The sequence below is a fragment of the Chenopodium quinoa genome, unplaced genomic scaffold (genome assembly GCF_001683475.1).
Source record: "Chenopodium quinoa cultivar QQ74 unplaced genomic scaffold, ASM168347v1, whole genome shotgun sequence".
Lineage (NCBI taxonomy): Eukaryota > Viridiplantae > Streptophyta > Magnoliopsida > Caryophyllales > Amaranthaceae > Chenopodium > Chenopodium quinoa.
The window spans coordinates 4,944,964-5,017,052 of NW_018742345.1; the positions used below are offsets into that span (position 1 = coordinate 4,944,964).

The window sequence follows — 72,089 nt, forward strand, 5'->3', positions numbered from 1 at the left end:
TTAATATTATGTTTCTTGAAGGAATTTTAATTACCCATTAATTGGGACTTAATTATGGTGTTTTAAATATAATTTCAGCTTACTTTAATTAAATTATGAGGGGTTTTAAAATAGTATATATTGCTGGAAATTTGTTTAGAGTGGATTTTAATACACTATTATGATTTTAATGTGTAGGAGACTTTGAAGTAAGCAATTTCTACTAGCTAGTCGTGGCAATTTTAAAATCATACTCAAGGTATGTTCGCGTACTTAGCATATTTTGATGATGTAGAATCATGCTAGGCTTGATTTCAATTAATTACAAGTAGTATCATGCTAAGGGTTATGTATGGAATTGTGAATTAATGGTGTTGGCGATTGAATTGTGAAGCATGAATTATTTGTGATGGTTTATGGATTGGAAAATTATATTTTGGGCATGTTGTGTTTGAACCACACTTTTATTTATGGCATGTTGGAATGCATGATTAATTAAACTACATGTTTAATTATGTTTGGAATTTCGAAAAGGAATTTTATCATGGTTCAAATAATTTTTATTGATACTTTAAGCATGAGGAAGGAGTTATATAAGTGTCTATGTACACAAGGGATAAATTTTATGTTGGTGCCTTGTGCACTTAATGTGTTTTAACGCCGAGGGATAGGATTTTTGTCGCTTTATGCGTTTAAGGTGTCTTTGACACTGTGGTAGAATTAAAAAGGGTTCAACATTAAATAATATGTGGTCACTAATTATTCAAGAATTAAATTGGTATGTTTGGTTGATTGAATTATTATTGTTGATTGATTTATTATGCTTGAGAGTCATCACCAAGTCCAATAACATGTAAATAACGTAAAGTGAAAGAGATTACTCACCAAAACTCTTGGGACGTATATACCTTGAGTATGAACAATGGGGGGAGTTATGGGGTTTTATATTTAACCATAACTTCTAATGGAGTACAGGACGCTGTACATTCCTTTTTATTTATTATTATGCGCAGGAATTCCGCCACCTTTGAGTGGTTTTGTCGCTGGCACGGTTAGCTCCCGTGTCAGTTAACCTCAATTTATTTGGGGGAGGTATAGTTGGAAACCCGTTCGATGCGTAATCAATGCTAAATGAATTATTTAGTGTCTAGTTAAAGTGTCTTGTTGATTTTTGTGTGTGCTTGTAAACAGGTGCATTGAGGTAAGTGTGTGTTGATAGGTAAAAGTATGTTAGTGTGTTTAATTACGCTTATGTACTCAGCTTTGCTGATTGTGTGTGTTTGTGTGTTTGGCCATGTCTTTATCTTGGCCCTATGATGACCCATTTTTAATGGAGAGTAGTGGGGACAAGTAGAGATATTGAAGCATATTCATGACGGGGCATGAGTGAAGATTGAATCATGCTAGTTTCTATTAGTTTACGATGTGTTTTATGCTTTATTTTTTTATGACGTATTTTGTGTGGACTAACGTAAAGGTTTGTTTTTGGAACGGTTTTGAATAAGGGCCTTTAATGGTTCCAAGTTGTAGTTTGATTTTATTTGACTTTGTTTGTTTCGGTTTTAAACTTTACTTTCGTTTGGTGGACTTTTGAGTTGACTTGTCTAAACGGTTTTTAATTTTAAGTCTTCCGCTGTGTATCTTTGATAGTTGCCTTAGCCGTTTTCACGGTGGCGGTAATGTCTTAGATATTCCTAAATCGTATTTTAAAAAGTAAAGTGGGTATTTAAAGGAAAGGAATTTTTAGGGTGTTACAAGCTTGGACGTCTGTTTACAGACGGACTAGAGAACGGATATCGGATGCTTGAAAGGAACGAGTCAAGAGTTCAAAAGTCAAAAGCTCTGGATTCTCTCAAAGATTCACAAAGTGCGAAAAATTGAAGGGCGGTCAACCCCTATTTATAGAAAGGGTAAAAGAATCTAGAATAAAATCCATAGATTCACCCATGGTAAATGGTTAAAAAACCAACCATTCATAGCTTGACACCTGTCACAGGAGTCATGTGCCAAGAACGTGACCCCTGTGAGGGGCAAATTTTTTGGGAATTTTAAACCTAGCCAAGATGCCAAACAAGATTCTGACATGTGTCACTGGAAGGGGCGCTAGCTTGGACCTTCTAGATGGTGACACGTGTCAGGCAGATACAGCCCCTGATTTGGGGTATTTAATGATACCAAGTGGACCAATGAGAGAGCAACACGTGTCGCCCTGGGAGACGCCCAAATGGTCTCTCAGGATGTGCGACACGTGTCACTCAGATATCATTTCTGAAATGGCGGCCTTCAAAGGCCCAAACTTTAAGGCGTCATAAAACAGCGTGCCCTAATCTCTAGGTCAACAAACCCTAGGGAGGGCACACTTCCCCAAAAGACCCTATAAATAGGGACATATCCCTCATTTATGACGGGACGTCACATCGACATTACTTACAGAGCTGTCGTTCTCAAGAAAAAAACAGCACCTAAGCTTGGAATCCAAGCAGATAACTTTATTTCCGCACGTTTTACTAACTTAATCTTCAGAGGCGGACCACCGACCATTCGGTGCTCCGTTTTGACAAGGGAATAAACGCGTCGTCAATTGTCTATCCCTAGATCAAATACAATTTATACAACCTAAACAAACCTAATACGAGTATAAGGCAAGCATAGGGGTCGAACCATAGAGAACGAATAAACACCACCAATTGTTATCGACAATTAATCTAGTCGGGGATAAGAGATAAATAAACTAAAGTCTAAAGATGCTAAAACAAGAAATAAAACATTAAGGGAAATGGTTTAGGTATAGCATTCACTTGAACATAAACAAAGACGTAGTAATTGAATTAATTATGAACTAAAAATGCTCGAATATCGAAGTAAAGGATCCAATCTAGCCGCCTTCCGGGGTCAATTGGCTTCTCCTAACATAGCCTCTATGCTTCCACATTAGAACCATTTACTAGGAGGTACTATTAAATAACAATCGATAATAATGAACCTTAACTAAGTCAACTTCCGTTCCTTATTAGCAAAGATTCACCTTTAATCAACCAACAATGTGCACTTGCAAGAAGATTAAAGAATATCAAGCATATAAAGACTTTAATCACAAATAAATCAATTCTAAACCCTAGAACATGCTAAAGATCCAACTACACCACAACCATCCCCTTAATGGGGAAATTACTCACTAATCATGCTAATAACAAGATTAATTAACAAATAATCAAGAATAAACATGATTAATAAGCAATACCAACAACTAAAATAATAATCAAAAGAAAGCAATAAAAATAGAGGAGAGAGAGTTAGAGATTCTCATTGATTGAATGTGAAAATCTACAAACAAGATGATCAATCTTCTTCTTCAATATCTAAGCTCAACAATGGTGAAACCCTCACTTTCTCTCTCTAAACTACTCTAATCCTAACCTAAACCTAGAGAGAGAAGCTCTCCTAAAAACTAATTAGAGAGTAGAATAAATGGTAATTGTTTCTCCTTTTCTAATTACCCCAAAAAATGGGTATATATACCAAGCTAATAAAATACTAAGAAAATAATAAAAAAGAAAATAAATTAAAAAGGAAAAGTAAAATAAGAAACTAATTATAAAAAATAAAAGAAAGAAATAAGAAAAAAAAGGGAAAAGAAAAGAAAGAAAAAGAAAAATAAAAGAAAAAGAAAATAAAACCCCCAAAATCCCCCCAAACCGTCAAACCCCTTTATTTCCCCCTCTTCTTCGACATTTTGGATGCTCTAAAATGGGGTTCAATCCCCTACTTCACACCCATCAAAATCCATCATCAAGCTTCATCAAAGAATCACCACCGTTCATCCTCAACGGCTATAATCGATCATCAAATCAAGGCCATTCGATCTTCATTAAAAACCATGTGTGAAGCTCATGGAGTGGTTCGGTCGAACCATGGGTTGGTGTGGCTGAACTACAGGGTTGGTTCGGTCAAACCATGGGTATGTTCGACCACACCTATTCAATTTAGACAACTTCAAAAGTTCCTGACTGTTTTAACACTTTTTTTGCACTTCGATCGAACTCCTCAATGGTTTGCCCGAACCCGATCAATTTGTGATTTACTCTAAATTGGGGTTGTTTCTTGGGCGATTTGGGGTTGCAATTGGTGGCTGATTTGTTGCTGTAAATTGGTGATGCGGTTGTGCTCGAATGTGGCGATTGGAGGAAGCAGGGGGCTGCGCTGATTGTTGGCGGTGGTGCAGTTGCGTGGGAGCTGGTGGTGTGCGTGAGGTGGTTTTGTGTGTTGGGGTGCTGCTGCAGACTAAGCGAGGGAAGGTGCGGTTGATTGTTGCGGTGGTGATTGGTGGTTGATGGTGGTTCAGGTGCGTGGCTGTGACTGTTAATTGGGTTGATGTTGGGTGCTTGCGGTTGGTGAAGTGGGTGTTGCGGTTGCGCTGAGTTGAGTGAGCGGAGGAGGTGATGAGTGGTTGTGACTGTTGGTGATTGAGAATTATGGTGCGGCTGGTGGTGGATACGGAGGTAAGGTGATGTGAGAGATGATTAAGGGCAGTAGGGGTTGTTGGATGTTGCAGGTTGCAGGAGCTGGGGAGAAGTGTGGTGTAGGATAGGATATGGTGGGGTGGAGGATAGGAAGGGCAAGGTGCAGCAAGATGAGCAGCAATTACGTGGAGCGAGGGGTATTGTACATTTGACTCGAACCTCGGACCTCCGAACACGATCCTACAAAACCAAATATACACAAGGGAGAAACGGGAAAAATATAAAATAAAATAAAATGAAAATAAAGAGAAACAAAACACAAAACAAAAATAAATAAATACGAAAATAAACTAAAACTAACAAAATCAAATACAACTATACAAGCAAATAAAATAAAATAAAATAACAAAATAAACATAAAGGTTATTAAAACTATGAAAGTAACACATAGAAGGAACGAAATAAAATACATCGAAAGCAAATAAAATACGAAAATAAATTAGAAATCAATTAAATAAAGAAATAAAATTAAAACACACTAAAACTAAGAAATAAACTAGAAACTTTATTAAAAAGAAAACAAGATAATAAAAGGGAAAATAAGGGAAAATAAACACGGAAATAACTCTAAAACTACTCCCTAAGAGTGACATAAATGTCACTCATCACGTTAGTCTTGCAGGTACAGGCGACCTTGCGGAATCCAGTCTTGAGTTGTAACTCTCCCGAGGGACACAAAAAACCCCGAAACAACACATGTACAGTGGTGATGTCAGCGGTAATTACTAGGAAAAATACACTTTAATAATCCCAAATGTGGGTGATTTACCTACAATAATTCCAACTAAGGTTTATTTTTTAATAATCCTAACTATGTTATGAGTTTTCCTCCAACAATCCCAACCGGTCAATACAAAGTCAACGACCTATTATAACAGGTACCATGACATGTGTCAACACGTGATTGGTGTTGTATATTATTTAAGTCGATAAGATAATATTATATATAAATGTGTGTTGTACGTTTTGAACTACTTCCTTCACTCCAAAAAATATTATGATATAAATAATAAATTTAGATGATAATTATTGAGAGTTATAATCTAACATTTTGTTAAATAAATTTACAATTCAATTTGTACAAATGTTGGTATTTTATCAAAAATAACAATTTAAACTAACAATTTTATCTTAAGATTATATCCAAAATTGATTGAAAATAAAATTTAAATTAACTTTTCTATCCTACAAGATCTATCTAAATCTATCTACGGTGGTGCAACACTTGGCAAAAAGTTGGAATGCCAAGTGTCGTTGTCTTGTGGCCTGGCTAAAAGTTTAGTTTTATATATTAGTTATATATATGATTAGATTATATATTATAAAGGAAAAATTAGATATAATAATCCCAACTTTGTCTAATTTATGTAGAATAATCCCAACTTTAGATTATTCTGGAATAATCCGAACTTTGGGAGATCTTCTTTTTCTTCAATCCCAAATACCGGTTACCGGTTGAATGAGTTTTTTTTTTGTTAAAATGACACGTGTCAAAAATTAATTGGTTAAAAAATATAAAACAAAAAAAAACAAGATTAAAAAAGAAAAAACCACCCAGCCAAACCCCAACCACCCTAAAAATCTATCAAACCGCCAGCCTAGCCACCTCTTTCGTCGTCGGTCGTCTCCCCCACCACCAACCCAGCCACTAGGGTCGCCGCTCCGACCAAACCACCATCCCTTCCCCGAAACTCCCTTGCCACCAATAGCCCCACTCCCGAAAATCCAAAAAACAAGCAATCCATCCTCGAAAAATCCCTCAAAACAACCAGCCCCACTTGAAAACCCCTCTAAACCTCCAGCCCCACTCGAAAACCCTCAAATATCCTTCCCCCACCATTGAAAACCCAAGCCGCTAGGGTTTTCGACGGTGAGAAATAGGTTGTTGGGGGTTTTCGACGGTGGGGAAGGGTTTCAAAGGGAGTTTCGACTGGAAAATGAGGGAGTTATGGGTGGATGTGGGTTGCAACTCCGGCACAGGGCGTTAGGGGGGAAAGCGGCGCACAGTTGGGGCAGGGGAAGGGAGGAGTTGGCGCGGCCGGCGGTGGCAGGTTGTGGTAGTGGTGGGGGTTACGATTGTAAGGTACGGAATTGAGGGTTTTTTGTTGCCAGGCGCCAGAGCCAAATCGCGGCGCCGGCCTCTGTTAGCTAGCACCAAGTTCTTCCAATACCGAGCCAAAAATATGCATTCTAATTTTTACCAGTTTTTAGCACTATTTGCTCGATCCTACTTCTTGATTGAGTTTTTCTCACTTTTCTGAAACCCATATGTGTTCTCCATATGGACATAACCCTCTGGGAATTCATGCTTCATCTACCTGATTGAACGCTATGTGCAACAAAGGGTACATTCGAGAATGTTGAATTCACCAAACCATGGAAGCGAGTTTTTAACTAGCGGTGTCCCATCCACTCGCGCCAACCCTTCAAAGGTAAGGCTTCCGCGCGGTGCATCCGGACAATTAACCATGGACCCTCTTTGACTAACCCATATCCAGAACTTTAGAGAACTAGAGCCATGGTTAGGTTGCAAACTCATTGCATCATGTTGTGACTACTTGACTACTTGTGCATCTCTTACTTGTGCATACTTATTATGTGAGTAAACTAACCGTTTGGTTTGACTTGTGTTTGTAAATAAGTCTTAATAAACTAATTAATCACTAAAGGACTTTGCTTAATTAATTAATTAATTAATTAATTTGAGCTAATAAATATATACCTAAAATTGAGTCATAGTTCCTTTAAATCAACCCGGATTTTTATTCCCGTATACTGCACAAACGTCAACTTGTTTTGGTCATATTCGGAGTTCTAGGAATAACTGCGAGTCATACACCTATGGATCTGTAGCCCCGAGTTTTATCTTTAATTTGGCGTTGGTTTCATCCCAATCAGAGTCACAGATAAAAAGTTATGACTAAAATACCACAGCCTGTCCAGTTTAATGCATATACGTGAGGTCTTAACTTAGTCTTTGTTCGAGTCTAGTCACATAGTCTAGCCACATGGCCATGACACGAGTCTTAACATGTCACTTGCACTCACAATAAAGCACCCACTAATATGTATATGCACCATGACCATGTCTTAGGTTCATGCAAGAGTCGGTTTTTTCCGTCATTTGAGTTGGGGGTACATTCTATTCCTAATTTTTTCATATCTCCCCATCTACATGATTTCTACATATCACAACCTTCATTCTTCCTACCTTCTTCCATCCTGCATGTTGAATCGAGTTTGAGTCACGTGATTGACAAACAAAAAAAATGAGGGTAATGATGAAACAAATGCACAAGGCAAGCTTCTCACCAAGATTTCATGCTTTCTTCTTCTTTTTTTCAAACCCTTTCCCAAATAAGTCTAGCTTAGGCACCCTTCATCCTCCTTTAATTTATTTCTTAGAGTTTGATTTTTACCCTTCACTTTTTTAAAAAAATGAGCATTTATTTCCTTACATATGATCATTGCATTGCAAAAAAAAAAAAAAAAAAAAAAAAAAAAAAAAAAAAAAAAAAACCATGTCAAACTAAGCACAAGGTATACCAATGATTTGAGGCACCCCTTTTAGCCACATCATATTACCTTTCACCCTTCAAATATGCAATCCTTTTTTGATAAACCACTTTGAGCATCATCTAACGATAGACCTTTTATTTTTCAACCCATATTTACCTAACCTTGGGATGGGATGGTGTGCAACTTATGCAATTTTCAATTTCATAAAAAGCTTGAGTGACTTCAAAAGATTAAAATAGCAAAAAATAAGCAAAAAATAAATAAAAGTGTACAAAAAAGCAAGTGTTCCAATGTCTTTGATACGAAAATGTCTTTGATATGAACACGTCTCGGATTGCGTTTGTTATCGAGATCTCGGTACCGTGCCTGAGAAACATGAATGCCAAGTGAGTGATAGACCGCATGATCGGGATTGCCCACACTTATAAAAAAGGTTCAAAATAAAAAAAATGCAAAAGCAAAAAAAAAGAAAGAAAAGAGAGCTAAAAAAAAAAGTGAGAACCCTCAAGCATAATAATACAAAGATTCAAAAGCAAAGTTGCACACCTTGGGGGCTTACTCTAGGGTCTTGAGCCTTTATACCTTTCTTATTCAACCTTTAGCCTAACCATGTTACAACCCTTCAAAAGACCTTTTTGAGGTATACACACTTGTACGAGGTTCGGCTAGAGCTATGTTCGGCCTGATTCCTAACAGATACGTAGGCAACATCACATCGAGGTGCGGTCGTAATAAAAATGCATTCACATTTACACATCATGATCATATCAAGGGATCTTCTATGCTCATCCCTATTTACTTAGAGCTAGACTTGGGGGGCTTGATCCCTACATCATTAGCTTACCTTAGCCTAAGAGTCACCATTATTTGACTCTTCTCAAAATATTTTTCCACACACTTAGCCCTTGTGGCCTAACTTTAATGTCACTATCACACACATCACAGATACATGACCAAACATACTTCCCTTAGGAACCCTTTGTCATGAAATCTTAACACAACATTGAAGCATACTTTGTCACTCATCATTACATCATAAAGTATGAAGTACTTAGCCTTCGTGCCTAAGTTACCTAAATACTTTCATTATCAAGTCAACTAGGATAGTCTAAGATGTTACAATCCATGTACTGTGAGAGACAACGTTAACAAACTAAGCTCATTCAGCATGCATCTTCAAAAAACTTCACTTTGATTCTTTTTTGTGCCTTTCTTTTTCGGGAGAAAGTCTGTTCCCTCCACAAAAATGACGGAAATTTTTTGCTTTTTTTCATTTTCGAGTCGCACGATCACATTACAATGCACACACGAGTCATGTACACACTAGTAGAAAATAAGTGATGGCAAGCGGTTCAAACCCCCTAATGGGAAGCGGTTCTGAACCGCATGCCTTTAGGGGGCTTGCCAATAGGTCTTTAAAATGGCAAGCGGTTCAGAACCGTTTTCCAATTGTAGTGAAGGGGCAGCGGTTTTGGCGCCAAACCGCTGCCCATTAGAGGTATTAAAAATAAAAAAAAATATTTTTTTTTGGTTTTTTTCTATTAAATTGATATATAATCAAACCATATGTAAAAACATTAATATTTTTATTAATTAATTGTTATAATATTACAGTTTCTGATTTTTTCTTCAAAAAAAAATTACAATTTCTGATTTTCAATCACAAAAAAAAATTAACACCAAGAGCCACCACCACCAAACACCACGAGCCACCACCCCACACACCACCAGCCACCACCCTACACCACCAACCAACAACCACCAGCCTGCACCACGACCCCCCACCCAAACCACGACCCCAACCCACTAAAAAAACCCCTCACCGAAACTACAACCCCCAGCCACCCCCCCACCACGACCCCCCCACCCAAAATCAGATCCCCACCTACCACAAAACCCCTCACCGAAACCACGACCCCACCCAAAACAACGACCTCCACCCACCAAACCAGATTCCTACCCAAACCCAAACCCAAACCACGACCCCCACCCACCACGACCCCCCACCAAAAATCAAATTAAAATAAAAAAATAAAACTAAAATCGAAATAAAAATAAAAAAAACCATCGATCTAACCCACCACGACCATCTAACCCTCAGATTTTGGCTTCAAATTATGGTTTAAAAGGTCAAGTTCGACCATAAAAAATCTAGATTTAGAGTTTTTATGGTCGAATTTGACCTAAAAAACTTATACACCCACACGCTGCCACGAAATTGCTCGAAATTTGGTTGAAATTATCCTCGAAATTTGCTCGAATTACCCAGTTTTGTTCGAATTTGATGAGATGAGAAAGAACAAAGAAAAAAAGAAAATGAAAGAAGAAAGGGGTGAATTAAAGGGAAGAGGAGAGAGAGGGAAAACGGGAGTAGAAGGAGGAGAGAGAGAGAGAGAGCAGCCAAAATGAAAGAGGAGAGAGAGAGAGCTGGGGTAAAGAAAGAGGAGAAGAGAAATAAAAGAAGGGGGCGCGCGGTTTAGGTTTTTTTTTTAAATGGCAAGCGGTTCGCGCCTATACCGCTTGTCATTTAATTTTACAGGTTTTTTTTTTAAAAAAAAGGTGAATGGCAAGCGGATTTTTAAAACCGCTTGCCATTTGGGGCTTCCCATCACATATTTTCTACTAGTGACACATTGAGTCATGTTGTGTTGTCACATTGAGTCAACACTAAATATTAGGTCAACCCTAAAGAAATATAAGCAAAGTCCTATAGTCAAAGATATAAATGCAGGTGCATTCCAGCAAGCGAGGAAATTGCCGGATTTTTTTTTTTAAAAAACTGCGAATATGACACAGGAGATTCCTCCAAGATAAGAGGAGTTAAATGGATCAGTAAATTAGAGATGAAGAGCTTTAATTTACAAAATATTTGAGCGGATTTGGTTGAAAGGAAACGACCAAGCTCAAAGTTCGGAGCAAAACCAAGCAACAGCGGCAGCAAGAGCAGAATAGGGAAGACCCGACTCTAGCGCCAGACAACAAGGTTGTCGCCTGGAGACAATATCTGTCATTTGGCAACAGAGTTCAGCACTTGGCGCTAGATCCCAGCGTCTGGCGACAGAGCCAATTCTTGGCGCCAGCAATATTTCAGCAGCGACAGAGCTCGAAGCCTCTCAGAACGGTTATTTCGACCTCATACAGCAATTTTGGGTTCCTTGGTACGCTAGTTAGCCCCTATAAGCAAATCAACATGATTAGTAGTCGGCTCGATTACAAACGTAGTAAGTGATTGACCTGACAAAAAATCGTCTCACTTAGCTTAAGCGCCTAAAACACTGGCTCATTACAAGCACCAACGTATCGGTTCCAAAGCAAGCACTTATACGACAATTTTTCCAAGATTGGATTGTCATCCCCAACGGACAATATTTCCAAAATATGGATTGTCGCGCATCTTCTTCAACGACAATTTTTCCAAGATTGGATTGTCATCTCTAGCAAAGTTTTCAAGCGTGGATTGTCGTGCTCCTTCTTTGTTTGGCAATTTTTTCCAAGTTCGGATTGTCATCGCTGGCAAGTTTTTCAAGATTGGATTGTCATACACCCAGTTCCCTATGGCAAAATTTCCCAAAGGATTGTTGTAGGTCTCTACTCATCATAAATTTCGGCAAAGGTTCCTCAACGTGGATTGTCATTCATTTCAGTAAGTGGCAAATTTTCCCGAAGTGGATTGTCGGTCGACTCTTTTTTGCAAATGTTCCAAGACACGGATTGTCAATAGTGGCAATATTTTCCTAAAAGGATTGTCGCATAATGTTGGCAAATTTCCAAGGTGGATTGCTTTCAAGAGTTATATTCCAAGATGTGGATTGTCGATCGTAGCAAGGTTCTTATGACAGATTGTTACGAAGCATTGGCAAATTTTCCCAAAAATGAATTTTGGCAAATTTTCCGAGATACGGATTGTCGCTTCATCGTGGAAACATTTCCAAGGATGGATTGTTACGAAGCATTGACAACCTTCCCTAAATCGGATTGTCATACATCATACAAGAGTTGTGTTGGCAACTATTCCCAAAGAAAAGAGGATTGTCATCACAGCAAAAGCACCGACATACTGGTTCATCAAAAGCAAAATTCAAGTAGCATTAAGGATCAACAAGTAGTGGTCTTTTCGAAGACTATCACAGCGGAATTTGGAGGCAGTTACAGGCGTAGCAGTCTTCAGGCGTTATTCTCTAGCTTGTAGAAGATCGTCAAAACAAACAGTAGGATGGCATTCCCTAGCTTGTGGAAGGTTGTCACAACAGCAAATGCAGCAACAAATCGGTTACTTTAAGAGACGTGTGCTCGACAATGCAAGAAATGCGTTTCTTAACTCTCTTATCTGTTTTAAACTAACGCTAGTTTGCAGGTATTGGCGTTATAAGAGTGATTTAGGATTGCAGAACGTTCTGAATCATTCTCCGTCCCTATCGATACTTTGACTTTTGTTTTTGAAACTTGCGTTCCTCCAAACTTAGTCAAAGTGGGGGCTTCTGTAGACACCCATTTGTGTCTCCCCAAAACCAAACCCAGTGATGAATACCTTTCATGTCATTTGATTATCAAACAAAGCGAAAGTGTGAAAATTCTAGTGATGAGGATGTTTTTATTAAAAATATATCTTCTTTCTGTTTTTGAAAATATTTCTTTTCTTACCTTATTTTTGAAAAACGTGCATTCCAGTTTAGTTTGGTCCATGATATGGGTCCAATAATGGTGTAGTTGGATGGGGCTTGAAAAGACCTTTCCAACGATATATTATAAGCCCAATTCCGATAAATAATGAGGAAGTTATGGCCAAAATACTAAACTGGGCCCGATTTGGTTTTTATATGCGGCTCAATGATCTAGATGAGGACCTATTATTAATTATCATTCCTAAAGCTATTAGGATTGATTATAGTCTTCTAGAATACTCTAGAAGGTTCTGTTAAATCCTAATGGAGTTAGGATTGATAATTATGTTTCAAAGAGTTTGAAATTGAATAAAACTACTCCTTTTGAGAATCCTTATTTTGTACGATGTGGAATATATTCAGATTTTATTTTTGTGCCTCATAATCTTTATCCAAATTTTATATGGTTGGATAGATCTTGTAATTATATTTCCAATGATATATTATTATATTAATTCCGATCTATAACGAAAACTATATGAATGGAAAATACAAAACATTATCCAAAACTGACACCCTTCCACTATTTCGGCCATATCTTTTTATCTACAAAAGATTTTAATCTTATTCTAATTGTGTTAGAAAGTATACTTCAAGAGCTTTCCAATCACATATTATATGATTTATTTGGACGTCTGGATCAAAAGATATGATAAAAACAAAATCCGCAAAAACTGTTTTGCAGCGCAGGACGCCAAGCCTAGCATCTGGCGCCAGACTTAGCGTTTGGCGCTGCACTCAGCGTTTGGCGCCATGCGCGTGTTTGACGCCGCGATCGTGTTTTATTCTTTTCCAAACTATGATTTGTTTTTTATCCATCCGGCTGATTTTTCTCTATAAATAGCCTCCTAAAACCTCCGTTTTCAATCATCAACAACTATCAATTCTTCTCATCAATTATCGTCATCAATTCTCTAATTCTCTCTCTCATCAAGAATCTCTTGATTATTCTCTCTCTCTTTCTAAGTCAACCCTTTTAAAAACACAATTCCTCATACATTAGCACTAGACATACCTAGCATTGTTCGAAGTTGCCTTCGCCCTAGACGTGAAAGGTTTTAATTTCTGAGGGTTTGGTCCCAGATCTCTCTTTCCATTATTTAATTTAATTGTTTGATTTTATATTTTTCTTGAAGTTACTAACGCGTGCATTTTTTTATTAGAAAGAGATACGAGGCATCCAAGTAAGTGCTTTAATGGATTTTATTGATATTATGATATAGAAATCATGCTAGGCTGTTATTATGATTCCTAGTGTCATGTTAGGGTGTTTTGATCTTCCTAGTATCATGTTTAGGGTAACAACTATAATTTCTAATATCAAATATAACAATTGTGATTCCTGTGATGCTTCCTATTTTCTTTCCTAATATTCATGTTAATATCTTGTTAGGGCTAAAGCTTTGATTTTTATTGTTTAGTGACATGCTAGGGCTTGTTATTAATCTTGTAAGTATCATGCGTAGGATCTTGATATTATTATGCTTTAACATGATTATTTTAATGATGATTATTATTGTTATGATTTTTATTATTATGATTATTATTATGTTGCTTGATATATATTTATTGTTATTGCTTGATCACGCCTTTTATGCATGTTTAAAGGGAATTGGTACTTGTAATCATGCTTAATAAGATAATTAATAATCTTGTTTAGGGTTAATTTGATTATAATTCAAGTGATCGCCAATAATAGTTTTATTTGTGCATTGATATTCAACCAACATATATAAACAGGTTTAGGGTTAATCTATTGATTGCATGTTAGACAGAAAACGCACATGAATACGATCAGAATAAAGTAGAGGCCTATTATTAGGGCAGATTCAATCTCTTTTAGGTTGGATTTGTACCTGGCCTTCATCCCCGAACTACCAGTCATGGTTCCAAACCTATTGGAGTTGACGATCTCCTGGATTGTTAAGGGGTGTAACCTTCACCCTGTGAACGGTTTACAAGTTCCTAAAACTTGTTGGCGACTCTTTTGCTCTATCTTCTTTCCCTCTGGACGCCATCGCACTTTAGTGTATGATCACAGTGGGGTTCAAGTTTGGGGTAATGCTTGAAATATTCCCTACAGCGGTGGTTTTTGTTTTCGTTTAAATTGATTTTCCGGCGAAAGGGTTGGAAGGGAGGAGAGTGGTTTAGGGGGTTGGGGTCGATCGGGGGTGTGTGTTTCGAGGGTAGGGAGGGTCGGCTGGCCATTTTTGGGTGGTTAGGGAGGTTGTCAGCCGGTTCTGATTTGTTGTGGGTGGTTGGGAACGGGGCGGTTGGCTGATTTCGATTTTTTTTTTCTTTTTGCTTTAGGTTTTTTTTTATTTTTTTTTAAAAAAAGCCAATCATGTGCTGACATGTGGCATTTTAAAAAAAAAGAAAAGGTTTACCCTTTCAGCAGGTAACTAATTTTTGGGACTATTGGAGGAAAACTAACCTAATAGTTAGGATTATTAAAAAATAAACCTTAAGTGGGATTATTGTAGGTATATCGCCCATTGGTGGGATTATTAAAGTGTATTTTTCCTATATACTAAAATAACAAGCGCTAATGTCATCATTGCCTACATGTCACTTTTTTATTTAATTTTTTTCCTCCAAAATATAAGGATGATGCCATTTTTTTTCCTTTTTAAGCTACCCTATTTAACATAGCTTTAAAAATATATTCCACTTGAATTTTAAATTATAAATTTCAAATTTTTGGTTTTTTTACACATATTATGCTATTTAGTTATTTACGAGTTGTTAACAATAGTTAATTATATAATTTAATTGAAACTTCTTAATTAAAAATGAAAATTATGCACTTTCGGGAACTGTATATTCATATTTAATTAGAAACTAGATATGAAAAATGAGGAATTTTTTTTTCAGGACATGTTAAAAGTCTATGATTCAATTCTTAATTTAAAACTGTGCATCACACGGGGTTAATCTAGTTAATTTATTATAGAAAACTAGATGAAGCCCGTGCGATGCACGGTTTGTTTGAATTTTTAAAAAAATATTTTTTTTATGTATGTGCTAAAATTTGTTATATATTTAGATAAAATTCATAATATCAACAGATAATATTTTATATTTAATTAATTTAAACTTAAAAATCTCATTTGACAATTTTGCTTACATGGCATTTGAATTATTTTATTTAAAAAGAAATTAATAATCTTTTATTTTATAGGCTACAATTTAAATTTTATAATCCTACGTGGCACGTTAAGAAAATTAAATCTTTTATGGCTCTCTAAAAACTCGGAAAAAAACTCCCCTTTGTATATATATACTAGTTTTGTGCCTCGTGCGATGCACGAATTGTTTATTGATTTTTAAGATTAATTTTTTAATCTATATGTCAAATTTTAAAATATATCTTTATTGATTCAAAATTAGTTAGGAATAGATGTACTTTTGTGATGATTTAAACTATGTAGTAAATACGTAATAACTAATAATAATATTGGTGAAAATGTTCAATTAAATACATAAAAAAATATTTTTCTAAGCACATTAGGTTGACCCGATCTGTAATGACTTATGATCTGACCCGATTGACAAGTCTACATGCAGTGATAAAAATATAGAAGTATATTATTTAAGTCTATAAGATAATATTATATATAAATGTGTGTTGTACGTTTTGAACTACTTCCTTCACTCCAAAACATATTATGATATAAATAATAAATTTAGATGATAATTATTGAGAGTTATAATCTAAAATTTTGTTGAATAAAATTACAATTCAATTTGTACAAATGTTGGTATTTTATCAAAAATAACAATTTAAACTAACAATTTTATCTTAAGATTATATCCAAAATTGATTGAAAATAAAATTTAAATTAACTTTTCTATTCTACAAGATCTATCTAAATCTATCCAAGGTGGCGCAACACTTGGCAAAAAGTTGGAATGCCAAGTGTCGTTGTCTTGTGGCGGGCTAAAAGTTTAGTTTTATATATTAGTTATATATATGATTAGATTATATATTATAAAGGAAAAATTAGATATAATAATCCCAATACCTTTGTCTAATTTATGTAGAATAATCCAAACTTTAGATTATTCTAGAATAATCCGAACTTTGGAGGATCTTCTTTTTCTTTAATCCCAAATACTGGTTACCCGTTGAATGTTTTTTTTTTTTTTTTTTGTTAAAATGACACGTGTTAAAAATTAATTGGTTAAAAAATATTTTAAAAAAACCAAAATTAAAAAAGAAAAAACCACCCAGCTAAACCCCAACCACCCTAAAAATCCAGCAAACCGCCAGCCTAGCCACCTCCCTCGTAGCCGGTCGTCTCCCCTCGCCACCAGCCCAGCCACTAGGGTCGCCGCTCCGACCAAACCACCATCCCTTCCCCGAAACTCCCTTGCCACCAATAGCCCCACTCCCGAAAATCCCAAAAACCAGCAATCCATCCGCGAAAAATCCCTCAAAACAACCAGCCCCACTTGAAAACCCCTCTAAACCTCCAACCCCACTCGAAACCCCCAAATATCCTTCCCCCACCATCGAAAACCTAAGCCGCTAGGGTTTTCGACGGTGAGAAATAGGTTGTTGGGGGTTTTCGACGGTGGGGGAGGGTTTCAAAGGGAGTTTCGACTGGAAAATGACGGAATTGTGGGTGGATGTGGGTTGCAACTTCGGCATAGGGCGTTAGGGGGGAAAGCGGCGCATAGTTGGGGCAGGGGAAGGGAGGAGTTGGCGCGGCCGGCGGTGGCAGGTTGTGGTAGTGGTGGGGGTTACGATTGTCAGGTACGGAATGGTGAGTTTTTTTGTTTTTTTTTTAAATTTAATTTGTTTTGTTTTTGTTTTTTTTGGACCAATTGTAGCTTGACACGTGGCACATAATCTGTTATAACAGGTCATTGACTTCTGTTGACCGGTTTGGGATTGAAGAAAAAAGAAGACCTCCCAAATTTCGGATTATTCCATTATTAACGAAAGTTGAGATTATTCTATATAAATTAGACAAAGTTGTTGTGGTGTTATAATCAAATTCTGTTATTTAACTATAACCTCCCTCACCTATCCTCACCTTCACACCTTCACCTTCACCTTTTTAATTGTCAAAAAGAAACCCCGTCACAATTCAAACTACAGCAATTCACAACATAATTTTTACACTCATAACAACAAAAAAGATTTCCCTTTTCTTTTTCTTTTTCTCTGTATCTCCACTTCACAGAATCAGACCCTTCCACCTGCCAATATGCATAACTTCTTCAATGTCTTCATCTCAATCCCATCAAATTAAATTGTATAACGCTTAATTTTCTTCATAATCACAAAAAAATTAGGGTTTTTTTGTCAATTTCTGGAATTTCCCCCTTTCAGAAAAGGGGATTATTATTTTTTTCTTTTTAATTTGCAATGTCGGATTTGGATAGTTTGATTACAAAGAAAGTTGCTGATCGCTACTTTAAGCGTGAAGTTCTTGGTGAAGGTACCTATGGTGTTGTCTACAAGGCCATCGATACCCAGGTTTAACTTTTTGATTCTTTTTCGTTCATTTTTTTTTGTTCTTGTATGATAGATGGGTTTCTAAATTTGCAATTGTTTACTACATTTTCGTTCATATCATATTATTATATGCTTAGTAGTATTACGCAGTTTAAGGGGTGGATTAATTTAATGTAGAATTGTTGTTGTTGATGCTACATATTCTTACTTGTGTGTGTTAGTTTCATAAACTAGCTTTTGAATGTTGATATGTTGTTTAATCATATTCTTACTTGTGTTTGTTCATAGTACTATTGCTATGGTATTATTAATTTATTTTTGTTAATATGATTAGGGGAGTTATTGAATTTAGAGGAAGTGATATGATGTGGGGATGATATTGGAAGTTATGATGGAAATTACTATTTTTTTTGTTTTAAAAGATAAAAGAAATAGTGAAGTTAACAACATGTGAGGATTAAGAGTTTAAAAGGTTACGGTGAGAAGTTGTAAAATTGACTTTGAAATTATTATATTTTTTTATGAAGAAAACTTTGAAATTATTATATAGATTAGTATTAGTTTTGTTTTCAATTAAGGTGGAAATAGGAATATAAATGCAACTCCGTGGTTTAGATGAAACCTTGTTTATTGGTAAAATTTTACTAATCTCTATGATAATATCTCCTTTGCCTTTTATTTATGCATCTTTTTTTGGTGATAGGCGTAAATTTTGTCATGGTGGTTTTTGTGATGAGTTTGGTGGGAATATGAATTTTTCTCCTTATAAAAATATATAAACGATCTTATTTAACATGTTTTTCCTAGTAGTTTCTGTGTAATTTTGTTTTGCTTGCTCTGTCATGTACTTATGTTTATTGTGAATTATATGTAGCTCATCTTTGGTCAGAAAGAATAGTGGCCTTGCATAGAAAGGGTCAAAAGTAAGCTTGCTTATTTGGAGATATGTCGTGTGCCCAGCACTTGAAGTAGTGATAGTCATAGATTTTTGGGAGTTTACTCTTGTAGCACCATATGCATTTTAGTATGATTCACATAGGATATGATCTGAGGAATTGGTGATCTTAAATTCTTGGTTTTAAAATTTTTAATTGTATATGTGTGACCCTATGATGTTCTTGTTTTAGTGATAGCTTTGGTTTAAAAATTCATTCGCTGCTATATGCAGACAAATCAAACTGTTGCAATCAAGAAAATTCGTCTTGGAAAGCAGAAGGAAGGTGTAAATTTCACTGCCCTGAGAGAAATTAAACTGTTAAAAGAGCTTAAAGATCCTAACATAATAGCGTTGATAGATGCCTTCCCCCATAAGGGAAACTTGCATCTTGTGTTTGAGTTCATGGAGAGTGATCTTGAAGCTGTCATTCGGGATAGGAATATTGTACTCTCTCCTGCTGACACAAAATCTTATCTACAAATGACCTTGAAAGCACTAGCTTTTTGTCACAAGAAGTGGGTCCTTCACAGGTGCTTCTTACAACTCAAAATTACTGGAGTGCTGTTGGCTGAGAGTGATTTGATATATGTGCTGACTAACTCTGTGTCTTTAACAGGGATATGAAGCCAAACAACCTGTTGTTAGCAGCTGATGGACAGCTCAAACTTGGGGATTTTGGTTTAGCACGTATATTTGGCAGTCCAGATCGCAGGTTTACCCATCAAGTGAGTATTAAGTAGTTTTGGATTTCATTTATGTCCTCTGATTGCTTGTTGCTAATTTAAATTCTATATAGAGGTGTATCTCTTTAGACACTTTAGATTGACAAGTTTCCCTCTTGGGTTACTACTCTATTTTTATTCCTCTTTCTAGTGCATGCTGAGTATACCTAACTTGTTTCAAATAAATTTGAATTACTCTATCAGTATGCATTCTTAGACTTTTTAAATTTTTAATTAATTTTTTCTTAAACTAAATTTTGTTTGGGGAAATTCTCATTAGTAGCCCATGTAAAATTACACATTTCAATGGTAACAAATTTTTTTACAAATTCTCCCAAATAACATTGCTTTTGACAAGTTTCCCTAACATGACAATTTATTGGTAATTGGCTTAATTAAGCAAAAATTTACTTAATAATTAACAAAAATAAAAAAAACCAGCCACCCTGCCAACCCTCGCCACCTTGCTCCCCACCCCGGCCACCCCCGTCGGCGCCGTACTACCCCTAAAAGCGTGCGCCGGCAACATCGCACCACCACCCACCCCTACCCCTCCCCTCGGAAAAATCTCCCTCCTCATCGGCCGGCGCTGGCAACATTATTCACCCTATCCCTTGTCATCTCCACTCCCTTTCCCCATTTAACCACCACTCGAAACCCTTAAACCCCCAAATAAAAAATCTAGGGTTTCGATTTGGGTGGTAGGGTATTGGGGTGGAGATCAAAGGGGGGAAAGGGAGTGGAGACGACAAAGGATGGGGGGAATCGTGTTTGTCGGCGAGGAGAGGATTTTGGTGCCGGCCGATGAGGAGGGAGAGTTTTCCTAGGGGAGGGGAAGGGGTTTTAGGGAGAGGGGAAGGTGGTTCAGGGGGTGGTTTAGGGGTGAGGTCTAGGTGGGGTGTCGCCGGCGCGCGGTTTCAGGGGTACTACGGCGCCAGCGGGGGGTGGCCAGGGTGGGGGCAGGGTGGCTGGGTTTTTGTATTTTTATATTTTTATTATATTTTTGTTGTTAATTATTAAAATAATTTTTGTTTATCTAAGCTAATTAGTTGTTAATTACAAATATATTGTCATGTTAGGGATACTTATCAAAAGTAATGCTATTTGGAAATTTGTAAAAAAAAATTGTTACCATTGAGAATGTGCAATTTTACATGGCTACCGATGGGAGTCCCCCCCCCTCTCCCTCTTTTTTTATTGATTGAAACTTATTTGACATCTACAATAGTAATATGAATATAATGAAACAAAATAGAACTATCCTTTTGTAAAATAAAACCATATTGTTATTTCATACTGTGTTCCATGATTGAGTTTCTGGATTCTGTGGCAACTGCTTTTAAATTTATTGAAATCGTGGTTTGGAATTAAGCCGCTGAATCTGAGATGATGCAAACAATGCTAAGATCAGGGCCAGAGTTCTTTCTCTAATCTCTGTAGAATCTCTTCATGTTATTTTCTTTAGGTAACTTTTGAATGAACAATTTCTGTTCAGATGATGACAACTTGATTGTGTTGCTAGCATATCTTATAGATTGAAATTTTTGTTTCATTTTGTTTCAACTTTCTGTTGGTTGATTGCTGTGACCTTGTGTTGCTTGCATATCTTAGAGATGTAGATTCCTGTTGTATTTTGTTTGAACTTTCTGTTGGTTTATTACTGTGTCCTTGAGCTGTCTACATCTTGGCACCTTGGAAATCTTACCTTGTTTTTTCACTTTTATCTGTAGTTGGCTTACTTATTGATAACTTATTGAAATTTCTTAAAGTACATCTGAGTTATAATTTTAATTCTTGTTCTCTTTGATATTGGTAAGCGTTTAAATTTTAAACGATTTCATATAAAATACTTTAATTTGACTGCATATTTCCTAGATATGCTTGTGTTAATGGAGGTTAAAGCATGATGGGATGAACCAAGGGCCTTAACGTCATGTAAAGAATGCTATTTTATGTTATGTCTAGGATCTTGCTACTTGTTGCACAATATGTTGCCATAAACTTGGGGTTTTCAATTCATATCGCAGGTAATAGTATATGCTACAGGTCGTGCTATGGTCTTATTTGTTACTATTTGTTAATATCATCAGGCCCATTATGTTCATATATAAACAAGCCCTTAAACTGTTGTTATTGGAAGTGTTAGGGAACTCCTTAAGTCAAATACACTTTTCATAAAAAGATTATCCGTTGGAAGGTGCTTGTAGTAGTATAGCTTTTAGTCACTTGATTGGAACTATGAAGTTAATAAGTTCTGATATTTCATTTCAGCATACACTGAGCCAGCTGTGGTTGGTTTTGTCTGGCACATGTTATGTTGACCTTATGATCATCACTATAATTGTCACCATGACCAAGATCACAAGCTTCTAAGTGTTGAGCTAGGAATGAATATAAATATGCTTTTGAGCTATACCATATTATGCCAACAGTTTTATCTGTGAAAGTACCAGCTGATCATGAGCACATCTCTAACTTTTTATTTTTTACAACACTAACTTTATTTCGTATCTATTGGTACAAAGTGTGTTAGTAGAAGATCAACTACACAGAACATTTATAGGTATTCCCTCTTAGGGAGGTCAGGGAGAGGCCATAAACAAGAAGTTTAGATTCTCTTAATGTACTAACACAATTAGGCCATTGTGCTTGTGTGCACAGTAGTATTGGATAGATCTGGGTGACCTGAATGAGGATGTATCTCTGCTGAACTAGTTTGGGTCATTAGCGTTTTTAGTCATGTACCAAAGAATAAACTGAGTTGAAGTATGTGCCTTTATTTATTTATTTATTTATTTATTTTTTTTTTTTTTTTTGCGGAAATGCTTGTGGTGAAGCTTAAGGATCAAGGTGCTAATTCTGACTAACAAATCTCCCTCTCATAGTCTTTTCTAGTATTTTGTCATATAATTATTGTGAGGGTGACAAAATTTTGTTAAATAGCTTACGTTCTGCTCAATCTGTGTTAGGCTCTAATATATTTTTCATAGGTTTTTGCTAGATGGTATAGAGCACCTGAGCTGCTATTTGGCACTAAGCAATATGGTCCTGCAGTGGATGTCTGGGGTGCTGCTTGTGTGTTTGCAGAACTACTATTGAGAAGACCTTTTTTACAGGTAAGCTTGTTGTACTTTACAAATTTTGTTTATTTATTTAGGATGTGTATATTTATTTGACCTCTTGTGGGTTATCAAAATCATGAATATAGAAACCATTTGTTAGTTATATATCGAAAGTTAACCTCTATTTCTCTGTTTTGTCTGATTTTGAAAGTTGGGATCACACTAACCTTAAAATTTGGCAAGGTGATTGCCCGGAAGACCTATATATGTTGATTGTCATATTACTGATTATTTGCTAAGCTTGATGCAAGAAGTTGGGTTTAGAGGAGCATACAATCATTGATAGAAGTGAATAGAGAGGGTATTTGTTATTGCAACATTTTTTGGGGGGGGGGGGAGGGGGGTTGATTTGCGCATCCTAATGCTCATTTGTAGCCTTAAATTTCTGTAGTTAAATAAAAGTAAAAGATTTGATATCATGAAAGTATATACTAAGACTTTTCTAATAAGACCATGTATAACTATATTTTTCCTTGTGTATACATCACATTGGTCACAATATGTAATCACAGAGGAGTGTGAGTAATGTCAAATGTCTAGTTGGTGCAATATTAGGGGAGTGGATGAAGTAATTAATATGTAAACTAATTATTTACGTAATGGAATTATTTTTTCTAAAGCTCTAATGCGGCAAGTCAAAGTTCAAGTTCTGGTTAGTATTGGACTATTGAAACATCTGAAATTTAATTCCATAGAAATAGAATCCCACACTGCTATAATTCATGATATAAAGTATCAATTACTACGGAGAATCCCTTACAAAACACTCTTTATGTATTGGAATGATCTTAATTTAATTATATGATTGATGATATTCGTACAAGATCTACAGATGGCCTTGTGTCAAGTGTTTATAGCCTGTGTACAAGGCCATCCATATGCATCTACTATGAACCATATGGCCTTTGGAAATAAACTTGGATATAGACTTCTGGCTTTCTTTTTCTGTGCGTTATTATAATTTATATTGCATGCTATGTTACATGGACTCGGATACGTATCCGTGTCCGAGTGTCCGTCAATTTCCAAAATTTTAGGACACGGGGACTCTGTCCTATATTTAGACACGGGTGCGGGGACACGACACTTTCATATTTTGCAAAAAAATTATACATTACAAATTATTTATATATTTCATTAATTTTCTTTGTCTAATACCTAGGAAATTAAAATATAATATTATTTTAAAATAATTTAAAATGGACTAATTTAAATAATATAGTAGCATGACAGACAATATAAATTAAAAAATACTTGTAGTAAAAGTAAGTACTCCGTACGTAGTAATAAGTGTACTGTAGTATGTGTAGTACAACTTTTTTTATATAAAAAAACAAGAGTTGTAAAAGAATGTACTAGTATAAAAGAGAGAGGATGAGTGGTCAAAAGTCAAAAGACAAATAAAGTAACTAAATTCAAAAGCTACGACACAGCTGTCCCACTTTTCCACCCTTATTAATTAACAGCTGTCCTACTTTTCCATCTTTTCCTCACTTATATCAGAGTAAATACCAAAATTTTCATTTTCTCTTGCTAATATCGATCAACTCATGCCGGAAACAATGGAGTCTGCGAAAAATTTATACCAACCACGATTTCAAGTCGGCAACAATGGAGTTTCAGCCTCTCTCTGAAGTGTCCAAGTGCACACTGCCAAATCTGACACGAATTTCGTGTCCGTGTTTGCGTCGTGTCGTGTCGACACGGACACTTCGGGATTTTGGCCGAGTCCGGTGAACATAGATTGCATGTATATTTCACAAGCGTGTTGGGTCTCTTAGGTGAGTGTATTGGATGTTGTATTATAGGTTTTTGTTTTCTTTTGATTTGGTTGTATATCTCTTTATCTGCAATTACTATTATAAATCTGTGCTTAACATACATGATGTATTTACTATTTCATGCCAACCTTCTTGGGTCTATGGACACTTTGCTCTTTGGAGTTCTTTTGAAAGATCAAAGTTATTTCATGAAATTGAGTGATTTCACTTGGATGAAGTACGTTTTCAGTAAATTTTGTTTGGAATGGGAGGCTCGATCAATGGGGTGTCGTAAAACAAAGGGAAAGGGTATGCCTTCAAGAAAGGGAAAGGAGGTGAAAGGAAATTAGAGCCGTTACATTTGTCTTTTAAAAAAACCACCATAGCTCATCGTCTTTCTTTTTTCTGAACCCCATCTCAACCTCCACAACCAAACCCCACCTTCTTTCTCATCGGAGCACTGCCTCACTCTTGTACCACCATATCTTATTGGAGTACCTTCCCTTTATCTTTTAGTCTCTTTTGTTTTTCCCCCTCTTAGATCTAGTTTTTTTCTAGGATGAGGGTGGGCATTTGATGGTGAGGGTAGGTTTTCGGATGGGATTTGGATGGATTTTAAGGGTCGAGGTGGGTTTTCTGGTGGGGTTGTGAGTGGGTTGTTAGATTGGGGTGTAGTTTAGAAGAGTTTGTAGAAATAAGGTTTGTTTTGTAGTGGATTGGTGACGCAGTGGTGGTGAGGGTGGTAGTGGTGGGTTGTTAGATTAAGGTGGTGGTTGGGTAAATTTCTCTAAGATTAAGTGGGTTTTTTAGTAAATAAGCAGTGGTGGTTAGGGTGGTAGTGGTGGGTCATTGGCAGTAATAAGTTGGTGATGGTGGAATACATGGAAGTGGTGGTTGTGGTGCGGTGGCGGCTATGAAAAGAAATTGGAAATATGTTGGGGGGGGGGGGGGTGGGGGTGGGGTTGGGGTTGGGGTTGGAGGAATCAATGTAGTAGACTTTGGGTTAATAGGGAGGATAAATGGAATGTCCTAAATGTCGATAAACATCAACAAAGGAAATTTGATTCTCTTATCTTACCTGAATATCATTTAGTGTTTTAATTTTTCACACACCAAGTGTCGTACCACGTTGAATAAATATAGATGGATTTTGTTGCAAAAAAAAGGTTAATTTAGAATTCTATTTTCAATTAAATTGAATCATAATATAGTTTTATCTTAAAAGTCCATAAACAACCCGCACATCGCACGGGGCACAAAACCAGTATATATGTATAAGAGTAATTTCACAAGCCTAAAATGTATTAGGGTGGTCAGTGAGGACTTATGTATTGTACTGAAGGGTCAGTGAGGACTTATGTATTGTACTGAAGGGAAGTTTTTTTAGGAGAGTAAGGATGGCAAAACTGTTTTTATAATGTGATAGTGGCATTTCTCTTGACAGATTGTTTGAGGTTTGAGAGTACATGTTTTCCCGCGTGGTATTTGGAAAGTCTTTGCATCCTACGTCTTTGTTTTGGGGCATTTCTTGTGTTGCCCCTCAACTTTTAAAACCAAGACTTAGGTCTTGTTTGGCTGATTTCTTATAGGCACTCAAATTCCTAAGAAGTACACTTAAAACTAAAAGTATGTTGTTTGGTTAACCAAAAAAGTGCCAAATGGGAATTAATTTACCCACCTTCTTTCGGTAATTCAAATTTTCTAGGAATTGTAATTTCCTTAATACCTACCAAACAAACTAAAGCGAATGCTTGGGGATCAGGTAAGAGAAATTATTTCCCATAAATTGTAAATTACTAGGTGAAGTTAAGTCCCATTGCAACCAAATAAGGCCTTTGTATTCTATCTATTCAGTTGAATAGCTGAATTGGGATATTATTGTTCATAAACTTAGAGCTTGATCCTTTCTTTTCTTTCTTCAAAACCTTCATTTATGACCAATCGTTGCCTTTCAAAGGGAAAAGTGATATACTATAATCTAAGAGAGCTAAATTTCATGACATTTTTTTTTATAATTCATCCCAAGGGTCATTTTACTAATTTATGGTAGTTGCTAGGGAATGCTCTAATGGAAGAAGGGAGAGAAGAAAACAGGTAGGTGGTGCTAAACGCAGATTGTGAATAAAAAGTTGATAGTTACCATTGTGAGAACTGCAAAGTTATTTTTTGTGGAAAAAATTACTTTAAGGGTTTGTTTGGACAAGCTTCTGAAAAATAACTTCTGTTTCCTAGAAGTAGTTTTCCAGAAACTATTTCTAGGGAAACACTTGTAAGAAACAAATTTGTTTGGCCCATCAAAAATCAGAAGTGATTCTTAGATTGAGAAACTATTTTACCTTGTTTGGCCCATATCAGTTTTTTTTTTTTTTAAAAAAATTATTTGGGAGAATAAACTAGTATTAATTTCTTGTACATTGTTGTTAATAGTAGTTTTTTTTTATTTATTTTTTTAATTTTTGGTTAGCAAATTGTTTATAATTGCTTGTAAGATAAAATTTTAATTTAAAATTTTGAACAATTCATAAGTCTAAATACTTAGATTTTTAAATTTCATATTAATAATTCATATCCAAAAGTTTCATACGTTCATAATTACAAACATAATGTCTAATATAATTATTCCTAATAAAAGATCCAATAATGTTACAATCAACGACTCATTAGAGGAGTTGCAATATTGTAGCGAATAGACTCCATACTAAAATCATCCATTGATCCATCATGTTCTTTAAGAGTAGTTACCGGGTTGCCTCCAATATCCACACCCCCTTCAACTTCAGGTATATAATAAGGTATATAATAAGGATCTGCATCACATTTATCAAATTCCAAATCTTCAAGCGCGTGTCTTCTTATATAGTTATGCATAGCCATAGTAGTTGCAACAAGTTTCTATTGAGTTTCCAACGGAAAGCTGGGCATAATTGATAATATCCTCCATCTTTTTTTCCAGACACCAAATGTTATCTCTATAACGTTTCTCAACGACGAATGTGAATAATTAAAGACTTCATAGAAACCATTTGGAGGTTGTGTTCAACAACGAAAATCAGGAACATGGTATCGTTCACCTTTGAAAGGAGCCAAAAATCCTTTCATATTCGGATAACCCGCGTCAATAACATAATATTTTCCTGTACATTGTATAATATTAGATAATGACACCATAGTATATAATAATGGTAACGATTATACACATAATAGTTTCATAAATATATACCTTCGGGTGGATGAGGGAAATATTTCTTGGGGTCTTCCATTGCATCCTTTAAGATTCGATTGTCATGAACAGATCCCGGCTATCCAGCAACAAAATATGTAAATAACATGTCAAAGTCACAAATTGCTAACACATTTTGTGTAGGGATACCTTTGCGCCCTATGTAAGGGATTTTATCCTCCTCCGAAACAACACATGGAATATGAGTTCCGTCAATGGCACCGATACAATCCTTGAAATGTGGCCAATATTTATAATTATTTCGTATCTTGGTTGGAACCTCCTTGAAGTTTGGATCAGAAGGTCTTACAATATCTTTAGAAAATCTTGTCATTGCTTCAAGAACTTCATTGAATTTTCTACTTATCGTTTCACCAGAATGTTTAAAGCGATTTGCATATTACGATTAGATTGAAATTGTGCACATAAATATATGAATATTCCGAGTGCTTCTTCAGCTGGCATGGTTCTAGTTGACTTTAATCCATAATTATCCACTAATAATTTTGCAAGACTATAAAACACATGGGGTTCCATTCTTAATATCCTATAACTTTCACCTGGTGTAGATAAAACCTCTTGCAACCATTGCCATCCAGAACATAATGAAATCCTAGTAGGTTGTTTACATAAATATTTGAGATAGTATTTGGTACGTATCGTTAGCCCTGTGGCAGCATATAACATCATTTGTTTACCCCTCAGTTGTTCTTGAAGTACTAACTCTTCACCGTCTTCTTCTTCTTCGGAGGATTCATCCATTACATCATCATAAGCACTTCCATTTGAACTAATCTGATTAAAAAAAAAACAAGGAACCAATTAAAATTGTTTACTTTAAAGTAAACCTTATATAACAAAGCAACTATAAAAAGCTAATATTAGTCAAGAAAGTATAATGATAATGATATATAACAAATACTAAGAAAATCGAAATAACTAAAATAAATAAGAAAGTTAGTCTGTTACAACACGGTAATTAAAGAGAGTAGCAATAAAAGCATAAATACAATGTTTCATAACAAATAAAAAAAAAAAAAATTAACGTTGAGAAGCTTTTTTCTCCCTTTCCAATTCTTGCTCAAGCCAAACACTCCGTATATTTTCATCAGGAATACCAACAAACATCTCTCTATATTCTCGTTTCACAAATAAACGAGTTCCTAACATATAAAGCTCATTTCAACCCCTGGTGTTGTAGCAAGCAATGTTAGACACTCTCCAATGCTACAACCAGGAAGGTCAGTTCTTTTTGAAGTTACAGTAGAACTAGATTGAGAAAAATTCTCCATTGCACCAACAATACGTTTTAGCTCATTTGGCATGAGCTTAGCTGTGCTAACTTTAGATTTCTTTCCTTTTTGTGTTTTTTTTCCTCTTTGTTCCGATGTTGTATTGACTTTGGTCTTGTCAATGCTTTCACTTTCAAGTTGTTGAGATACTGTTTCATTGATACTACCATCCATAGTAATATCCACTTGCTCCTCATCTTCTATTTTTTCGTTGCCTATGGTAGACGAGTCTTCTATTTCAGTATCATCTTGTGAATAAGGGTTCCATAAAGTTGTAGCAGAAACGATTATTTTAGCAAACATGATCTCTAACTCTGTTAAATTTTGGATTCCAGCTTCACGAAATTTAGCAACACCCGAACTGGCCTATACAAATAAATAAATGTAATTAGTTACAACTAACTAATTGAAAAAGGCAATGTAGAAATCAGATTATTGTTATGCTCACCTGTTCTTTGAGTGCCCACCACTGATCGGATGCAACAATTGTATTTTTCTCATGATCCCATCCTAACCCTGTCTCCTTTTCTATGAGATTTTTCCATGTAGTGTACTCCGTTTTTAATTTCTCCCACTTGTTTTTTAATTGTTTCTGGTCATACATTTTACCAGACCTTTGTTGGAACTTTATAACCACATTATTCCAACCAATTTTGCTAAAATGAGTGTGTGGTCTATTCCCTGCATGGACCTCTTCAGCACAAACCTCACAAAAAATCTTAGTTGTTTCATCATACCAAGTTGCTTTTGACCTCTTTACTTGTTCGTTAATCTAAAGACAAACAAAGCCATGAAACGTTGTGCATTACGCATAAGCTTCACCAACCATACACACAACATAACAATGCAATCTGCCTCCCAATGTCACGCTTTATAAATTCTACTAGCATTATATTGACAAACCTTAGACATCATATCAACCATTCCACTATCACAATCCAAAGTAATTTGGCACCAATACAAGCAATTTGAAAATGAAAGAATCCAATTCGAATAATGCTTTGTTTGGATACAAGAGTTTTATTTAAATTTCTAAAACAATTAAGAAAACTTCATAAAACAAAGAAATTGAAATAATTAGTCAAACCTGTTGAAGCTAATAAAAGAAATAAAGAAGAGAAAATAGTTTTAGAGAAACCGAAATAAAATGATGGTCATATTCCACACACTTGCATAAACGGGTACATTACATAAGACATCTACCATTCCAAGAAGCTAAAAAAGTAAACAGAATAACAAATTGCTAAGTAAGGATATTAGTGAGGAATAAGATCACTTCAAACCTCCATAAAAACACTAGTGCCTACCATAAGAAATGAAGTATCAAACTTATAAAAATTAAAGAAATAAAACTTAAGTACTTAACATATTTTAGGGCTTAAATTATGTAAAATTGATGAGTTATTTACAAAAACTTGCATAATACCTACCTCGCACGCGACACACTCCCTAGCTGCCCTTTAAACCCCATACTCTTTCATCCACGACAACCCAACAACAACACAAATTAAGTTGGAGAATGAGTAAAAATGGGGTTAATATTGATCTCTAGCAAAGAATCTGGGCCATGGAAGACTGTATTGTCATAAAGAAATTCTTGCTAATACATAATTCCTTCTCAAAGCTTTTAATTTAACAACAGACTCAACTATCTAAAAATTTATTTACTTTACAAGCTATTTAGTTTACTTTAATTTCTTATTAACTTAAAAATGTAAACTACAAATTCAAGCTGGAACTTGATAAGAAATTTGATCTAATATATTAACATAGAAGAATAACATAGAAGTCGAAACCAACTCAATGAATACTTTATAGAAAATGAAAATAACAAACTACGCCTACAAATATGGAACTATCCCATGATTAGAATGCATAAACATAGCCTACCTAACCTCCCACTAATAACGTACTCCTAATTAATTTATCCTCACAGAAAATGGACCCTTCAACAACAACTAGCCATAATTGATTTGAATCAATCATCCAACAAAACCATGTCATTTGAAGTTCACTACGGCACTACCCAAACACTTGTCATATTAATCCTAGTTCATCCAACTCAATTGAATCAAAATTGAAAATACAGAATTTGAAATGAAACGCCTAAATTGAATCAAAATTGAAAATTTCAAGATCTAAATTCTGGACCAATTCACTAACCCTCATTGGCAGAACTTCTTGTTCTTGACATATTGGGATGATTTGGATGAGGAGAACGAGTGAGATATATATCTTTCTCCTATTTCAAAATCAATGCAAAGAAATTAGGGTTCTACCCACAAAAGAGAATGATTTTTGGCCTTGAGGGTTGAGGGGTTTGTGTTTCAGGAGAGAGAAAGAGCGAGCTGATGTTTACGAGAGAGGAGAAGAGAGAAGAGGGGTTTCTTTTTTTAAATGGGATATAAGAGGTCTTTTTGTGAAATGTTAAGGATATTTTTGTCCAACAAAAAGTTTCATTAAATGGGAAAATAGCTCCATGAGAAACTGATATAGAGAAGCTCAAAATTGGTGCTTCTCATTTTGCCCACTCTAGAAGCTGTTTTGGGCTTCTTGAGAAAGTGTTTCTGTTTTTTTAAAAAACCCTTGTTTGGCCCAATTTCTATTTCTTAGATAAAGAAACCCTTGTAGAAACTAGGCCAAACAGTTACTAAATAATCCAACTTTTGCTCCATTCTCCCAAAATAAACTAACCTTTAGATTATTCCAGAATAGTCCAACCTTAACCTTTATACCCGTTCTTTCCATAATGAACCCAAATGACCAGTTACCTATACAACCGGTCATCCCTTACTTTCTCCTCCATCCCACCATCTTCCTTCATTACCACCACCCCAAAAGCTCCACTGGTCCACCCCCATGATGACCAACTCCTTCATCTTTCCTCCATGACTAACAACACCACCGACCACAAGCACTGAAAATAACCACCACTACCGCTAAAACCGCACCAGCAACACCAACATCTAAACCGCACCCAATCACCCACCAACACCAACACCAAAACTACACTTCACCTAGAAAAATTGTCCTTAAACAACCTCTCACCACAATAAGCAACCACCACCCCCACAAGGCCACACAAAATCAGCCCCCTACCCAAACCCACAAACAACCCCTCACTTACACAAATCAGCCCCACCTACTGAATAAGTACGACATCCATAAAATCAGCCCGCCCAAAAATAGTGGATTAGGGTTTTTTCGGGGTTCGGTGTTTTTAATTTGTGGTGGTTCTTGGTCGTGGGAGTGATTAAATTCGGTGATGGCGAGGTTCGTGGTGGTGGTGGTGGTTCTTGGTGAGTGGGGGTGGTGAGGTTTTGGGTTCATGGTGTTCTTATTGGTCGGTAAGGAGGGGAGATGAGGTAGATGCTAATTGAGGAAGATGGTGTTAATATTGGAGGTTAGCCAAGGAAGGGGAGGAGAGAGAAAGGAATTGGTGTTGGTGGTGGTTAAAGGGAGTATGTGGTGGCTAAGGAGGTGGTCATGGAGAATGAGAGAGGAGAGAAAAAGAAGTGGGGATTTTTTTTTTTAAATATAATTGTAAATAAAAAATAAACCAATAAGAAAATGACACGTAGGCAAGGCAACTTGTTATACCGGTTTGGTCACCTCATGGGTTGATATGGGAAGATGGGGGTGAAAGGTTGGATTATTCTGGAATAATCCAAGGTTGGTTTATTTTAGGAGAATAGGGCAAAGGTTGGATTATTTAAAGTAATTTTTCCTTTTTTGTGTACTAGGAAATTTTCTAAAATTTATTTGTATATATCAATGGTAAATGTGTAAATAATTGTAATTTTTTTTTCCCTTTTCATTTTGACTTTTGTAAGTTGAAATTTACCATGTGCAATTTTTTTTCTTGTGTGTCAAATGAATAGAGAAAATCTTGCAATTGTATATATCATCAATGACAAATTTGTAAATAATTTTTAAGGTCCCCTTCTCTCTCTCTCAACTTTTGACTTTTTTATGTACAACATTTGGTTTCAACGCGTACTACATTGGCTCTTAAATGTTCCAACATTTGTCTGCCTAGAAAATTATGTTCAATGAATTCACTAAAATGCTTTTAAATATATAGCGAGATTACTAAAATACTGCATGATATGCAGTGGCTTGAATGTAATAGATATATACCTGGCCACCCTCAAATGGAATAGCCACCTGGCAACCTTAAATGGAAAAGCCAGGAGTACATGGATATTACGTTAAATTTCTCTAAATCCTTACATTCATGACAATACTAATGGCATTATATTGTTATTCAATGCACTTGAAGAGACCTGTTATATATTTTTTTTCCTGCTTATGCATTGGAGGAGTTGAACTGTTGAAGAAAACAAAGAACATAAAACACAAAGCATTTTATTTGTTTCTTTTTGTCATTTTGAAATATTCTATTCTCAATGCTTGATTTCCAAATGGTTAAGCTAACCGAACCACTTGCACTTTCTGGACACACTATTCATGTGTTTCATCCAAATGCTTTCAATTTTTTGAAAAAGATAAGGGGGTATTTGGTTCACATAGTGGTATGAGTTTGGAATCAGGAATGAGGTTAAGGTGGTATCGGGTTGGAACTTGATACTTAATACCATGTGTTTGCTTCTAGAATGGAATCTCTCACTATTTCCTCCTTTTATTTGATACCTAAGGGAATGGAATGGGCCAAACCCACCTCCCCCAAGGGTTTTTATTTAAAATTCATACTTTTGACAACTAAACATTTGGTATGGGTTTTTAGTCATTCTAAACCCATACCTCATACCTATATTCCGTGAACCAAACACCCCTAAATATTCTAAAGTATCCTTACCTTTCAAGTTATGATGATTCCATTTTCTCTAACATAAAGTATTGCGGATGAAAGTGGATGATAAAACATGCTTTTCCATGAAAGACTAGGGACCCTCCATTATATCTTTCAAATAAAAGGATGATGTAGGAAAGTGAGCTTATTTGTGTTCCTCTTTACATCATCATTAGGGCACACGACCATGCAATCTTTTATTTCTGCAACATGTTCCTTTTGTTTGTTTTGTTTTAGTGTGAGCAGTAAATGATAATTATAGTAAATATTTGGAAAAACACACTTTAATAATCCCAACTTTGTCCAATTTACTTTAATTAATCCCTACTTTATAATAGTATGTAATAATCCCAACTTTTACCTTGTTTTCTTTCTGCAGTCCCCTGAAGAAAGGGTAAGTATTTTTTTTAAAAAATGAAACTGCCACGTGTCGCACGTTTATTTGTTCAAAAAAAGAAAAATAAAATAAAAAATAAAAATTTTAATAGATTAAAAAAAAAAAAAATCAACCCCAAAGCCAATACACAGCCATGACTACCGTCGGTGGCCAAAACCTACCCAACTCAGCCAAAACACAGCCATGACCACCGTCGGTGGCCACGATTTTCCGGCCCCTAGTACCTCCTTTCTTTTCCCCTCCCTTCTCCCTACCCAACCTAACCCCGAAACATAACCCCCCTGATTCGAAATCGGTCCAACGAGGTTTGAAGGCGAAGGTCTAGTTTTCTCGGCTATTAGGTTGCAATTTTTGGGGGAATTATCTGGGGTTTAGGCTGTGGTTTCCCAGCGACGGCATAGGCGTGTTCAAGTTTCTGGTGGCGTCTGTATTTCTGCCGGTTTCAGACGTATTTGGGGGACTTTACAGGCGTATTTTCAGGCATTTATCTCAGTTTTTTGGTGCTGTTTCAGGTGTAGTTTTTAGGCGTCTTTAAGGGTTTCAGGTGGCTGTTGTTCGGTGGCTGTATTCTGGTGGTTTTTGGCGTTTTCTAGGTGAATATTCAGGCGGTTTTTGGGCTGTGGTTGGAGTGGGGGACCGATTTTCGGTGTTGGGGTAAGGGAGGAGGGGTCGGAAATTGGCGGGGCTGGAGGGGGTGATTGGTTAGGCTGGGAAGAAAGGTGGCCACCATAGGCGGCTGGTGGCAGCTGGTTTAATTTTTGTAATTTTTTTTTTCTGTTTCTTTTAATATTTATTTTTATTTAGTTTTAATCTTTTTGGATCAATCACGTGTAGACACGTGTTAGTTAGGCAACCTACAATAATAGGTTGTTGACTTTTGTTGACCAGTTTGGGATTGTTTGAAGAAAACGCACAACAAAGTTGGGATTAATACAGAATAATCGATAGTTGGGATTATTTAAAGTAAATTGGGCAAAGTTGGGATTATTAAAATGAATTTTTCCTAAATATTTTGGACTACGTACCAACCTGGCAAGATGTATGAGGATAACTCTGAGGTGTCTACCGTCCAAATCCTTTTGTTTGGACCAGTAAGAACTAGATTGGTGAAAGTTGTTAAGGCTATGAAACCTTTCATCCACTTTTTTCTCGTGATCATTTGTTGTATACTTCCTCATGTTTCATAAAATTGCAACACTTTGCCTAAAAAAATCACACATTTTAGTGGAAGTGTTGTAATATTTTTGAAACAGAAGAAGTATTAGAAAGTTCAAGTCGTCAAAGCCATTGAGACAAAGGGTAACTTACACTTTATATATATATATAGTTGAATCATAATATGCTCAATGTTTGACAATGGGTTCACGTGTGATATTCAATCAATCAATTAAACCTTAATCCCATAAGCGGGGTCGGCTACATGAAACAAATTTGATTATTCCGTGTAGTTATGCTGCTACATCCCTTACGATCCAATGCTTCTTCCTCATGCAAATCCATATACTTCATATCCTTCCTAACTCCTTCCAATCAATTCATTTTCGATCTATTTCTCCCTTTTTAACTCCTCCATGGTCCTACTCTTCCACTCTTTAAACCGGTGTACCCTCGGGTACCGTCTTACATGCCCAAACCAACGCAAACGATTTTCCCTTAATTTTTCTATAATGCTTGCCACACCTACTTTCTTGCGAATAACCTCAAATCTAATTCTATCTTTTAGATTGTTCCCATACATCCACCTTAACATGCGCATTTCCATAGCCTCCATCTTTTTAATGTGCTCCTTCTTAGAAGCCCATCGTTTTGTACCATAGAGAAACACTGGTTTTATGGCAGTCCTCTAAACTTTTCCCTTCAACTGTCACGTAACACTCCCGTGGCCGCTCTCCATTTAAGCTGACCCGACTTAATCATGTAAGGCCAAGGTCTTGGTCAATGTCACAATTTTTCTGGATGATCGACCTAAGATATTTAAAATCACTCATGGTCAAATCCTTACCATCCAAATTCACCACTTCGCTTTTCCTTGTGAGTACCAAAGCGACATACCAACTTAAACCCTCTAGATTCCAACCTTTGCCTCCATTGCTCTAACTTGGCATTAATCCCATCTTTAGTTTCATCCACCAAAACGATATCATCCACAACAACATTCATCATGGAACCTCATCTTCTAGTTACTTCATCTAGAAGGACTAGAACCGTTGCAAAAGGAAAAGGGCTTAATGCAGACCCTTGGTGCAATCCAATTGTAATAGGGAAATCTTTTGTCAACCCTCCACATGTCCTTTCATTCGTTGACACATCTCGATACATATCCTTGACATTGAAAATCAATTTTTAGCTCACCAGATTCTTTGACACAACCTCTCTTGGCATCTCATGATAAATTTGTTGTGTCAAAGAGTCTGGGTCCAGCTAACAATTGCAGCCATTTCGTTGTTAAGCTGAATTTAAATTTCTGTACCACATTCATTGGACCTATGAGCCTGCATGCTTTCTTCTAAAGTATCTGTTACTTGGATTTTTAACCAGCGTTGGACTCATTAAGAATATCTTATGTGAATATAGTGTGCTTTATTTTCTCAAAGATCAAACCCAAGTACTCATATCAATTTTGATTGGAGTATGTTGGAGTGTTGGACATGAGCGGGCACTTGGCGGGTAACATAGTCCTATACTACCAAAGCACCATATGTATATAATGTTCTTTAAAGGAAAGCTCTTGTAACATTTCGACATGCCTTAGTTTGTCATTGTATCTTCTCTTGTTTGTGCTACGAGCTGTTATCCTCCATCAATTAATCACCCAACATTACAGAACTGTAATTTATGACTTGATTGTATGGTGTGCCTATCTTGCTCTACTGTTTTCAATGTGGAAATTGTTTTGAATTGGATGTCTTGACTAATTGTATAAGATCTCATAATTCCCCCTTTTTTTTTCTTTTTTTTTTTTTTAATTTTTTTTTGTTATTTTTAATATTTTTGTTGCTGATTTTTGTATGAGCTGATTAGTTGACCTCCCTTTTTATGCAGGGTTCAAGTGACATTGATCAACTTGGCAAAATTTTTGCAGCCTTTGGGACACCAAAGCCTGCTCAGTGGCCTGATATGGTATACCTTCCCGATTATGTAGAATACCAATATGTGCCGGCACCTCCTTTACGTACATTGTTCCCAATGGCAAGTGATGATGCTTTGGACTTGTTGTCTAAGATGTTCGCTTACGATCCAAAAGCTCGAATTTCCGCGCAGCAGGCCTTGGAGCACAGGTATGTCTTGAGACTCTCGACAGTTTGTTTGTAATCTTTATTTCCAATTTGGTTTCAGGTTATATCTTCCATATATAATTGTGGTGGGGAATTGGTGTGCTACTGTGCTTTATTTGGTGCGTCCAACGATTATCGCATTTATCCTTTTATCTTTGATCTATTTGTGCTAACCGTACAGATACTTTACATCACCACCAGCTGCTACAAATCCAGCTTCTTTACCACGACCTTCACATAAAGGCGATAATAACGCAAAAGTTCCTGAGTCTAATCCAAATGAAGGACCTACTGTGTTGTCTCCACCTAGAAAAATGAGAAGAGTAATGCCCAATAGAAATGATGGGGGTGAAGAAAATGTTCACAACGCTGAAAAGTTAGATGATCATGTCAGTGGGAGTAGATTAACAACTGGCCCAAGCTCAAGCAGAACTGATACAATACCAATGTCAATAGATTTTTCTGTGTTTGGATCTAGACCTCCTCCTAGACCAACTATTAACAGGTAATTTTATTTTATGACATCTAGTAACTTACTATCATTGATGAATGCGAAAACTGACCCTAATCAATGCCAGTGACATCATCATTGTCTGCATGTCAGCTTCTCATCAATTCTTCTTCTTTTTTTTTTCAATTAAATAATATTTTAGTACGTAATTAAAAATTTTGATAATCACAGGTGCTTCTGGAAAACTGTGCAATATGAAGTATACACTATACATCCTCTATTTATTTTTATTTTTTTTAATTGCAACGTTTGAATTTTTGCACTATTCACACACACTCCTTTGATCGTCTGTTCTGATTTATATGTTAGGAAAAATAAGTTATGTGGGATCTTGTTAGATTCATCTCGAAATACACTTGCATATAATTAACTCTTTTAATTTTTACTACAACGAAACTTGATATATTTAAATGTGCATTGGGATCCGTTAAATCTTCAATGTTGTGAATTATAAAGGAAAAAAAAACGTGGAATCATTTTGGGACAGAGGGAGTAATTATTAGCTATGACTCATAATGGATGGAGAACTTGTGACAGAGCATTGATTTTTCCATTATATTGGTTTTCTATCATTTTTTTTTTTCTACTTGTGGAACTAAGGCATGTATTCAACATGATTATTAAGGAGGGCTATTTTTAATGGGGGAACCAATCCATTCTACTCTAGTTCGTTGAACTAAACAACCCCTAAATGGTAGTTGATGGAGTTTAGCTACCTCTCCAGTGTGGTGGTCAGGCATGTAGAGTCTTTTTATCCTATTTTTGAATGCCAGTGCCCTAGACATGTGAGTTTTGTGTGGCAGCTACCAGTAACATGTCCTTGCTGTTTTAGATGGCTCCCTGGTTTTGGCATAGACTACACTATTTGATGCAACAGGGCCATGCAGACTTGCCGTCATCCTTAACTCTTTTAACTGACACCCCAGGTATAATTCCAACTTAGACTTCTCCCTTGTAATTCGTTTAATCTAATCTCAAACACAAAGTTCTGATTCTTAAGCAGAGGTTTATAAAGAATCGACTCACCACAACTTCTAAAGCAACTGGGTTATTAGGTTGATTAGTTAAGTGTTCACAAGTCATAAATGCTAGCTAGCTTCTTAGAAGCTTATAGAGAGCTTAAGAGACAAACACGAGAGTTGATTGTCTGAACATTATCATAGTTCTGAATAATACATGATATTATCCACCTCAATAGGGTAGTGTTCTTCTTAAATAAGGAAACTAAGTCAATTGATCTGCTAGAATGGATTCAACTTGGGACCTCTGAACTCGAAGCGGACATAGCTTTATATAAAATGTGGAATGTAATATTGTAATCTTAAGATAAGTTTCCTACATAACAACTATGTTAGTCTTGGGATGCTGAGAGGGCTAGAGGAACTTAGGTTCCTTGTGCACTTTATTGACCGTTGGTAATATCTGGCTAGGTATGTATATATGAATTTTTATATTTGAAAGCCTGAAAGAAAACTCACCAAATTCTGAATATTAACATTTACTTATTTACCAATTAGCTTCAGCCCTAATCAAGCTCATTTCCTTAGGTGCTAAGCATGCTTGTATAAAACTTGCTATAGCCTTTAAACTGTATTTGGGAGAGGTAAGAAACTGTAATACCAAATCATTGATGAACGTGTTTATTGGTTCCATGCTGTTTCTCCCAATTATGTCTCCTTTTCTTGAAAAAACTTGAAGTTCTTCCTGAAATCAGATTTAAGGCACCTTCATTGAGAATTTCCATAATTGAAGTACGAATTCACATATTGGACAACAATTTGTCACGTACTATCTATACCTTTCTTTCGCTTGGAAATTTCATCATATTTAAGGCACCTTTCTTTCTTCAAGGTTCCTGTTACTACAATCTTTTTCTCTTCATTCTCAACATATTTTCTTTCTTTTTCTTACAAAAAAATATTTTTTATTTTTATATTGAAGCAAACGCATTTTCTTTAATGACATTGAAGGCATTCCTTTCTTCTTTTTGGGTCTTTCTGTTAGATTAAAAGTAAACTTAACATTTTTTTTCATGTTATCTGTCTCTAATTAATATTTAACCTGAAGCATAATCATTAATACCTTTTGAAGTGGTTCCTTGATGTGTTAGGAGGACTCTTCAGCTTTCATACTGGATTAATTCTTATTTTTGTGCCCTTTACTGTTGGATAGCTCTATTTTGTCTTTATAATCTATGTTACTCGGAATTTTCATTCACCTCAAATATACCCATGAAACTTGAGTAGTAGGACAATTGGACACTTCATTGTATACCAAAATCATGGAACTTTTTTTACAGCATTGGCGATTCAGATACCTGGACAATGTACAAATGTCAGGCATGGGTAGCCATATCTTTGTAAATTAGTTTAAAACAAACATAAACAAGGTTTTGTATTAGAACACCTTTATTTCATTTTTTTTTTTATAATTTTATAAAATTTTCATAGTAGACCAACTTTAAAATCTTCTTTTCTGCTATTTTCTTCAATGGGATTTCAAGTGCTACTACCAAACAACTTGAACATGCTTCTTGAGTAATGGTATAATTTGTTCTTTTCCATATGTAAAAGTGAGTTAATTCATCACCCAACAGGATAGAAAATAATTTATTTATTAGTATTTCTGTGATTGTATTTTACTTGGAGAAATTCTCAGTCAAAGTCAAACGTCTAAAATATAACACATCAAATATATCCGTCCGTTTCTCAATACATGCAACACGTTAACTTTTAATCATGTATTATAAAGTCAAGTTGTTGCATGTATTAGAAATGGAGGAAGTACTTAGTGACCGAGTCATTAATAAGCTATCTTACGCACCAAGCCTCAAAAGAATCCTGATATAGCCAGTGGAAATGATGTGCAAGTCTTCTAGTTATGAAAAATCCTGCCATATTGAATTAATGTCATTTATTTACAAGGGTCCAGTTGGCAGTTACTATACCCCTAGTCCATTGCCTTACCATTAAGTTTTGTTTTGCCGCAGTCATGATTTCCTATCTAATATCCTGAATTGGTCTATATTGATTGATCCATCACAAACAGCCTTTCTGTTTACTCATGATACTATCTGCTGGGATCTGTATTATCTTTCAGGTTTAGCTGGGTGGACTATTGTTACAGAGTGATAAGTCTCTTATTTGAAACATCAAAGTAATCAGCATTTTTTGCTGTGTTTTGGTCTTTTGGATGAAAAGATAGTAATTTCCAAGTTGGGTGTCTAGCTTGGTTACAGTTTATAGTTTGACCTGGAAGCTTTATGGGGCTTGGTCTTTATCAAATTTATTGGAATTTCTTTTCTTTTTTTTTTTTCTTGCTCGCTAGAAAATTATTTTTTAAACACACAAATATATGTTAGTTATTATAAAATTGAAAACAATTATGCCCACCCTTATGGTTGATATAGTATCTTCTGGAAGAAGCTTAATGTAGTGCATTAGTTTTATTTATATTAAAAGAATGCTCGACAAATTCGCCGCTTGAATGTGTTGGTGCCTGTTAGGACACAATAATGTAGAGGCTTAAAGCAGGGAAAAGAGAATAATGACCAAGAGTTATTATCTTATCGTCTTCCCCTCGCTTCTCTCCTGCAATTTGAACTTGGGTTTGACCTGGCTTTTATACTTATTCGGATATATTTGTCTTTTAAGAACAGGTTGATAATTCATCTGACATATTATTAAGGAACTGTATACAAAGTTCTTATTACCAATCTAATAATGTTGAAACTCATATCCAATCTTAAATTTAAATCTAATAAAAACCCCAAACAGAATTTTTTGTATGGCTAAACTTGTTTTTCATTGCTTGTGCTTCAGTTTTGACTATTACTGTCTCCTACTATAATGTTTTGGATGACTACTCAAAGGTTATGGTGTAGCATGGTATGGTAGAATTGTAGTATAATTGGCTTGTGTAGAAGCCTGTGCTATGAATGTGATCTAGAAACACGTATAATATTTTAGAATAAAATGTTAGAGTCTAAAATGGTTTTCTTCTGCTAAACTTTAATTTTTTTCTCTGGCAGTGCTGATAGGACACATCTAAAGCGCAAATTAGATCTTGAATTCCAGATGCCTGAATAAGCTGAATACTGATACCAAGTGTTTTTCTCTGTGTTTTCTCTGAATGCACAAATTAAACCAGGTATGGCTTGATTGACTATCAATTCCTCCATTGTTTTTATCCCTCTTAGTTTCTGTTTGTATTCAAGTATGTGAGTTTTTATGAGTTAACTTTTGGGCTATTGGCTGTTGCAGGCCGTTTATTGACGAAAAACCCTGCAGTGGGAGTCTGATGATGGTTGAATATCTGTAGAGCTGTTTGAGAGGATTGGTAGAAGGTAGGAGCAAATAAATCGAGCTTTATCATTTCCCTGCAACCCCTCGACAATCCTTGAAAATTTGATGGGGAACATTGGTTGAACAATTTTTTTATAGCTTCTAAATTTTGTTATGTAAGGTATTGTGCGCGATGTAGAACTGAGTGAATTATTGTAACAGCCTAACTGGTGATGAGTGATTAGGGATTTTTTTGTTTTTATTTATATTTATTTTTTGTTTGCAGAAGTTACCAGTTGTCTCTCCAGATGTTGAGAGTTATTCAATTGTTGTAAACAATCTTCGTGTATGAGTTATCATGATGACGGCAATGCTTTTTTTTGAAAATTTTGACCATTCCCAAATTTGCTTCTTCGTTGTTTCAGAGGCTTCCATTTCTAATTTCTTCCTGGAGATGGGAAGATAGTAATGGGCACAATTATGGGTGTTTCACTCCAATCTGGGCAATGCTTTATATCTGGAAGTTAAAACGGTCCACTTTACTTTTGCACTGGTGAATCCTTAAGCCAGTTACCCTGAGCTCCAGGATCTAAACTGTTCGGGCAATTTTAATGCTTTATGGTTAAAACAAATGTTCTTTCCATCTTATAATACTCGTAAGTCGCAACAATTTGACTTTTTTTGCATTATTTACCTAACTCTCTAAGAACATGTTTTTTATTAGGATAATTTTAAGTATGTTTTAAGACATCAACCTTATCAATCTTACAAATAGATAGTTATATATTTATGGTCAAAGTTGTATTTTAACGAGTGTTGTAGCTGAAGTGTTGCATGTAATATGGCACAAGGGATTAAATAACTAAAAATTGTTGCTCATGGTAGTTCTTTCGTATATCTTTATTTGTAACTTTCATGTAATAGCAGCAGATCTCCAATATTAATTGTAATGTAATTACAGCAAGAGCAAGACCTATTATCCAGTATAAATTTCATCATCAGCAGTACTCTAGGATTATATGTTGTTCAAAATTCTTCGCCTCATTCAAGCGGAACAAATTCTTTGTCAAAGGTATAGAGAAACTAGATCAATAGTGTTTGAAAGCCTTATTGATTGGAAAATACTTCACATGTTTGCCTCTTGAACTCTGGATTTCAAGCTGATGAATCACGACACTGATTCATCAGGGATGACTGCTTCATACACTCTTTCTCTTGCCCTCTTTGCCTAACACATGACCAGAAGCTTAGTTTAGTTATTATAGAAAAAGAGATGGACAATATACTCATAAAATAAATGTGTGTGGAGATTTGAAGATCTTTACTTCTTGCTCCCAGTCTGTTTTAATCGTGAGGATGAAAAGAGACACGACTTGTACAACCAGTGCACAGATTATTCCCAGCCAAAGTCCCTGTGTTGATTAAAACAAAGATGCAGTTGAGAGAGCATGAACAAGTAAACTTTACAAGTGGTACGTAACTAGTGTTGGCAGAGTGAAGGAGATGCTTACCTTCCCTCCAACGTGTAATACGAAAGCTAGCAGGACAGCAAACGGAATGCCAACGATATAATAAGATCCTAGATTGATAAATGCTCCAATTTTCTGTCGCCCACACCCTCTAACAATTCCTTGAAGTTTTATAACAATAGGGACCAATAGCTGTTAAGAAAACCGGTAGGAGATAAATTGAAAATGAGCTCCATGTAAGGTTGAGTATAATATTTACCAGAAAGAACAGATTGAATTCCATCTAGGAGGTTAGATATTGCAAGTATAGGCATCATTACAGCTACATATCTGACCACTTCTTCTTCATTGCTATAAGCATAGCCCCAAATGTTGCGGATCAAGATAAGTATCATTCCGATGAATATGCCCTCGCTAATGGCTAGGAATAGAACAACCGATACTGCTAGTTTCGCTGCTTGAGGTTTCCCAGCTCCTAACTCATTGGAAACTCGAGTACTACCCAAATAATACAGAAAACATATCAGGAGCTACAGATATATATTTTAGCTCACTTCAAGAGGCATATCAGGTAATAAGTCTATTACAAATGTTAGATCATCATAATAATAAAAATCAAACAGACCGACCTCACTGCACCGCTAAGACCAAAGGGGATCATCCACACAACTGCAGCTGTATTGAGACTGCATATAAAAGAGGGTCAGAAGTCGATATACAGAAGCAAATACTTTGTTAGGGTATAACTCCATCAGCATAATTTTTTTTGTATAAGCTCATATATTGAAAGTTAAACATATATCAGCTCAGAATTAATAGTGGTATAGAGCTACATACATAGTACTAGTTTAGGATGTCCAAAAAAAGTGAGCAATTTTGCTATCATTGCAAATTTGGAGTGTTTTATGATTATTTGCATAAATAAATGCTTCATGATTATAATTCCTAACTAATATGCTAACCAGCATTTATCTAATTATAGGGATGAAGGAGAGAATTTGCCAACTAATTTTGGATGGAATATTAAGGATGTTTCTTATGCAACGTGACTTATATATGATTATGTGATGCTCCAAAGTACGTACCTGATAGAGAGTGAGGATGCTTCTAATGTTGGGTTGGGAAGAAGACCAGCTAAGAGAACCATCAGTTCGAATGACCACATTTCTAAGCTGTAGAAAGAAAAAAGATCAAATATCAATACCATACATCATTACATGTAAGATAAGAAGTGAAATCTCAACTCAATCACAATTGATTTTGCAATGGAGCTGCTGGTTCCGGGAACTTACCATACCATACAAGCAGAAGGAATACTAAGTTTAACAAATGAAGGTAAATTATGAAGAGCTTCACTGGAAAAACCAGTCCACGTTTTTGAGCACGAGGAAGAAAACTTGACATAGAGTGCTAGCAATATTGCATTAATCCAATAGGACACACCAGTTGCAAGGGCAGCACCTCGGTTTCCAAGGCCAGATTTGAAAACCAGAATCCAGCAGATTGGCAAATGTAGTAGTGTGGCAATCCCTGTGCTTAGCATCATAGGGAAAACGATGTTCTGGGTTTGTAAAAATCTTAGTATTGAGTAAAGAATGCCATAAGCAAAGAGACCAGGGATCAGGAACAGAGCGTAGTGTCCGGCCTCAGTTGCTATCTGATGATCTTGACCAACTGCTATTAATAGTGATTTTGAATTTGCCCATATAAGAGCCAGGGGAATGCTTGCAACAACAAGGATGATCACGGCCCGTTGTAAGTGTATTCCTAACATATGATACTGTTTTGCCCCGTATGATTGTCCACAGAAGGTGTCTAAGGCACTTGACATTCCCATCTGTCAAACAGGGCAGATGATATTATTGTTTGCTTTAAAACACATTACATGAGCATATCTCAATCAAATTAGAAGGTGAATAGGTAAATGCATAGGTCAATCACCACACAACAAATCAAGTTAAGTTTAGTAAAAATAAGTTTTACAAAAACTAGATTGTTTTTTTTATAATAAAAATAAGAGAAATTTGTGAAAAAGAACTTTTAAATAGTCGACTTTTTGTAAAAGGACCTTTTAAAGTGAAAAGTTGTGAAAAACAACATTTTAAGTTGTATTATGTTTTTAGGGGGTTATTGGGTGAGTTTTCTTGGTGGTCATTGCCGGAACTCCGATCCGATGTTGACTTTCACGTGTTAGTCACGTGAACAAGAAAAAAATAAAAAAATTCCCCAAATACAACTTTTATTTGATGAACAATGTAGACCTCCTATTTACAAAATATTTTGTAAAAATCCGTTTTGGTCAGTAAACATAAGTAAATATCGATTTCATTAATTAAAAATGAGTTTTGCAAGTATTAATCAGTGACTAAATAGAACAAATACAACAATAAAATTTAAAGCATAAACAAGCATAGATTAGTGTAATTAACGCTTATATCAATGTTCCCTTATTAACTACTTATATGAAGCATTATAGTCTCAATATAATTTTGATTTTAATCTCTTAATTCGCACTATTACCGTCAACATAAATTAAATATTTGTCCAAGTCAAAGTATAATATTATATGTTTGTCTCTTGGAAAATATTTACCAGAAATTGCTTAGAACCATAACTGCAAATGTTACTCCGTATCTCACCATTTTTTTTTGTTGTTCACTATGACTTTTATGTTTACTAAGTCAATGACTTAAACTAGTACTGTCAAAAACCGAACCGAACCGGGGAAACCGAACCGATTCAAACCGATCCGAATGAGAACCGAACCGTTTAGAAACCGCTTTTTTTAAACCGAAAACCGACCCGAACCGCATTTTAGTGAACCCGAAACCGAACCGATTCGAGTAACGTTAAACCGTTTAAGAACCGAACCAAAATCTAAACCGAACTGAAAGGAAACCGAACCGAAAATGAACCGAACCGTTTCTAACCCGAAACCGTTTGAACTGCCATAAAAACCGTTATAAACCGAACCGTTTATAAACCGAACCGTTTATAAACCGAACTGATTATAAACCGAACTGTTTATAAACCGAACCGTTTATAAACCGAACTGATTATTAACCGAACCGTTTATAAACCGAACCGCTTATAAACCAAAATGTTTATGAACCGAATCGCTTATAAATCAAACCAAAACTAAACCAGCTAATCTGAACCAAATTAGTGTTGACTATTTCACACTAAAATTTCCAACCAATCATACTATTTAGTAGTGATACACTACCAGATTTATAAATTACTAAAATTAGTAGTAGTTGCTTTATCTAATTTACTTCAATAAGTCAAAACAATGGATTAAAATGACAAGATTCTCTTTCTATTGGAAACAAACCAACTTGCATTAAACTATAATTAGCACACAAAAATTCTTTAGTGTTTATACCTGATCATAACATTAGAATGATATTTTAAACTGAAATAGTGTAATGATTTATTGGGTTCCCTACCATACAAAAATTCTAATGCTTTTATAACCACAAGATTTGTCTCCCACTGTCCCTTAGATATTCATAATAGAGGGTGATTAGTATATGCCATCCTGGTCTATAGTTCAGGAATTATATGAACAACAAAAAACAAAAACAAAACAATTAAGTGAAAATTACCTGGAGCTGTGACGGCTTGAAGGAGAAGAAGAATTGAAGATGGAGAACTGGAGATCGAACAAAAAAAACGACAATAGAGAACTCGAGATCGAAAATAAACCGAAATAAAAAAAAAAAATTAACTGAAAAATTACCTTGAGCTGTGACGGCTTGAAGGAGAAGAAGAATTGAAGATGGAGAACTGGAAATCGAAAAAAAACTAATTACATTTGGAGAAATTGAGATCGAACAAAAAACCGAAATAAAAACAAAAAAAAATTAAGTGAAAATTACCTGGAGCTGTGACGGCTTGAAGGAGAAGAAGAATTGAAGATGGAGAACTGGAGATCGAACAAAAAAAACGACAATGGAGAACTCGAGATCGAAAAAAAAACCGAAATAAAAAAAAAATTAACTGAAAATTACCTTGAGCTGTGACGGCTTGAAGGAGAGGAAGAATTGAAGATGGAGAACTGGAGAACTTCAGAGTGAGTAAGGATTCAGCGCTTGAGGATGAAGAAGAAGAACCGAAGAATCAGTGTTTGATGTGGAGCAAAACGGCGAATTGAAGATGATGAATGAAGAGGAGATGACCTAACCAGGCTAATTCAATTCACGTTTCACCACTGTTTTTTTTTTTTTTTTTTTTTTTTTTTTCCTCTTTTGCAATATATTATTTAATTATTTAACAACCAAAATATCTAAATTCTAAATTTAAAATTTGTTTTTCCTTTTAGTTTTGGAGGGAAATTTCCCACCTTTCATATTTTGATGAAATTGTCAACCAAAAAAATGAAATCAATTTTCCACTTTGTAAAAATCAAAATTTTTAATTTTATTTTAATAACATTAAACGAAATTTTATACAATTAATTAATTACATGGCTTCAAAAAAAAACTAATTACATTTCTCGAATCCCGATAAAACGAAATATGCCTTCATAATATCAGCTTTTATAATTTTTTTTAACACACACATTAAAATATTAAGTTCTTTAAATTATAAAATGTGAATCGGTTAGCGTGTAAATGTCTAGCGTTGCGATTAATAAAAAATCGAACACTGTTTAATAATATAATGACGTCATATATCTTAGAGAGTAAGAAGTACTACGGATTAGTTATATGGTTATTTTATATCAGTTTAGTTGTACCTATAAGCAAATACACTTGTAATCGTGTAAACTTATAAATTGTATAATTGACTAGTAGATTAGTACATAAATACAAATTACTTATTTAGATATGAGTTATGACTACATGAGTGATTGACTAATATGACTATATCAGCAATTGTCAATTTAGCATAGTTGCATAACAGATTAGCAGTGTACTAGACTATCCTACTAGGTAATATACTAATACCATTTCAGTATTTGATCTATTAGACTCAAGTTAAACGCTACTCTTTCTTATTAACTTGTTAGTCTAATTAAGTAATTACTAATTACTAATTAGTAATTAGTGACATAAGCCTTAGGGGTAAACCAATAAAGGATATAGAAAAATATAATAATCTTATGATTCTCATCCCTTTATACTAATAATATTTAACTATGAGAATATGAGATGGTTATATGTTATTTATATGTTAATATGTATAATCGGTTGAAAGAGTCAATATTACCTTCTTCTTCATTAATGTGTTCTTTGATTATACAAATCAAACTACTTTGTAATATATAACTTTATGCAAATATATAATGATAAACAAGTCTTAATTATCAGTCTTGTTGACTAATTAAGTATCGAATACCAAATTGAAAATTTCGATGTCACAATTACTCATCAAATCATGATTATGACATTATTAATTAACTAAATGATCAAATAAGAAGCAGATAATAATCTGATAGTAAAACAATAATACATTAATGCACTAAACTTTTATAATCTACTTCCTAATAAACTAGTAAGATCAGTATGGCTAAACTAAATACATAACATGATATGTATTTATAAAATTAATGAGAATTTGCATATAATATGATGCCTCAATATGAAGTGATGAAGTCTCGACTTGATATAAAACTTGTTAACTAGCAAAAAGTTAGAAAGTAGTATAAAATTTCAAACCAAAACTGTTTGATTGCCCAAATCCAAACGACTCGATAAAAAACCGGTTTTTTGAATCAAAACCAGACTCGAACTGTAATTTAGTAAAGCTGAAATAAAACCTATCCAAGTAATGTTAAATCGTAGAAGAACCGAACCCGTTAACGAACCGAACCAGTTATAAACCGAACTAAAATGAAACTGAACCAAAAAAGAACCGAATCGTTTCTAAACCGAAACTGTTTGAACCGGGATAAAAACCGTTTACACCGAACCGTTAACAAACCGCAACCTGTCTGCACCGAACCGTTTACTACCCGGACTGTTTACAACCCGGACCGTTTACAACCCGAACCGAATTTAAACCGGGATAAAAACCGTTTACACCGAACCGTTATCAAACCGCAACCCGTCTGCACCGAACCGTTTACTACCCGGACCGTTTACAACCCGGACCGTTTACAACCCGAACCGAATTTAAACCGGGTTAAAAACCGTTTACACCGAACCGTTAACAAACCGCAACCCGTTTGCACCGAACCGTTTACTAACCGAACCGTTTAGAACCCGAACCGAATTTAAACCGTTCAAGAATAAACCGAAACCGAACCGAACCGATAATTATTTAAACCGAACCGAAACCGACCCGTAAGACATTTGAACCGATTTCAAACCGACCCGATTTCAAACCGAACCGATTTCAAACCGAACCAAAACCGAACTGTCAAACCGTTTTGACAGTGCTAACTTAAACAATTAATATATTAAGTTACGAAGTATAAAGAGTTAGAATTTATGGAAAGTAAAAATCTCTGTCATAGAAATTAATCTGACCACATATACTCACTGATTGGGAGCAATTATTTTAAGAATTAAAATCCAATAAATTAAATTCTAATTAGATGGTGAAAACACGGTTGTTATCTCAACCACACACATAAAATTTGTCCCCTAGACAATTATGCTGCCATAAATAATTATTAAGCACAAACAAAAGAAAATTTTGACTTGTCTAAGCCTCTTAAGGTAGCTAGACTGGGAGAGGTCTAAGAAGTGATAATGTATTTTTCATTCTTGTCCTCAATTAATGTTTCCTTGAGATATTGAGATTATTTGCCGATACAGATCATTAGTATGAACTCTATTTTATTTTTGTTAATTGAAATTGTAAAATGCTAGTATTATGAAAATGTAAGTTATAACTAATCCATCAACGAACTTATTATATAAAATTACTTGTTTTCTATACATTAAGAATAAAAATTGGAGTTAAAGTAATTTAATATATATCATTGGATATGTGTCAATCAATGTGTAGTTATATAATATCAAGTATCAACATAAAGATATCCATAGCTAAAAGACGAAAATGAAATTGATAGTCAATATGGAACATACCAACAAGCTAAAACCGGTGACAGTAGCAAAGGAAGTAGCCATTGAGGAACCAGCAAGTGATAACTCACCAAGATGACCAACAAACATAATAGAAATCAACTGCAAACTGAATAGCATCAAATTTACTGAAATTAATGGTCCTGCCAACCATACTTGTTTCTTCACTTCTTCAATTGCTGCCTTTTTCCAATTTTGACTTTCAATATCACTACCTTCTTTATCTCCATTTATAAGTGGTGTTTTCTTTTGATTTTCCTCCATTTTTTTTTTCTTTTTTTTTTTTATTTTTTTTATTTTATTATTTTATTTTATAAAAATTTAGATATGGAAAGATTGAGGTTTGAGGGGGTGAAACCGTGAAATGCATTTATGAGAGCACTTTTATAGGGATAGGCGGGTAGCAGTACTAGCATATTATGTTAAAAAAAATGAAAAAATAAATATGGAAATAAACGTGTTTCAGGGAAAGACTTGTAAGTTGTAACCAATCATGCAAGCTAATTGTCAAATTAGCTTGCTATGCCACGTAAGCTTTTAAGCTGACTGTTATTTTAGTTCCAATGATTAGCTAATAGTTTACTATTTAAATGGAACACACCTCCTTAATTTACATTGATAAATTTTATTTTATTTATTCTAATTTATTTTATTTTAGCAAGTTTTTTTCTAAGCAAATTAGCTTGACTTAACCAAGCTAATTGCATTTTTCAAGCTCCAATGGTTAAGTTAGTAGCTAGAGACTATTTAATATTGCAAGCAAGTCCCTAACTGCAACCATTGGAATTGCTCTTAAGATTCGTTTGGTGTTGTGGTTTTTTGGCTGTTAGAACAATTCTAATGGTTGTAGTTAGGGACTTGCTTGCAATATTTAATAATCCCTAACTATTAGTTTGACCATTGGAGCAGTGGCGGAGCCAGGAAATTTAGGGGGGGACAATGGAAGACATCGCATGATGTGACAAAAATGTTATGGAAAAAAATTGACACCAAAATAATTAAATAGCAGAAATTCAGGTTGTTAAATACTTGACATATAAATAGTTATTAAGTAGTCGGAAAAAATGATGATTTCCTTCGGATTTCATTCTTTCTAGTAGGAATTTTCAAAAATAAGTTGTTTTCATGTTGTCTTATATTAGTTTCAATTAAGGGGCCGTTTGGTTCGCAGAGGGGAATCGGAATGGAATGAAGAAAGGGAATGAAGGAGAAAGGAATGTATTCCCCTGATTTTTCCTAGTTGTTTGGTTGTGTCCAGGAAACGGAATGAGCTGCTCATTGATTCCCTTTGTGACTGTTTGGTTCAAGCGAGGGAATCAAATTTTGAGTTTTTAAATTCTTTAAAATTTTTGCTCAAAAATAAAACTTGTTTCTTCATGAAACTTGAACCTTTTTTTTTTTTTTTTTTTAAAAAAAAAAAAAAAAAAACCATCAACCTGTATCGTCGTCTTTTCCTGTAAAAAAAATTAAAAAAAAAACATATAAAATATCTCCAAATAACATCTTTCTAGTTCCATAAATTACAAATCCAAATAATCACCTCTTGGTGAAAATAATACCAATGCAAAGTACTTGTTCCTAGATAAAAAGTTCATACCAAAAGCGTTCTAATAGGATTAACATACCCAAGTCTTTGCTAATAGTGCTATCTAGATAAAGTTCATGCCTGTCCATTCCCTTTCCCTTTGTTGATACCCCCCAACCAAACGGCCCCTAAGTGAATCCTTATCATTCAAACAATTAGAAATTACTCCATATTATTATTATAGAAAATATACTATGAATTTTATATAGTAGTTAACTAACTAATGATTGCCAAAAAAAAAAAAAAATACAAATTAGAAAAAAATAATTAAAAAATTTTTTTTTTTTTTTTGAAAAACCTAAATTTTTTATTTTTTTTTTCAAGAAGGGGGACACCTGTCCCCTCTTGTATCCCCCTCTCTCCGCCATTGTATTGGAGTTAGAAAGTGCAATCAGCTTGGCTAAAGCTAATTTACTTGGAGAAAAACTTATCAAACAAAAAATTAAAATACAATCAATAAAATGAAATATAAAAAGTTAATTAAGGAGGTGAAATTCATTTAAATTGTAAGCTAATAGCTAGCCATTGGAGTTCATAATAACTACAATGATAATTACACTACAAAAAAACAAGTGAATTGCGACCGCCAGCACCGGTCGCAAATTATGAGGAAAACGGTCGCTATTTAAAACTGCGAACGTCACCGGTCGCAAAGGCACGATCGTAATTTAACTGGTCGCAAAAAAAAAAATTGCAGCCACTTGGCGGTCGCAGATCAAATTGCGACCGTATTTCGTATTTTCAACGATCATTTTTTTAACAGACGTAATTTGTTATTTGCGACAGGCAAGGCGGTCGCCATTGCTGAAAATTACGACCGCCTATGACGGTCGCAAAACACTAGGATCTGCGACATGCCATGACGGTCGCAATTATTAGTAAATTACGACTGCCTATGCCGATCGCAAATTCCTGTGATCTGCGACGGGCGCTGACGGTCGCAAAAACATGGTATCTGCGACAGGTCCTGACGGTCGCAATTTTAGTAAATTATGACCGCTTAAGACGGTCGCAAATTCCTGTGATCTGCGACAGGCCCCGACGGTCGCAATTTTCAGTAGATTGCAATTTGCATTATCAAATAATTATTATTATAATGCAATTTTCAAATAATTACAATTTGCATTATCGATGCCATCCTAACCTGAACCTATGACCTGTTATCATGTGAATTAATTTCAAAATTAATATAAAATAAAAATAAAATGCATAATTCATATAGATAATAATATTAATAATTAAAAAGTCCAACTTCGAATAATACATACAATAACAATGTTCAAGTTAATAGTAATAGTAATTAGTTAGTAATAGTTTTATAAGCTTAACTTTAAAACTAAGTTAGGTCTATATGAATAAGTAATGGCCTATGTTCCTTCAAAAAATAGATAAGGCCAACATGTGACAATATAATACCAATTTCAGGCCTATATTCCCCCAAAAAATAACGAAATGGCCTATATCCCCCCCCCCCAAAAAAAAAAAACCTAAAAGGCATATATTCCCAAAAAAAAACCTAAGGCCTATATTCCTCCAAAAAAAACACTAAGGCCTATATAAACAATACTAATGTAAGAGCTTTATGAACAAAAACTACGACACCGGAGTCTGGTGACCAAGCCCACCACCACTCATGTCCGGGTCATCTTCCCTACGAAACTGAAATGGAGGACCACCTGAACAGTTAGAGAACAAGTTCTGCAACATTGTCTCCATCATTCTCTTACTCTCAATTGCTGCCTCCTCTCGCTCCTTCTTCAATGCCTCCTGCAATTGCGTTGCAAACTGTGCCTCCATCTGTGCCTGCATTTGCACTTTTGCCTCCTCTATTCGCTCGGCAACCTCGGCTTGCACACGTTCCTCCAACTGTGAAGCTATAGAAGGATTGTACGATTGCGAGCCTTTCTCGGAAGAGGGGCTGTAAAACAAACTAGCACTTGCACATAGGCCCTTCACTACACCCTTTTTCCTACCACCAACGACCTCCCAGTATAGCTGGTTAGGGTCCGGTTGTGACCCTTCTTAAGTGGAAGACTCGTCAAGCTTCTTTTGGTAGGCTTCCGGAAATCAAACAAAACAAATTATGCATATTAAACATGTTTATAGGTTCAAATTGCGAAAACATACACATTTTCAATTATGTACAAGGCTATAGGTTTACAGCTTGGCTAAAATGGCTTAAATGGCCTTCTAAATTACCCATTTTCTTTGTTTTTGCTATATTCTAAGATTTTAGCAATCAAACAACTCATATTTAGCATATTAAACATGTTTATATGTTCAAATTGCAAAAACTTACACATTTTCATGCATATTCATGGCTAGAGGTTCATGGCTCGGCTAAAATGGCTTAAATGACCTTCTAACTTACCCATTTTCTTTGTTTTTGCTATATTCTAAGATTTTAGCAATCAAACAATTCATATTTAGCATACAAAACATGTTTATAGGCATAAATTGCTAAAGCGTACACATTTTCAAGCATACACAAGGCTATAGGTTCATGACTAGGCTAAAATGACCTTCTAACTAACCCGTTTTCTTTGTTTTTGCTATAGTCAAAGATTTTATCAATCAAACAACTCATATTTAGCATATTAAACATGTTTATAGGTTCAAATTGCAAAAACTTACACATTTTCATGCATATTCATGGCTAGAGGTTCATGGCTAGGCTAAAATGGCATAAATGGCATTCTAACTTAGCCATTTTCTTTGTTTTTGCTATATTATAAGATTTTAGCAATCAAACAATTCATATTTAGCATACAAAACATGTTTATAGGCATAAATTGTTAAAGCATACACATTTTCAAGCATACACAAGGCTATAGGTTCATGACTAGGCTAAAATGGCTTAAATGACCTTCTAACTTACCCATTTTCTTTGTTTTTGCTATATTCTAAGATTTTAACAATCAAACAACTCATATTTATCATATTAAACATGTTTATAGGTTCAAATTGCAAAAACTTACACATTTTCATGCATATTCAAGACTATAGGTTCATGGCTAGGCTAAAATGGCTTAAATGACCTTCGAACTTACCCATTTTCTTTGTTTTTGCTATATTCTAAGATTTTATAAATCAAACAACTCATATTTAGCATATTAAACATGTTTATAGGTTCAAATTGCAAAAACGTACACATTTTCATGCATATTCATGGCTAGAGGTTCATGACTAGGCTAAAATGGCTTAAATGGCATTCTAACTTAGCCATATTCTTTGTTTTTGCTATATTTTAAGATTTTATCAATCAAAAAACTCAAATTTAGCATAAAAACATGTTTATAGGTTCAAATTGGTTAATCATAGACATTTTCAAGCATTTACAAGGCTATAGGTTCCTCAAATTTCAAATCACAAGTATAAGTGCCTATGTTTTGCTTGCTTCCTTAAAAAATAATTTCATTAGTTTCCAAAGTTAGATGTATTACCGAGATTTGTTGTGCCCTCTTGTTAGCCGCAACTTTTCCTTTTCCTGGAACTTCCTTGAAATGTGTCTTTAGGAACACCTCAGGAGCAGTTGGAAGCACTCCACCGGCTTTCTGAGCCTGCATAAATCAAATAACTCCATAAATTCTTAGTGTATGTAACTACTAAAATTTATCAGTATCATTATATACCATTAAGTATTACCATTTTCTTTGCATGCTTTGATGCAGAGATAGAACCTTGGAAGTGTGACGACTCAATTAGATTAGACAGGGAGCCACCCCTCCTGTTCTTCTTCGCTTTTTCTGACCTCTCCAGAAATACCGGATCCTTTCTTTTCGCCATAATTCTCTCAAACATAGACTCTCCCATCCATCATTATATACCATTAAGTAAGAAAACGTGTTGATGTCAAATGCGTATCATACTCACTTTCAACCTAAACCACTCGAGGAATTCAGCTTCATGTTTAATCCACACATCTTCTTTGTGAATAGTGGGTTGCATTTGAACAATGTGGTCCTCAAACCCCCTTCCATATAACCAAAGAAAGAGTATTAATGAAGGTGGTCGACATTGGATACGATGTAAAATTCAATGAAATCTTAGTGAGTGTGATAATTTACAAATTTAATACCTCTCATATGGTTCCAGAATAATACTGCTATTTCCCAAAACATATAAATGAGCACGTTGTAGTTCTTTTTCATCCAAATAGCGACGAACTCCACCAGTAGAAGCATGTCCATGATCAACCCTAAACAGTTCTGGAACACTATCATTTAAAGTGCTTTCAACATCATCATGAACATTACGACCTAAGTCCCGTGTTTTGGTATCCACTCCTTGTTGGAAGTAGTTAGAGCAAAAGTACCCTATCTCTTCCGTTAGATAAGCATTGCATATTGAACCTTCCACACGAGCCTTATTGCCAATTTTACGTTTCAAATGATTAAGGAACCTATAATAAAAAATATTGAATAAGTTATATGTTATGCAAACAACTATAGGTGTATAAACAAAAATGGAAGCTATGAGTTTGTAGGAGCTTAAACCTTTCAAACGGATACATCCAACGATATTAGACAGGACCACATAACCTAGCTTCATAAGGCAAGTGAACTAGTAAGTGTTCCATAGAGTTGAAGAACGCTGGTGTAAATATCTTCTCGAGCTTACAAAGAATTTTTGCAATGTTTTGTTCCAATCTTTCCATATCACGCAATTTGATGGTGGAACAACAAAGATCACGGAAGAAAAGACTAATCTCAGTAATAGCTTTCCAAACATGGACCGGGAGCAATTCCTTCAAAGCAACTGGCAACAATCTCTCCATGAAGACATGACAGTCCTAGCTCTTTAAACCATGAAGCTTACATGATTGTAAATCTACACATCTACTCAAATTAGAAGCATAACCATCGGGAAATTTCAAGTTCCTTACCCACTCGCATAACAATTTCTTTTGAGCCTTGTCGAGTGAGAATGGGGCTTTCGGCAAAGTGTCTTTGCTTCTCGCATCCTCCGTCACATGTAGTTGTGGTCGTTTGCAATATTTGGCAATGTCATTTCTAGATGCAACTGTGTCTGAAGTATGTTTTTTCACATCCATCACTGTGTGAATTAGTTGGTCAAAGAAATTCTTTTCAATATGCATCACATCGAGGTTGTGGCGGAGGATAAGAATCTTCCAGTACGGTAGCTCCCAAAGAACGCTTTGCTTAAACCAACCTAGTTTCTTCTTTTTCAAGCTAGCAAGTGCTTCTGGTCCATCTGTTGCCTTAGCAAAGTGTTGAACTTGTTTCCATAGCTCATCGCCGGACATTATGTGAGGTGGTGTCCCCTTTTCAACCTTGTTCTTACAAAAAGCAATTTTGTTGTTTCGAAAAGGATGTTCGGGAGGAAGAAATTGTCGGTGACAATCAAACCAAGACATTTTACCACCATGTTCAAGCCAAAAAGCTTTTGATTTGTCCAAGCAATATGGACATGCTTTTTTACCAGCTGTTGCCCATCCAGAAAGCATACCATAGGCTGGTAAATCACTTATAGTCCACAAGATTGCTGCACGCAAATTGAAGTTTTTTCTTTGCGAGATGTCGTAAGTTGTTGCACCAGCATCCCCCAGTTCTTTCAGTTCTTCAATTAACGGTTGCATATACACATCCAAGTTCCCCTTTGGATTTTTAGGACCAGGAACAAGCAAAGAAAGGAACATAAATGGTTTTTTCATGCACATAGATGGAGGCAAGTTATAAAGGGTCAGAATGACTGGCCAACATGAATACTGACCCCCAAACTTGCCATTAGGAGCAAACCCATCGGTACACATACCAAGTCTCACATTTATAGGTTCAGATGCGAAATCGGGGAAGGATCTATCCAAGTGCTTCCAAGCTTCACTATCACTAGGATGCGCCATTGTGCCTTGGACTCTTGGATTTTTGGAATGTCAAGTCATTTCCTCCGCAACGTTCTTTGTTGCAAACAACCGTTGTAGCCTTGGAGTGATTGGAAAATAGATGAGTTCTTTTATTGGAACAATGACCCCTTTGAAGTCCTCTTGTATCTATCCCTTTCGCACACTCTACACTTATCCAACTCAGCATCAACTTTCCAAAATAACATACAACCCTTTGGGCATGCATGTATCTTCTTGTGCGGAAGCTCAAGTCGGTTAAGAATCTTCTTTGTATCATAGAATGTTTTCCCCATCTTATTATTGTCGGGAATCGCTTCGTTCAGTAATGAAGCAAACCCATCAACGCACCTATGGGGCAAATTGTATTCCGACTTTAAAGATACAATTCGAGATGCCATTTCTAGCACAGACATGGAGCTACCTTCGTATAGTCGTTGCTCGACAGCCTTTAAAAGCTCTTGAAATGCTTTTGCTTGAGCATTTGGCTCTTCGTCTGAACCACTAGTACTATCGTCACCTGGTGGTTCATGATTACTCCCAAGCGCATCGAGAACCATTTCACGGTAAGTATGTGGTTGCTCTACACTTGATGTAGGGAACCCTTCACCATGAGAAACCCAATCATAGTAATCAGGTATAAACCCCTTTTTGTACAAATGGAGTTTTACTGTGTTGGCATCATGAAGACGTCTATTCTTACATAACATACAAGGGCATCTTACTTCATCTATGCCCGGGCTTTAAGGATGAGCTTCACAAAACCGTATGAATTGTTCAACACCATCCACAAACTCTGGCCTAAGTCTACGAGCATTACCGCCATCGTATCTATCGTACATCCACCAATGCTCTTTCCTTTTCATGGTGACAAATTCTACAACACTATGAAAAACAAATCACATTAATCATTCACACTGAACTTGTATTCATTACAATAATGGCATACGATACAATTAGAATCGAAATGATATCCAAAGGTCCTTATCATGACTTGAACAGGAAAGATGATTTCACATTCTTTATTAAGAGATTTAAACATATGTTATGTCACATGCTTTTAACTTGATAAATAATTATAATTTTTACAACATTTTTTCTAAGATACTTATTATTTATAATTTACAATATTGATTAAATTATTTATAACTTACACTAAAAAATTATATTTATACCATTTCAAAGTAAATTGATGTAACATTAATAAAATAATAGAAGCAATATGATTTGTATACTTTACAAAAGATGGAAGTTTGATAACAAAAATCAAAATATAAAAATATTAAAAAAAACCCACATGTAACCCTTCATGAAAAAACAAAATAATTTACAAAATACTTTATAGAACCATAATACAAATTATTGTTCAAAAGATTATAATAACCCCTTAAACATACATATTTCTAATAAAGCCATTGTAATTCAATAAGAATCATTTTTTTTTTTAAAAACGAAAACTAAAATTATCCAACACATGAGTTCACACCATCCAATAATAGTCCTACATTGGACATAAAGCATAATACATTTCTATTCCAATCAAAACACATCCAAGTTCTAGCCTACGCACAATAAAGTGTAAAAAATCCAACAATGAACCAAGCTATCAATAGCAAACTAAAATTATCGAACACATGAGATCACAACTCCGTAAACAACTAACATAAATATGAATCATATTGCACAAGTAAAAGAAGTAGATAAATAAGAAGGGAAGAAAAACACACAGCGGAGGAGTTGACCAGAAAGAGGCGGCGACGAAGGTGGTCCTGGTATATGGTGGTGTTACACTTTTAGGCAGGGTATTTATAAAAAATTTTAAAATGAAAAAAATAAATAACTACAGCCGACTTACCTAGTGGGGGCGATGGAAAAAGACAGAAAAAGGAGGAAGGACGGGCAGAAGAGGAATCTGGCGACGATGGAGCTGCAAAGGGGGTTAATTTGCGACTCACGATTAGCTATTTCAGATTAAATAACGAAATTAAAAAAAAAAATCAACCAAAAGGTCAAGACTGAGAACATAACTTTAATCACAAGTTCAAGAGTTAAATTTCAACATTTTTAACCAAAAATTAGGCGAAAAGGCTATTTATACTATTTAAAGAAAATATTCAACTATGTAGCCTGATATTAAAGTAATTACAATGAGATATACCCATGTATTAATACACATTTATGATAAGGTAGCTTATTTGGAATGCACATTTACCATGTCTAATTCTTAACTAGTCATTATGAATCTTGCATATTAGATAAAATCATGTACAAATTCAACCGTAAATCTCAAAGCAAACAAAGTTACATGGCTTATTTAATCGATTCTAAGACAAAAATTTCATTACATCCAAACAATTCAATGTGATAGTGGCTCCCTTTCTAATCAAATTGCCACCCGAAACAGTATAATTAAAACCAAACTTGAAATCCACTTCGACATTAGTTCCTTTCTACTCAAATTACACCAAAGCAAATCAATTCAATTTTAACACAATCACATTAATCATCAGACTACACCACAATCTATCAACAACAACATCAATGGACTTCAACATTTCATCATCAAAATATAAACAATTATAAATGAAAGAAAAATTAAAATTGGTTACCATTTAACTCAAATTAAACCAAATAAGACTTCAGAATAACCATATTAACCCTAATTCAATCAAAAAATGAATCAAACCCAATTCCATAAATAAATTGCTTCATTAATCAATCCACAATAAGGTAATTAGTTCATCTAGGAAAAGAAAGAGAGAGAGAGAGAGAAGGCCATAAACAGTAAATAAATTTTTTAAAAAAAAAATTAAAAAAAAAAAACCAAAATTGCATGACTTACCTGATTACAGTCGACGGACGACGGAGGAGGCTAAGATAGAAGGAGGAAACCGGCGAATTTTCGCCCTGCAAACGTTGATTTGTGACCCAATTTTAGGGTTTTCGGCCAAATTAACAAAAATTCAAAACAAAATTAACTAAATAATGAAACCTATAGACTTACCTTGATACAATCGTCGGAAAGCAAAGGAGAGACGGCCTGGAGGGGAATCCGGCGACGGTGGTCTGCGTGGGGGTTGAATTGAGACCCAAAGTTAGGGTTTTCGAACAAATTAACTAAACTAATAAAATCAAAAACAAAAAATAAATAGAACGACATACCTGTGTCTTGCGTCGCTGGCCGGAGACAGGCGTCGGTGGGAATAACGGCGGAGCAGCGACCGTCGTGGTGTTCTCCCTCTTCCCCCTTCTTCTCTGCTTCAAACTTCCCCTTCTGAAAATATGAAAGTCCGACTTTGTTTTATTTTAGGATTTAGCGAAACAAAAAAAAAAGATTTAAAATGTTACGACCGTCTCTATGACCATTTAGATCGGTCGTAATTATTTTTTTAAAAAAAATTAATTCTAATAATTTTAACGACCGTTATAATGGCCGCAATTTATTAAAAAAACGGTCGCAATTAATTAAAATTACGACAGGCTAATAAACGGTCGTAAATAATACTAATTGCGACCGTTTTTTGGCCCGTCGCAAGTAAACAGTCGTAATATCACCGAATTTTAGTAGTGTTAGCTAAAAGCTTATGTGGCATGCCAAGATAATTGTCAAATTAGCTTGCCATTGGAGTTGCTCTTATGAAATAGAGTTATGTATGTCCATTATATCTTCCTAACTCTCTATTTTTATTAGTTTCCTTTGTAACCTCCTTAGGCCTTTACTTCCTTTGTAATTGTAACCCCTTTTGTCTTTACTTCTTAAATCCTTATCATAATGATGACTTTACACTCCCTTTGAGAGGTTACTAGTCACATGTGTGTATATATATATATATATATATATATATATATATATATATATATATATATATATATATATGTATATATGTATGGGCATGGCCTAAAATAAAAGATGAGATATGACAATGAAAATTATTCTCTACATCTTTCTTTTACTCTTCCTTTAATTTTATGTATTTTATAATACGTTATCAGTACCAAACTTTAGCCAACTGAGCAGATTAATAGAGCAATTGTCGACATAGTTTTGTAAGTATCAATCATGTTCATGTCTCCCTATTACTTTTGTTCATGAGTTATTGGCTTATATGAAAAAATTATTTCCTTCACATATTAGCATCTCCTGATATAAATTGCTTAACGATTTAGAGTTCAATAGTATAGAAATGTTATTGAGTCATGCGTTTCATTGAATTGGAGTTAGATAAAAATATAGCATCTCTTTCAGACTTTAAATATTGGTTACCATTATTTCTTTTACACTAGTAATTTTGTATAACAAAGTTATATTGCATGGAATGGCTTTGATTATTTAGATATTACATTACTTCTTCAATATTAGTGATATACTATAATTGTTGATAAACTTCTAAAAGCATCATCAAAAGGCCGGCCTAAACTTTTTACAAATTCTTTGCTCCAAGTTGTCGGCAAGTTGTTAATAATCTGTATAAGTATGAATGAATTCTTATATTTTTGTTTAATTTAAATTTCAACTCACATTATTACTTCTTCTAGTAATCCTAGTATTTATTTTGTATAACAGGTTTATGATTAAAATTTTATTATTATTATTATTATTATTATTATTATTATTATTATTATTATTATTATTATTATTATTATTATTATTAATTTCTGTTTTCACAATTGAAATCAATTTTTATTTGGAATTTATTTTTAGATTTGATTGCTTCCATCGGAAAGTGACAAATTAGTGTTTTATTTATTTTCTCGTTTTATGATAAGTTCCTTGTGAACTACTGATAGTATGATATGATTTGTCATTTGTTTATATGAATAACGGAGAATAAACTATTGTGGGCTTGTGGCCATTGCATTAGTCATATTTGCATTTTAGGTAAACTTAATTCTTAGTGTAACTATGATTTTACTCTTGAGTATGCAAGCTACTCATACTAATTTCTCTAAGATAATGATCTTTGGATTAATCAGTTTAGGTTGACTTTGAGAATAAGTTGATATTGATAGAATATAATATGTCATTATATTCCCTTGGTATATCTATAAGTAGATCTATCTTTTTATTCTACATTCTTAGTTAATTAACTATGAAATAAGAAAGTTAAAGTTTATTTCCAGTAATATTAGGGATGTATCTAATCTTTTTAATATTGATTTTACCCATTTTGAATTATTTATTGGCTAGTGTTTATTATTGTATTCCAATAAATAGTTATACATTTTGGAAAAAATCATACACCATTGTTTAAAAATTGATTTGAGAACAATCTCTTAATTTGTTACTTAGATGAGAACAGAATGATCAAGTTGATTCAGGTACATGAATTACAATTACAATTACAATTGACATGAACTTTGCATCATGGTCAAATTATTAGCTAATTGTTGATAGTGAAATATGAAACATGTTGTCATGGTGATTGATAAGCGATTGAATCCAAATGTATATATTTGATACTAGCTACATGTCTACATAAAATCAGATTATTTGAATAATAATGTTTCAAATCCTTGTATATATATGGACTGGAAGTCCCTTAATTTAAGATGGATCAAAAAACCACCATTGACAAAACTAATGTACTCCTATATACACAATGTCATGTATAATATACAAAGTTTTTTTTAGTACTAGATATATTGCCTTTTGAGTGAAAATTCTTGATACCATAGATAGGTTGAGAATTACTTATTCGTAGATAATTAATTAAATTTACTAGCTCATTCCCAGAAGTGAATGAGAAAGTAAATTATTAAAATAACTGCAAACACATTTGTATTATATTTTCTTAATTGTATAATATTCATGAAAAATTCATAAGAATTGTAAACATGCATGAGAATAAAATTATAAGTTTAAGTAATTGAGCATGACACTGTGGGAAACTCGATCAATCGTAAAATGTATTTATTATGCCTATGGTTTACAGAATTTTCAATATAAAGATTCATATAATTGGGCAAGAGGAAATGAATAACTTTGCTTTGTTTGATACATGCAATGCAAAAGAATTTATAGCTTAAAAGGAGCAAGGGATTTCAAGATTATTGGACTATTTTTATACCCCCATGTGCAAGGATTAGGGGGAGATAGTGTTTATTCCATTGTTTTTATGTAATCCTTGCACATGAATAATTAAATATTTAGAATGATACCATGCAGAAAATGGATATGAATAAATGTCATTACCTATATACTAGTGTAGGGAATATTTCAAGCGTTAACCCCTAGCTTGAACCCCACTGTGATCATACACTAAAGCATGGTGGCGTCCAAAGGGAAAGAAGACAGAGCAAAAGAGTCGCCAACAAGTTTTTTTAGGAACTTGTAAACTGTTCACGAGGTGAAGGTTACACCCCTTAACGATCCAAGAGATCGTCAACTCCATAAGGTCTTGAACCAAATAGGGTTCGGGGATGAAGGTACAAATTCAACCTAAAAGAGATTGAACCTGCCCTAATAATAGGCCTATACTTTATTCAGATCGTATTCATGTGCGCTTTCTGACTAACATGCAACCAATAGGATTACCCTAAACCTGTTTATCTATGTTGGTTGAATATTAATGCACAAACAAATCTATTATTGGCGATCACTAGAATTATAATCAAATTATCCCTAACAAGATTATTAATTATCTTATTAAGCGTGATTACAAGTACAAATTCCCTTTAAACATGCATAAAGGCGTGATCAAGCAATAAAAATAAATATCTAGCAACATAATAAACAAAATAATAATAAAATTATAATCATAAATCATAAAAATAATCATAATAATGTTAAACCATAATAATAGTAAGATCCTAGGCATGATACTAACAAGATTAATAACAAACCCTAGCATGTCACTAAACAATAAAGATCATATATTTAGCCCTAACATGATACTAACAATCATAAATATAGGAATAACATAAAAGGCATAATAACAATCATACTTAGTATTAAATTTACCCTAGATATGATACTAGGAATATCATAATAACAACCTAAGCATGAACTCTATATCACAAGATCAATAAAAACCATTAAAGTAATTACTTTGATGCCTCGTACCTCTTTCTAATAACAAAATACACACGTTAGTAACTTCAAGGAAAATAATAAATAAAAATTTAATTAAATAATTGAAAGAGAGATTTGGGACCAAACCCTCAGAAGTTAAACCTTTCACGTCTAGGGCGAAGGCAACTTCGATTATGGCTAGGTGTATCTAAATCTAATGAATGCGGAGTTTTTATATGTGAGAGAAGGCTAGTTTAGAAAAGAGAGAGAGAGAGAGTAATCAAGAAGAATCTTGATGAGAGTTGGTGAATGAAAACGGAGTTTTTAGCACGTTATTTATAGAGAAAATCAACCAAAAAGATAAAACATCAAAAACAGAGTTCTGACGCAAAAAGCCAGGTTAGCGCCAAACGTTGACCTTAGCGCCAGACGTTAAGGCTAGCGCCAGGCGCCAAGCGTAGCGTAAGGCGCTACAGCTGGCGTTTGGCGCTAACTCAGAATTTCACGCGTTTTCTTAAAATCAGATAGAAATTGCCGGACAGGAGGATAAAATCGTATTTTCCTTAAAAAAAGTTCTTTGATTCTGATTAAAACTCTAAAAAGTCAACAAAAAGTCAATTTATTAATGCTAATTGAATTAGGAATGAAAAGAACCTTCTAGAAGAATCTAGAAGACTAAAACCATTCCTAATTGCATTAGGAATGATAAATCCATATTAGGCCCTCCTCTACATCATTGGGTCGCATATAAGGCTTAAACCGGGCCCAGTTTAGTAATGTGGCCATAACTTCCTCAATATTCATCGGAATTGGGCTTATAATATATCGTTGGAAATCTCTTTTCAAGCCCCATCCAACTACACTACTATTGGACCCATATCATGGACCTACCAAATTGGATTGACTGTTTTCTAAAAATAGGTTTTCAAAAACAGAGAGAAGAGAAAATAAATTAAAACTATCCGCAACACTAAACTTTTCACACTTTCACTTCATTCGATTATGATTCGACGTGAAAGGTACTCATCACTGGGTTTGGTTTTGGGGAGACACAAATGGGTGTCTACAGAAGCCCCCACTTTGACTGAATTTAGAGAAACGCAGGTTCCGAAAACAAAAGTCAAAGTATCGATAGGGACGGAGAATGATTCAGAACGTTCTGCAATCCTAAATCACTCTTGTAACGCCGATACCTACAAACTAGCGTTAGTTAAACAAATAAAAGAGTTAAGAAACGCGTACCTTGCACCGTCGAGCACACGTCTTTGGAAGTAACCGATTTGTTACTGCTTTACTGTTGTTTTGATGACCTCCTGCCAAGAAAATGCCATCCCGCTTGAAAACCTCTACTCTTGTAACTGCTTCCAATATAGAAGATTGCTTCACTTGAAATGATCCTTTTCCGCTTTGATAAAACTCCACAAACCAGGGAACACTGTCGAAAATTGCTTTGCTTGAAACAATTCTCTTCTGCTTTGTGACCATCTTCCACGTCTAAGGGAACATGATCGAAGACAACTTTGCTTGAAATCACCTTCAGTTGTTTTTGACAACTTTCCACAATCTAGGGAACGCCGTCGAAGATATCTTCGCTTGAAGCTATCCTCACTTGTTGCGGTAATTTTCCAAAGGAAATTACCGAAGATCTCCGCTTGTTGATCTTTAAAAGTTTGCTTGAACTTTGCTTCTGCTATGCCTATACATCGGCGCTTTTGCTGCTTTGAACCTGTATGTCGGTGCCCTTTGCTGAATGAATGAACCAATACGTCGGTGCCTTTCCAAATGAACCAGTATGTCGGTGCTTTTTGTTAATGAGCCAATGCTTAGGCGCTTTAAGCTAAGTGAGACGATCTTTCATCAGGTCGATCACTTTATGCAATCAAGCCGATTACTGAAAATCGTGTCAAATTTCTTAGAGGGGCTAACTGGCGTACCAAGGAACCCAAAATATATCGCAAAAGGTTAGAACAACCGTACAAAGTGGCTGACTGTTCTGGCGCCGCTAAAAAACATCAACGCTAATTAACTGGCTGTAACGCCAGACGCTGGAATTAGCGCTAGGCGCTAAGCCTATCTGTTCAAGCCAAGGTCTAGCGCTTGGCGCTAGAGTCGGGTTTTCCTTAAATACCTTTCTCTTCCTCATTTTCGCTGCTGCTCGTCGCGTTTGTTGCTAGAAAATTCCCAGAAATTCATTTGCTTCGTTCTTGCTCGTTTCTCAACCAAATTCGCTCAAATTTGTTGCAAATTAAAGCTTATTTCATCCATTTTCCCGATCTATGTAAGTTTTCTTCAAACTCACACTGGTTTTTATGAATTTTGCATGTGCATATTCTCGGATTTCATGAAAATTCGAAATTTAAATTGCTTAATTCTCTTTGTTTATCGAATTTTATGCCATGAAATTCCTTGATTATGTTTATATATTGCCTTGGAAGTATTGAGACTTGTTTGACTCAATTTGGTGAAGAAATTAACGAATTGCCATTGTTGAACCCTCTTAAGGTCGGGAATACAATGTGGCTCGTTCTTGATGTTTTTGCTAGCAATTCTTGTTCAATTTGTCACAATAATTACTATAGTATTGAAAGAAATTGTTTGATTGCTTGAAAAATTCCGTTATACTCAATTTGAACTTGTGCTTTGTTTTAGTACTACGTACTCTATTTTTTGTGAACATAGTATCATGCGGCTAGGCAAACCTTAGATACTATAGAACCTTAATTTATGATAATTTTGCCCAATGTAGCATGGCTAGACAGCAAGGTTCCGGTTCACGGTCCCGAGACGTTCGACTGGAGCATGAGCCCGTGAAGGACGATGTCGAGCCGTCCACTTCGCTTGGTCGACTCCCCGAGTGGGATAAGCGGACCCTGTACTTTTCTCCCGTCCACCACATTTCTAAGAGGGTGAGACGGGGCATCACTGTTGGGAGGACGCGCTGTCATGGTTCCGGCTGTGACAGCTTGGGCGATTTGTATAAGATGTACATCGCCAGAGATGATCAAACGAGACTTCTATTGGAGTCTTACGGTCTTACTACGCTGTACGAGACCTCCGAGGCAATGGTTGCCTCCAGCGGGGGTCACCATGTAGTTCATGCCCTAGTGGAGTTCTTTTGGGACACCACCAACACTTTCCACTTTCCTTGGGGTGAGATGATAGTCACTCCTACCGACTTCAGTCTCATCACAAGACTGGAGTTTAGTTCCGTGCCACTGCCGTTCGACAGCGAGATCGACGTCTTTTCCCCTGAGGTTGAGGAGTTGTTGGGTCCGATTGCTATTCGGGCTTGAGATGAGGTAGAGTCGTCTTAGTTCAGCTCTAGGGGGATTCGCCGCTCGACTCTAGCAGCGGCTTTGGACGATGGTGCGACCACCCGAGAGCAGCGGGTGCACATCTTTGCACTCATCTTGTTGTCAGGGACGTTCTCCCCTGACAAGGGTAGTAGGGCGCTGCTTTACTACCTTCCGGCTATCCGCGATCTACACCAGATCAGGACTTATGACTGGGCCAGCCTAGCCTATGCTAATTTCATTCGAGCGCTGAGAACTCGTGTCGACATCGGTCCTTTGGGACGAATGTGGCTTTGTCCAGCTTTTGGAGGGTCGTAGAGGTAAACATTATTCCCTATAAAGTTTAGCTCTACAATTTAGCTAGAATTTACTAATAATTTTAGCTTCTTGTAGATCTGGTTCTACGAGTACTTCCCTTCTGCTGCGCCGGCGAGACCGTCGCCGCGCAGGTTTCCAGTTAGTGCTTCCTGGGGCAGCCGTCGTGTGGGGATGTCCACTGTATATGTCTGAGATTGGATCATCTCGGTATGATTTTAGTATTATTTGACATTTTGAGATGCTTTAGATAGACTCTTGCTTGATTGACGCTCTTTGCAGGAGCCTGAGGTGCTGTACCGACCATGGGTCGATCTGGCAGTCCCTGGGTTAGCCGCGCAGTATTCTGCTGAGCGTCGCTATTTCTTCGGGACCTATGGAGCGATTTCATATCTTGGAGAGAGGGTTGCTAGACAGCATTCCTCCGATATTTTTGTCGTTACTGCTCCTCCCCACGCCATATGTTTAACGCCGCGAGGTTGTTGAGCATATTAGAGGGAGCTAGTACCCCTTGGCGATCTTACACGATCCCTGGGCGATGCTATGCGGAGGAGCTACTACCGTTGTTAGCTCCAGTTCCTGTACCGGCTGAGGATGTGGCGGTACGATTTTTCAGCTTTTACCTTTCGTTAAGTAGCCCCCGAGTGATGCTTCACTGACTTTGTTTTGCTTTATCAGGACGATGCTGTGCCACCCCGTATGTCTATCCATTACCAGGGGACATATAGGCCGATTGAGGAGATGATTGCTCCGGCTCCTGAGGACGAGCGCTTCGTAGAGCGGTCGATTCCTCGCCACCAGACTCGGGTAAGCTTGTTTATTTGCAACTTTTGTCCTTATATATTATGCATGTTTACTGTTTGATTTCTTTGACAGTTCTCGTGCGAGGTGGTTTCGGCGATGGCACGATGTATAGATGCCTTCCGGAGTCAGCTTGTCCGGATGAGGAACGTGGCTACCTGCCGTCGGGACGACGCCTTTCAGGAGGTAGTCTTCCTTTCATATGTCTTTATATTACTGCATCGAGTTTGCCTGTTTTTGATTTTGATTTCTTTTGCAGGGTCAGCCCATTCCTTCTCGTACCCACACGAGACCTGAGGTGCGGAGGGATCCGGCGAGGTCTAGCTCGAGACGCCGCCGCACTACTTCAGGAGGTAGAGACGGTCGCTCTGAGGCTGCCCGTACTGATGTGATAGAGAGCTCAGGTTTTTCCTCTGAGGGTGCACATGCTGCGCCGGTAGGCCAGGGAGAGGCTACCTCGGCTCTTAGAGGTGGTGGGATGTACGAGGTTGGCTCGTCATCGCAGCAGCCTCCGCAGCCTCAGCCTCAGGTTGATTTCGGGTGGACTGGTCCTACATTGAGCTTTCCTCCTCCTGCGGAGACTGGAGCTGATGCTGGAGCTGGAGCCGGAGCTGATGGAGAGGTTACTCCTTGTACCACGGAGTTTTACGCGATGATGGGTTTACGTCCCCCGGCGCCGTAGCTTATGCCTGTGCTTTTTATTTATTTATTTGACTTTGTATAGAACTTTGCCTTTTAGTTTAGACTCATTTTTAGACATATTGTGTATATACATACTATTATGAGTTTATTTTATTTATCATGTTTTTATTATTATTATTATTATTATTATTATTATTATTATTATTATTATTATTCTTATTATTATTATCATTATTATTTATTATTATTATTATTATTATTATTATTATTATTATTATTATTATTATTATTATTATTATTATTATTATTATTATTATTATTATTATTATTATTATTATTATTATTATTATTATTGATTAGGGGATTTTTATCCACCAAGCGCCGTTTGACAAGTGGACCAACCAGGTTCCGCCACGCGTCCTCCACGGACCACTTAAGACACGCCACGTGTCCACCCATGCCAAATGGGGCAACCGGCCATCAAGGCCCATTTCAGTCTAGAAGCCCGATCGGCCCTAGGTTTACCTTAAACCTAGAGAGTTGCACGCTTCCCAAGGCTATAAATACTCGATTAATCCTCATTAATCAAGGGACCGAATAATTAACGGAACGGAGGAGAAACATTACGGAACACACTAATAACCGGCTGATCTCGCTAGCAAAGCAGATTACCTACATTAAATACTCTCACCTAGAGAGACCTTATTACTTTAATTTCTGTATTAATTACTCCTTAATCAGGTACTAACTTGACCGTTGGAGGCGGAGCTCTCAGGAGTCTCCGTTATTTTGCAGGTACAGGCGTCCGGTTCCAGTCTCGGAATTGTAACTCTCCCGCAGGACATCAGAAAACCCCAAAACATTTGGCGCCGTCTGTGGGGAGAGTACTTCAGAGATGGCATCCAAGTCTGTACCGACCCCAGAAGAGAGGCGTCCCCTAGACGACCCTCAAGTTCAGTCGGACCATGATACCGAAAGTGAATTTGAAGTTGAAACTCATACAGCTCCAGACGGGACCCTAAGGGCCCGCCGTACCCGTCATACTGAAATAAGGGAACGGGAGTATCTTCAAACAGGAAGCGAGCCAGCAGGCGCACCGCTTGCTCGGCAACAGCCGACTGATGGGTCTGCTCCCATCACAAGGAACGAACTCATGACCTTCATGAGGGGATTCAAGGGAGAGATCCAAGAGTTGATCAACAAAAAACCGCCTGCTTCAGTCAAAGAGCAGGCGGCCAAAAAACCTTCCACTTCACTGAAGAGGAAGCCAGTTCAAGGGCGAGAGGCGACTCCCCATCCTAAATCTAAGAAGCGGGAGCCGTCTGCTCTTGATTTCACAAAACTCCGTTATCCTACGGGAAATAGGAAACCGGTTCGTCATATTCAGCCGGACGGGTCAAAGCAAACGTTCACAGATGCTCGGCACCTGCTAGAGCAGAAGAAGAGTGACCGATTATCAGAGTCGGCTTCTACTTCAAATTTTCAGGACAGTTTGCGAAATGCCTCGATGAGGCCAACTCAGTCGTACCATGAGAGTCAGTCAGGCGGCACCTCCCGTCAGTCTGGCTTTCATAGTGCGCAGGCGGTACCAAATTTG

The 72,089-nt window shown here is 35.7% G+C and overlaps 2 protein-coding genes across 5 annotated transcripts; one reads left to right on the plus strand and one right to left on the minus strand.

Moving 5' to 3' along the window:
• The first annotated feature begins 16,835 nt into the window (after positions 1-16,835).
• Positions 16,836-42,865, plus strand: LOC110694476 (cyclin-dependent kinase D-1-like). 3 transcript variants are annotated; one of them, XM_021871654.1, is made up of 9 exons: positions 16,842-17,448; positions 17,548-18,167; positions 19,315-19,613; positions 19,700-19,808; positions 22,796-22,921; positions 37,452-37,687; positions 37,866-38,189; positions 42,226-42,344; positions 42,458-42,865. In XM_021871654.1, the coding sequence occupies exons 2-8, from the start codon at positions 18,057-18,059 to the stop codon at positions 42,281-42,283; spliced, it is 1,263 nt and encodes a 420-aa protein (XP_021727346.1). In that variant the 5' UTR covers positions 16,842-17,448; positions 17,548-18,056; the 3' UTR covers positions 42,284-42,344; positions 42,458-42,865. The 3 variants fall into 3 exon arrangements, with proteins under 3 accessions (XP_021727362.1, XP_021727346.1, XP_021727353.1); XM_021871661.1 differs by having other exon boundaries at positions 16,842-17,438; XM_021871670.1 differs by lacking the exon at positions 42,458-42,865 and adding an exon at positions 39,028-39,121 and having other exon boundaries at positions 16,836-18,167; positions 42,226-42,309.
• A 498-nt stretch (positions 42,866-43,363) lies between these two features.
• On the minus strand, positions 43,364-51,507 carry LOC110694464 (protein DETOXIFICATION 16-like). Of its 2 annotated transcripts, XM_021871647.1 has the most exons (10): positions 50,988-51,123; positions 47,961-48,040; positions 47,829-47,875; positions 45,240-45,784; positions 45,033-45,119; positions 44,577-44,633; positions 44,207-44,445; positions 43,990-44,108; positions 43,804-43,890; positions 43,364-43,706 (listed from the first exon to the last, which is right to left on the minus strand). In XM_021871647.1, exons 4-10 carry the CDS (start codon positions 45,782-45,784, stop codon positions 43,647-43,649), a joined length of 1,194 nt encoding a protein of 397 aa, XP_021727339.1. In that variant the 5' UTR covers positions 47,829-47,875; positions 47,961-48,040; positions 50,988-51,123; the 3' UTR covers positions 43,364-43,646. The 2 variants fall into 2 exon arrangements, with proteins under 2 accessions (XP_021727339.1, XP_021727331.1); XM_021871639.1 differs by lacking the exons at positions 47,829-47,875; positions 47,961-48,040 and having other exon boundaries at positions 50,988-51,507.
• Positions 51,508-72,089: the final 20,582 nt, after the last annotated feature.

Bases quoted from the DNA above. Each gene is read 5' to 3' on its own strand.
- LOC110694476 (XM_021871654.1), top strand. From the start codon at position 18,057: ATGTCGGATTTGGATAGTTTGATTACAAAGAAAGTTGCTGATCGCTAC. The intron at 19,809-22,795 runs GTGAGTATTAAG...TATTTTTCATAG, and splicing joins ATCGCAGGTTTACCCATCAA to GTTTTTGCTAGATGGTATAG. The intron at 37,688-37,865 runs GTATGTCTTGAG...CTAACCGTACAG, and splicing joins CAGCAGGCCTTGGAGCACAG to ATACTTTACATCACCACCAG.
- LOC110694464 (XM_021871639.1), bottom strand. From the start codon at position 51,248: ATGGAGGAAAATCAAAAGAAAACACCACTTATAAATGGAGATAAAGAA. The intron at 43,891-43,989 runs GTAAGCATCTCC...TAATCAACACAG, and splicing joins TATTACACGTTGGAGGGAAG to GGACTTTGGCTGGGAATAAT. The intron at 43,707-43,803 runs GTAAAGATCTTC...GTCATGTGTTAG, and splicing joins AAACAGACTGGGAGCAAGAA to GCAAAGAGGGCAAGAGAAAG.